We start from the raw sequence: 71,607 nt of genomic DNA, 5'->3' as shown, positions 1-71,607 counted from the left end.
CGGAGCAAAAACTCCCGGCGGTGGCGCCAGTGTTTGTCAGTCTCGCCCTCGCAGCGCAGCGCCTCCACCCAGGCGGCCACCCGCGGGTTCTGGCTCAGGTACTCCGACACCTCCTGCGCCATGTTGGGCCTGCAGGACGCGGAGGGCACGAGCAGACGCTGCACCGGGGAAGAGGCGGGGTGCGCAGGGGCGAGCGGCCCTGTCACTGCGGCCTGCACCAGCGGGCCTCCAGAGAACGCCCCTCAAGAGGCCCACACACCAAACAACAGCGTCCAAAGCAGCTGAACCGCCCACTTCCGCCTGCTGCCGGCTCCTTCCCTTTTATAACCTCGCCGCCGCCGCGCGCCCGCGCGTCCTTCCGGTGCGAGCCGGCTCTCCCAGGACGCTTTGCGGCGTCCGGGCCGCGGCAACGCCGGGGCTGCGCCAAGCCGCCCAGGGGCAGGCCGCGGGGGAAGGGAGGGAGACGGGAGGCGGGCGCTTGGCGCCTCCCGCCCCGCGAGGGCGGGCCGCTAGTGGGGTTCGCCCGGGGCGTCCCGAACCTCGGCGGACGCCCTTGCGTTCCGGCTTCGCTTTATGACGCCGCGCGCTCCGGCTGCCCCCACCCAGTCCCGGTGCGGCGCCGACCGTAAGGGCGAGAGAGCCCGCGTCCGAGCCGCCTGGTCGGCGGGGCTGACTGGCAGGTGGGTCGAGCCCTGGAGACCTGGTGTCGCGGTTCAGCGTCGCAGTCTACGGGTCTCCGCCCCGCGACGCTGGCTTCTGTGCAGAAGCAAAGTAAACAAAAGCTTGCTCCGGTCTTGTTTTGTTTTTGCCGGAAAACCGCTCCTGGCACTGTTTTGAATGTAGATAAGCGAAGCATTTTGAGGCCGAGTCTCAGACGGCGTTTAGGATTGGGGAGTGCCATTTAGATAGTAATATTAAAAATATCAAAGTTAAACGATTGATCCCGTTGGCTGGCGCTGTGTGGGGTGCAGTCTTCGAAGCCAGTCGTTGCTCCGCAGGCACTGGGTTTGGTTTCCGCCGTTTCTTTTAGCGCTCGTTCAGCTCAGACAATACCTCCTTCCTCGGTCTGTCGCTTTTGGTCAGTAACGTAACAGAAGGCGCCAATAGCGTTCTGTATCTGTAGCGCTTCCTTAAATTAAGTTTTAATTCCCAACGACACAAATAGCCAATGGGCCGAGTGGAAATGGGCCGGTTTACTGCCCCAAACCTCTCTCTCCCTCTTAGATTTTATTTCCCCCCGCCTTTTTTCCACTTTACAATGTTTGCGGTTAAAACATAGACTATTATTGTGAACTTGCTTATTTTTAACGTTTCCAATTCCAGGTATATGTGTACTCTAAGATTAAAATTAATAAATTTTGATTATATGTAATCATGATAAATTGTGACATTTTAATTTTCCTTTAATGTGAACTTCGTAAACAATAAGAATAATAAAGCCAAAAGGGTCACTTTAGCTAAAATCCGATAAGATCAACAAAAAAAACCACATAATTTATGTATATTTTGAGACAATCAAAACCCAGATAGAATATGAAAACAATATCGTCTACTTTCCTGCCATTCCGTGGATTGTAAAGAAACTATAACAGGCACAAAGAAATTTTGAAGCTTGAGCTTTCGCTTCTAGTTTTGCTATTTGGTCTTTGTTACAGTTGCTGAAAATTCGGAGGGAAAAAAGGTGTGCAGAAATCTGGCTATTTAAAAGATGTAGAATTTTTTACTTTCTTTCATGAATTCTTGGGTAAGGAACTCATGACAAGTAAAATAATTAGTGATTACATACCTAGATGAAACTGGTGAATTTTAAACCAAGGATTTTCATTTTTTTAGTATTGCTTTGGAGGGAGAGCAAATTAGAATTTAAATTTCAAGATAATTTTTAAATAAAAGCAATATAGTCTGAAAGCTATGCTTCTTACTTGCAAAACCTAGGTGTTTGACAAAAAAATAGGTGTAATTTTCCTTTTGAGTCTTAAAAAGTTGACATATAAAGATTGAGAAGAATATATACTTGATTAAAAAAAAAAACTGGGTTGGGGAAGAGATTCAGAGAGGTGATCACAGGAGAACCTAGGTAATAACTAGGAAACTAAGGGGAATGGAGGGTAAAATGGGGGGAGGTATTGGCTGATATAAATTGCTAGATCGGTTTTGAGGTCTACGAGCAGAACTTGGCTCTGTCTTAACCTCTGGAAGAAGAAAGCCCTATGGCACTCTAAACCAGCAGGGGTTAGCCATTAGAAGAGAAGTAAACACAGAGGGCCTCTCACAGTTCTGACACCAGACCACACAACTCCCTCCTCTGACTTAACTCGTGCACATGCACCTTGGTGCACACACCTCTGTCAGAGCCTGAAGGAAATGCAAAACGTTCCCAAGAAATGTTGAATGGTAAAGTGCATCATGGTCCAAGGTGAAGTTAGACTGGAGTGGACAAGCCCAAGGCAGCAAAGGATGAATTAGTTCTTTTGTTGTTATTGTATCAGGAATTGAGCCCAGAGACTGGCTTAACCACTGAACCACATTCCCTTTTTTATTTTGAGATCAGGTCTCAATATGCTCAAGGCCTCACTAAATTGCTGAGACTGGCCTTGAACTCCCAATCCTCCTATCTCAGCCTCCTGAGCCACTAAGATTATAGGCATTTGCCACCAGGCCAGACCAGCAGTTGCCAAAGAGATATCAGATCAACCTGGGACTGTATTGCATGCCTGTAATCCCAGCAACTCTGCTCAGGAGGCGAGGCAGGAAGATGTCAAGTTCAAAGTCAGCCTCAGCAACTTAGTGAGGCCCTATCTCAAAATAAAAAAAAAAAAAAAAAAAAAAAGGGGCCGGGGGATTACTCAGTGGTTAAGAGTGCCCCTGGGTTTAGATCAGTGAGGTCCAGACGGGGCCAAGCCAATATTGAGGAAACCCCACCCCACAAATGTTCCAAAGCTGCTCCCCCCTGCCCCCCAAAAAAGAGCTTTTCTTTCCTGTTAAGTGTCTGCTAATGTCCGGGGGTTCTACTGGGAATTTGTTGGATCTGTTGGGTCATATATCTACTCCTTAAATAAACACTCTAGACAGGGGTATGGCATATTCTATTGTACAGTTCTGAATCCTGTATCTACCCTAAGAGTACTAAACATCTGAGTAAGATCACTATCATGCAAGAAAAGTAACAAACTTGATTTTTTGAGGAATTTATAATCGAGGAAATAGAGATAAAAGCAAAAGCAATATGAAAATAAGAATCACCAAATACCAGAAAAAATTCCAAAAAAAGGACGGCATTAAAGTGTCAAGTGATGTAAGACAATTCTGTGGGGGAGGCACTGCTACCAGGAGAACTTCCTTTCCTCCACATTTTCACCAGAATGATAGATTTTTATAGCAATTCTTATATTACTTTTTATAGTCTTACACAGAGCCTTACAGAAAATAAATTCATTTTTTCAGTCTTCATGTTCCTCCTAATGCCACCAAGATGAGGTATTATTGTATTTTATTTTCCATCCCTTTGTGAAATTCTATACCACTGCCTTATCCCAGAATGTAAGCAATTTAAATCTAGGCAGGAGATACATAACAGAGAGCAGAGAAGAGCTAGTATTTGAAGAAATGCAGTTCAAATTTTCATACAATAATAAACTTAATCCTGACTCCAGAATCATGGAAATCAGCCCTAGAAGGGGACCTTAGATGCTGCGTTTATTTTTTAGATGAGGAGATGAAGCCTTAAAGGGGTTTAGTGATTGCCAAGGTCAAATAACTGGCTAATGGCCAGAGCAAGAATGAGAAACTGAAGAACGAATATTTACTGACTTCTGATCTAGGACTGTCTCCTTTAAGGTCTTGCTCTGTGGTGAAATTTAGTGATCAGTTGATGAACTCATAAGACTTGGTGACAGCATAAGAAATAGGAACTGAACTGGGTGAGGTGGCACATACCTATAATCCCAGTGGCTCTGCTTAGGAGGCTAAGGCAGGAGGATGACAAGTTCAAAGCCAGCCTCAGCAATTTAGCAAGGCCCTAAGCAACTTAGCAAGACCCTGTCTCAAAATAAAACATAAAAAGGGGTGGGGATGTATCTCAGTGGTTAAGCACCCCTGGGTTTAATCCCTGGTATCAAAAAAGAAAAAACTAGGAACTGATTTAACATGAAGTCCAGGTACTTAAGGGTTATAATAGCAGGACTGGGGTGCAGCTCAGTGGTAGAGCACTTGCCTGGCATGCCCAAAACTTTGGGTTGGATCCCCAGCACCACACACACAAAATATTACAACAGCAATAATCCACTTACATACTGGGACACTTGGAGATTAGGAGCAGGAAGGATAAGAAAGGCATGCTTCTTTGTACCCAGGGCTTCCAGTGACTGCCTTGAAAATGTGAGCGGCATGTTAGACAGGAATGTTCTGGAGAAATATGGGGAGTCAAATGAAAGAACAGTGTCACTTAACCTAGTGGTTATGAACATCGTTTTAGTAGTCAGACATTCCTGGGTTTGAATTCTAGCTCTACTATTTACCAGCATTGTGGCCTCAGGCAAATTATTTAACTTCTCTAAAGTCTTCATTTTCTTAGGTGTAAAATGGGGATACAGGTACCTAGAACTGTAAGGAATAAACATCACATCTACAAAAGTACAGAACTTGCATTCAATAAAAAACTTTAGAATCCCGCTTTAGGTTTTAGTTGACAATAATATTGGTGCAATTGTAATAATGTTATTATTTTTCTATAATTGAATTTATTTTTTATTTTAAGGTCCCATTCTACCAAGTGATGGCAACAATTTCAGTCAGCTCAGGGTTTTTCTCCCTTCTCTATGAATTTGAGTGTCCACTGCAGGGAGCTTACATAGTGTTGAGGTATAGGGCCAGGGGCAAGGGTCAGGGTGAAGCATCTTTCCCATCATATTTTAGTTCGTGTAGGCCACTGCTGCATCCTCCTCATCTCTAGAGGAGCCTCCTCAGGTCAGAGGTCTCTCCTGGCTGATCTCATGCTTCTCCCAGGCACACGCAAGCATTCCATTGCTCACGGCATCATGCTGGCAATTTAGGTTTCCTGTGGGACTCTCTCAGGTCCAGTAGCTTAGACATGCCACACAGTTGTTTCTAGTGTTATTTCTCCATGCTGTGCTAGGAGAGATACTCCGGATGTGTTACAACCCCCATGGATTCTTTCATTTGGAGGTACCAGGGATTGAACCCAGTGGTGCTTAACCACTGAACTCCATAGCCAGCCCTTTTTATGGGTTTTGTTTGTTTGTTTTTGAGATAGGGCTTTGACAAATTGGTTAAGGCTAAGCTGGCCTTGAACTTGCCATCCTCCTGCCTGGGCCTTCCCAGTTGCTGGGTTTACAGGCATGTGCCACCTGCCTGGCTAGCCCCCTTGGAATCTACTGCCAATGAGGCATGGAACCCCTTGCTCAATGATCCCCTAAACCTTTTAGGGATAGTTCCTCATCTCTCTTCCCTTTCTTCCCCTCCCAATGCAATTCAGCCTTGCAGGTAAAGTTAGGCAGGATATGGGGCCCTTTCCCGGGAAAACATACAAGCAGTCTCATTCCCTTGGTTTCTTCCCAAACCCTTCAAGGTCTCTATTCTGTAAGAGAACTTCCTTTTTGAATGTGAGCTCACCCCTTCCTTCCTTCCTTCCTTCCCTCCCTCCCTCCCTCCCTCTCTCCCTTCCTCTCTCTCTCCCTCCCTTCCTTCCTTCCTTCCTAGGTTATAGGGGATTGAACCCAGGGGCACTTAACCTCTGAGCCAGATCTCCAGCCCTTTTTTATATTTTGTTTAGGAACATGCTCTAACTGAGTTGCTTAGGTCCTCCCTAATTTGCTGAGGTTGGCCTTGGAACTTGCCATCCTCCTGCCTCAGTCTCCTGAGCTGCGGGGATTAGGGGTATGCGCCACCACACCCTGCTTATCTGTTTCTTTATTCCAAATCTGTTGTTAATTTGCCCTGTCTGGACCTTGAGCTGTAAAAGTCAAATGTTTGTCTCTTTTGTCTTCTGCAATCTGCTGCATCTTGCAAGAGCCAGTGCCCACAGAACATTTCACATCTCAAACACTAGTCAGACCGTTATAAAGGTTAGAGCTGCTTCTGGAATCACTTGAGGAAAATGGAGGAAAGGACCATCTCCAGCGGTGTCTATCAAAGCCCCCTCAGATGTTAATGCTGGAGACTGATTTTAATTTTTAATAAGAATTTTTTTAACCTCATAGAACAAGTAGAGTAGGGTTGTGGAAAATGTGCAAGCTAATAAAGCATATCTGGGTCAGAGGAGTCATTCCTTCATTCTGGCAAGTATCTATGAACTCCCTGCCAGGGCCACGTGGATGAGGCTACTGTGAAGAAGTATAATGGGGGTGGGGGAGAAAAGTGTTCAGCAAGTGGTCTGAACAGGAAGAACTGGGCCGAAAACCATTGATGGGCTACCAAAGACAGCATTTAAAATATCTCATCTTCTCTATTTGCCTTCTATGCATCTGTTGGTTGAATAAGGATTTTTTTTTTTTTAAACCTCAATTAATTTTAAAGAAGGAAACAAAGTAAGTGTTTTTCTTCTCACCAGGGAAGGCAATTTTGATGCTAAACACCTCATTGATAGTGGTAATACTATGCAGTTAATTTTAAAGACGGGAACAAAAGAAGTGTTTTCTTCTCACCAGGGAAGGCAGTTTTAAACACCTCATTGAGGGTAGTACTGCCGGCTCGTTCGGGACTTGATAATAGCTCCCCTTGACAAGACAATACTGAAAACACAGGGTGAAACCCACCAGCACTTGGACGTGTTGTCACCCCCACCTACGAGCAGAGGCACATTTTCTCTGTTTCCTGGATGGAGTGTTAGAGTGAGGTGCAATCCAATTATTTTTACAACGCCAAGTCCCATGGAAATGAATTCAGGAGCTTACTCCATTGATTTCGGTGGGACTTGGTGTGGTGAAATTGATTCCACAGGGCTTTGACAGAGAATGAGAGGGTGGGGGGATTTCTATTCACATGGATTTATTTATTCAAGCCAAAACATCGGAGGATGAGAATGTTCCTTTTATCACTGTCATCTAAAACTAGAATTAGTAAATAGGAAAAGAATACTTATACATCCTCTGTGGTCATGTATTTGTTCATTATGGGGTAGGGGCAATCTGACGGCACTTTTCAGCAAGCGAGAGGAATCAGACATGGATTTGAAGACTTCAGCTTGGACTCACAAGCGAAGCCTGCTGCGTTTGGAGGTCCCACTACTGCAGGTGGGCACTGCCCTGGCCTCAGTGGCTCTGGGTCTTAGGCTTCTGGACCCAGTATCATTTTTGGTTGTCTTGAAAGACAGAGTTCATAAATGCATTATTGGTTCAGAGAGAAAGTATCTAATATATCCATACAAAATATTAAAAAATTGAAAGTGACTAAGTTTTAATTATTCAATTTTAAACATATTAATTCTCATAGATTCATGGATTTTACAGGCAAGCTTCTTAGGGATAACTGAGGCTGTTTCCTCATTTTTAGAAAATTTAGGAAAGATCCAGAAAGAGAGGCTCAGAAACAGTGGTCATTTAGCAATATAAACACTTGACTTCCAGGCTGAAATTCTTCCTGCTAGCTTTGATTTCAAGAAGAGAAGAGGTTGGTGGTTAACTCTTGAATCCCAACTCAGACACAAAGAAACTGTCACTTGAAGCAGTTAGCTTCCGGTCACTGTAACAAAATACTTGAGATAATCCACTTATACAAAGAAAAGAATTGCTTTGGTTCATAGTTTTGGAGGTTTTGGGTCACATTTGGTTGGTCTCATTGCTTTGGGTACATCATAGTTTGTGGTGGAGCAAAAACACTCACCCCATGGTCAGGAAGCAAAAGAGAAAAAGAGAGAGTAAGAGACTGGGGTCCCATAATCCACCTCAAGAACATAACTCCCGAATGACATGAACCTACCACTAGGCCCCACCTCCTGAAGGTTTCACCACTTCCCAGCATGACCTCCTTGGGGACCAGTTTTCAATTCATGGGCACTTGGGGGACATTCAAGATCCATAGTGCCCACGGTACAAATTGATTTATAGTTAAACTCATTTTGAAAGTTCACAATTCCTGAGGAGGCAAGGAGATGAGTACAAACCTGTATATACCACCATGCAAAGGGACTTGACAACTCCATACCAGTACATCCCTTAGGAGTGACAGTGGTCATCTGATGTGTAACCCCCTCCTCTGAGCAGTCTGGCCCAGGGAACAGATCAGTTCTGAGGTTCCAGAAGGGTCAGTCACATGAGCCCAGTGGGGAGAGCCGAGGGTAGTCTGGGAACTGTATCAGTCTTTTTCCTTTGGGATTTTTGCATTCAGAGACTCAGCCTCATTCTTACCCAAGTATTCTTGAGACTGTCTATAAATGAAAAGTGGGTTTTGAATATATTAAGAGAAATTTTTATAGAGTAAATATGATAAAGCAATAAGATGACACTGGCCCAATGTTCTGGTAGTGAAATCCTCAAAAAATAACAACTCTCTAGAAATATAAAGTATATTATTTTATTTTGTTCCAGAATACTATAGATATTACATTAGCTTTTACAATATTAGGTCATTTTTTTTTCTCTGAGTATAGCACTATCTCTCCCCGAACGGCTGAGGATGAGCTTCAATAACTTCAAATGTTAATGTAATTTTTCTATGAACTCTGTCACATTACTGTCTACAGAATCTGCTCTTGGATGCTTTAGTTTTCCTCAGGGGTAGTGAGAGATTTTCATTCCTTCTTTGTGCTTTCCCAACTCTTGGGAATCAGAGGGAAGCTTCCGATTGCTGTGGGCTTCAGTTCTTTATTAGCTCTGAGTCAATCTGCTTAACACTTCTTTGAAGTCAAGAAACCCCACCAGGGGTCCCAATAGTACACTCCACGTGGCAGTAGGGGAAGGAAATTCCGTCCTTGAAACCCCCTCCCAAGCCCAGCTTTGGGACTTAACCCATGGCTCATGGTCTCTCTCACAATTTTGAATTTGGATGGAGGGGAGGGGCGCTGGGGGAGAGCTATGCATTTCCAGGGGATTGAACTTGAGTCTCTGGGCCAGGCTTCTAGCTGCTCTGAGGGGTCAGTAATGGCTCCAGTTCCTGCCTGCACCTGGCAGCTAAGAAGGTCACCCTTCTTCAGATGCTACAAAGCCCTGGGTCTTAAAAGCAGTCTTCTCTTGGCCTCATCCCACACCCAGCCCAGCACACAGTGCTGTCCACTGTAGCAGCAGAAAAGCTTCCTTCCAGGCCTCAGAGGAGGTCCTCCTCCTGTGGAAACCCAGCGACAGGGACAGCCCTCACTCCTGTCACACTTCAGGATGCACCAAGGACAAGGAGGCTTTGGGCAAAATCACCTCCTAGGAGTAGTCTATAGGAAATAGACCACTGGTATCCTTTAGATGTCCTGGAAGCCAACATCTTGGGACTGCTGTGACAGTGTACACCACCAAAGACCTTGATAGAGAGGGACTAATTCGTAGTGCCAAATGGCAAGGAGCAATAATAATTTTTAAAACCCAAAGCTCTCTTTCTTTTTCTGTAATTTGGAGAAATTGGGCTAGACAATCCCTGAGTTTCCTTCCTCTGTGATTTGTGGATTTTAGTTCTGACTGTTGGTGGAGGGTAGGGTCTGTTTGGGGTAGGTGGGAAGAGAAGGGATTGGATTTTAGTGATCAGTTAGTTCATCTGTCCTCTTATTCTGAAAGACCTAGATAAATATCAGAGGGCAACTGGGCTTGTGTATATGACAGAAGTGAGTAAAGTTTTTGGTATAAATAAACAAGAAGTCCTGAAGTGAATTCCTTCAAGTCTCCTAGATCTTATTTCAGTAATGTCAATTAAAAACCTCCCCTGCCCATAGGCTCCATGGGGTGGGTACCACCCACTGTCTGAGATGGGTGATACCTTGCGCTTAGTGTGGAGCCACAAGTATGGATGAGACACTCTGCTGCCTCGCCTTACTGCACAGCATAGGAAGAAGGACATGGGTTTTTAAAATAGATGCAAAATACTCCGAAATATCAAATGTGAAAGGCTCAATGAGGTGATCGGCCTCATACTAAAGCTGTGTGACCTCAAGCAAGTTACTTAAACTCTCTGAGCCTTTCTTGTTCATCATAGCTGTGACTACCTAATGGGGTCATGGTGAGAATACAAAGAAAATATCACACACTTTTCTTACTTAGCACAGTGTCTAGCCATTTGTGAAGGTTCAATTAAGAGTACTATTAATTATAACCATTTTTGTTAGATTAAATAACATGTGTTGATGAAAGTTTAAATTAGGAGTTAGCAGTGACACTGAAACTAAACATACTGAACATTTGCAAGGGAAGAATCGTTGATGCAGTATGTGGTTTCATGAGGTTGTGTGACCATGCACTTTAGTTCCGGGCAATCATAAATACTGTGGGCAGAAGCAGCTTCCAGAAATGCCCCCGAGGGAAAGAGTCAGACTCCAGCCCAGCTCCTTTCTTTCCTCTGGAATGCAGATCTTTGGCTGGTGTACTTGAAAAATCCTGGACCAGAAGGTGTCCTTGGAATGGCAGCCATGAATGTCAGAGCCAGTAAGGCGAGAAAGAACCTGAGTCCTCCACCTCCAGACAAGGCAGGCCAGCCTTGACCTGACCAGCTTCAGGCTTCCTGAGTTTAAGATAGGTAAATATCTGTCTTGGTTAAGCCATAATTACTTGGGGTTTGTTTTTTTTTTTTTTTTTTTTTTTTATTCGCCAAACTCAATCTTAACCTATTCAAATGCCTGTGATTTATGTGCAGGGATGTTTATTGAAGCATTGTTTGAGATATAATAAATGTCAAACTGCATATCTGTTGGTAAAGAAATAGTTGAATACATCAGGACCCATTTATTTAAGAAAATCAACAAATATTTTCGAGCATTTATTTTATGTCTGGCACTCTTCAGATCCTGATGTACAACAGGGGACCAAAGAGACAAAACTGGAGTTTATGTTTGAGCCAAGAACATCCGAATGATGGAATACTATGAAGATATCACAAGTAAAAACTGTTGTGTATTACTAGTATTCTTTTTTTAAATGTTTTTTATTTTTACAGACACATTTTGATTCATTATACTAGTATTTTTTTTTTTTTTCTTTCGGTGGTGCTGGGGATTGAACCCAAGGCCTTGTGCTTGCGAGGCAAGCACTCTACCAACTGAGCTATATCCCCAAATATATAGCAGTCCCAAGATGTTGGCTTCCAGGACATCTAAAGGATACCAGTGGTCTATTTCCTATAGACTACTCCTAGGAGGTGATTTTGCCCAAAGCCTCCTTGTCCTTGCTATTCTTTTTTTTTTTTTTTTTTTTTTTTTTTGGTGGTGGTGGTACTGGGGATTGAACCCAGGACCTTGTGCATGTGAGGCAAGCACTCTACCAACTGAGCTATAAGCCCAGCCTCCTTGGTATTCTTGATGCTCTGAATCTGAGGCCTTGCTGGTCTTGGAGATACTGCTGATTCCTAGATTAGCAAATTACTTTCCTGAGAGTTTACCTTTGGTATGCAGACTAACTCATCCCACCTCAGACGCCCCACCTACTCCAATTTTTTTGAGCCTTCACTGGTGGAGCCATTTTGTCCCCGACCCCAATCACCCCAGGACCAGGTATCAGTCACTGAGGGACAGTCCCTGCATCTCTTTATTCAAAGTAGCCAGCCTGAACCTGGGGAACCTGCTTCTCTTGCCTAGACCATTCCTTCCCTGGAAAACCACAACTAAGACTCTCACCCAGTCTTTCCTCTTGCTACTTGTGCCTCCTGACAAACCCTGAAACCCACATGGCCTGCCATGCTGCCCGCTCCTTTTGGGAGCTATAGTTTCAATGGCAGTTACCTCCTCGTCTGTGGGCGGCACCACGTCAAAATAATAATAGGACCTACATTTTCAAATATTTGTAGAATATGATTCCATTTTATTTTTTTAAAAAAACTTTAAATGCATGTATGTTTGTATAAGTTCCAAAAAATAAATGAAAATTCATGGAAAGAAATACAAAAAAAATTTAACAGTGATTATATTGAGGAGTCCATGCCAACGCTGGGAGGATGAGAGCCAAGACTATTCATTGTACTTGAGTTTTCCAGTATTAACTGGATCTTTATAAGGAGCATGCATTAATTTTGTAAGAAAATAAGATAGACAAACATGTGTTTTGTATTTCATTTCATTCTTCCACTCTCTGGGTACTTCCTTCCCTGTCACACCTGAGCTGTGTGCACCTGGAGCTTTTTGGAGCTCTGCCAGGCTGCTCAGCTGTCAACTTGGAGACAGACCCTGCCTCCTTTGGATGCAGCTTTCTCCAACTTGCTTTATATTCCAACTTCTATAAATTCGTTGAAATTTCTAGTCTGGTGGGTCTTCTGTCTATATCACTACATGGTAGGATTTGCACTTTTATTACTTGCAACAATTTTAACGGGATCGCCAGGAGGTAAGAAATATGGAATCAGGGAAGCGTGGAGATCTCTTCAGGAAGGGAGTCATCGGATAAGTTTGAGAATCCAGTATCTTAACACTTCGGTGAATGTGACTGGGTATAGAAGGTTGCTGTACTATGACAAAATACCTGACGTAATCAATTTAGTAAAAGAAAGGGCTTAATTTGGGTCACAGTTTCAGAGGCTTCCGTCCACGGTCATTTGGCCCTGTTGCCTCTTACCTGAGGCAACACAGTACCTCATGGTGGGGACCACACATAGAGAAATCTTAACTTGCCTCATAGCAGCTGGGAAGCAAAAAGAGAAAGGAAGGGACTGGGTCCCCATGTCCCCTTCAAGGGCAGGCCCCCAGTGACCTAACTTCTTTCAACTAGGCCTCACCTCCTATAGGTTCCACTTCTTCCCGATAGTGTCACAGGCTGAGGACCAACCCTTTAACCCATGGGCCTTTCAGAGACATTTCAGATCCAAACTGTAATAGTTAGCACAAGCAGAGAGGAGAGGAACAGGTCCAACCTTTGACAAAGACTCTCACATGGAGATGAACCTGACCTTGAAAAACAATGAATCTTCATATTTAGGGGCCACTAGGAAATGCAATTCAAGCACTGACTCCTTGGGACCAACCTGCTTGGAGGACAGCTGGGAGTTGGTGGGGAAAGGGAGGGGGCTTCTAGTGCAAACAGTGTTCCATCAGGTCATGTGCAGAACAGGGGTCCTCTAGGGAAGATGGTTTCAGGAAATACCATGTGGGTTCAGGCAGCCTAGAAGAGAGGTCTGCCCAAGGTCAGGGGCAGGCAACCAATGCAAGGGGTGCCAATTATTTATGCAGTGTTTATGGAGTGTCTTTCCTAGGCCTCACAGGCAAGCGATGGTCTGGAGGGAGCAGGGGGCAGTGGCCTGCATCAATGGCTACTCAGTGCAAAGTGCTCAGGGAGCACAGACAGGATTCTACCCACCAGCAGTCAGGGATGTCACTCGCCTGTCATGGGCTCTTTGGTTGGTTACTTAGCTTCTGAGTCTCATCATTCTTGTTTTAAAAATAAAATATTTCAGCATACAATAGCAATACATGCATACCCAGGTCCACAGCAGCACCATTCACAATGACCAAACCATGGAACCAGCCTAGATGTCCATCAAAGGATGAAAATGAGGCACATATGCACAATGGAATTTTATTTAGCCATAAAGAAGAATGAAATTATATCATTTGTAGGGAAGTGGATGGAATTTGAGAACATTATGTTAAGCAAAATAAGCCAAGCTCATAAAGTCAAGGGCTGGATGTTTTCTCTCATGTGCGGAAGCTAGAGAGGAAAGAGAAAGAGAAATTAGGGTGGGGGGATCTCATGAAAATCAAAGGAAGATCAGTATAGCAGAGGAAAGGGATCAGGGGAAGGGAGGAGAGGAGGGAAAGAGGAAATACTGGGAATGATACTGACTAAATTATATTGTTCATATTGAGTGCATGTGCAAATATGTAACAATGAATCCCACCATTATGTATAATTATGATGCGCCAACAAGAATCGAAAAAATTTTAAGATAAAATATTCTAGCCTAGCTCCCAGGGTTGTTGCGGTGTTGGATGAAATATAATTGTGTACCGAGTAAGCACTCAATCATGTCCCAGAGAACTCACTGCTTGCACCGCAGGCCCCTGACTTTCTAGGGGAGTGGATTGTCTTTCCTGTTGAGTGGGTAACTGGCTTCAGAGATTGGCTATGAGACCTTTGGAGATTTGAACAGCTCAGACTGCGCTGGGCTCAATTGGGCCTGAAGGCTGACTGCAGATTTGATTTCGAATATTGCAAAGTGTGCGTGGAGGAAGCATCTGAAACCATTGAAACTTAGCAACGGAACCTGCCCATATATGTGGAGCGAGAGGGAAACTCATTCCTCTGTCTCCCAGGCCCTTCCTATTTTGGCACATTCTAGCCGGGGCTGAAGGAAAACGCCAAAGGCAGTTTTTGCAACTGAAGAGTTGATAAACAATAATGTTGGGTTTATCTGGATCCTCTGATCTCAGGATTTCAAAGTATGTTAGGCAAACACCTAGCAGCAGATAAGAGTTTTCTCTATTTCCTGGATGGATAGTCAGAGGCTCAGTCGACAGGCAGTAACAGATCCAAGAACATAATCTAGGTCAAGTGCCCTAGAGGCAAGAAGGGATGTCACAGATGCACTAGTGCAGTGGTTTTCGAATGTGAGTGCTCAAAATTCACATGAGAAAGCCTCTCAAATTCCACATTCCTGGATCCTGCCACAGGAGAATCTGATTTCAGAAATCTGAGTGTGGGCCCTGGATTTCGAGTTTTAACCTTGGCTCTCAGATGGTATGTTTATCACACTTTGAGAACCACTGTTCTAGAGGAGTCAAAAGCTATGCCTTCTATTTGAGGTGTGGTCCCTGAGTGGCCAAAAGGACCACTTCTAGGGGCTTAAACCAAGGACAAAAATCTACAAAATCTAGACTTCAAAATTTTATCCCCTAGGGAGAAAGGCATGACAGAATGCAAACTCAAAGGTCTTAGTTAACTCTTTTTACTAATAAGGCAAAATTGACTTGTAAGGGTGAGATTGGTTCTGTAGGTATACAGGAAACTACCTGCAGCCCCTATTCCCAGGCATCCCCGGGCCCAGATCATGTTGACAGGCACAGAGGCTACACTTCCAACTTCTAGTGCCTCCAGGAGTTCCTTGGCTTGTGGCTAAATCCCTCCAATCTCTGCCTCCAGCTTCATGTGTCTTCTCCTCTTATCTGTGTCTTGAATCTCTCTCTCTGGCTTTCTAAGAACATTTGTCATTGGATTTAGGGCCCACCAGGATAACACAGGAACATCTTACCTCCAGATCCTTAATCACATCTGCAAAGAACCTCTTTTCAAATAAGACCACCTTCACAGGCTTCAGGTAGACATATTTCTTTGATCAGGGATCACTATTCAAGCCATTACATCTTCCTACCACCTGTCACTATGATCATTAGCTGTTTGTGGCATGATGTACTGCCAGTTTCCTCCACAATACTATAATGTAAAGGCAGGAAACTCGGATACAGTTTCTGTAATGCCCAGTGCCTGAAATATACCAGGTACTCAATCTTTATTTAATGAGTGAATAAATTTCATTTTAGTGATCTTCATATTTGATAATCCAACAGTACTACTGTTTTATTAACTATTGGTTTAGTAAAATACATTGCTAATTACTAGATTTATTTACTCTTAAATAAATTATTAGTAATTACTAGATTTATTTACTCTTAATATTGCATAACTACCATTGTATTCTAAAATACATATTTATGTACATGTATATTTTATACATACACATACAAATATGTGTGTACAACTTTTAGAATATAATAGCATATACGTAACATTTGTTATGGTTTGGTATGAGGTGTCCCCCAAAATTCCCATATTAATGCAGGGATGTTCAGAGCTGAAATAATTAGATTACAAGAGCTGTAACTGATCAGTCCATACTAGTTTGAATGGACTAACTGGGTGGTGACTACAGGTAGGTGGGGTATGGCTGGAGGAGGTGGGTCACTGGGGCTGTCATCTTCCCTGTGGCTCCTTCCCTTCCCTCTCACTCTCTGCTTCTTGGCCACTATGAACTTCTCTGCATGCCCTTTTGTCATGTTCTGCCTCACCCTGGGGCCAGAGCAATGGAATTGGCTGACCTTGGACTCCGAAACCCTGAGCCCCAAATAAATCCTTCTTCCTTTAATTTGTTCTTGTCAAGCATTTTGGTCACAGTGACACAAAGCTGACCAGCGTAGTATTGTGATATGTGTTCGCATACATCTCTCCACAGCACTGTTATTTTTCAAAAACTTCTTTTAGGAAATTGTAGAACCCTGTACCTGAGCCTCATTGTTGTCAATGCCTATTAAGACCCTAAACATCTTCCACTGCCTCTTGTCTTTGGAAATGTTGAGCAAAGTTCCTTCTACACAGGAATGAGTTTGGGAAGAAGTGCCATTTGGGAAGAATTAAGATGGAGTCTTATCTTCTCATCCAGAAAATGGTGTGTCCTTTGATTTAGGTGAGATCTTCATTTCCGGTTCATCCTTCTCTTCCCTTTGTCATTCTGGGATGAGTGTAGGGAGGGGACTGAGAAGCCTGGGCACAGGCTTGCCCTGAGTTGACGCAGTGCTGCCTCACCTTTCATTGTGGTTAGGGGTGATGTGCTTCTCTCAGGGAGCCTTCCCTGACGCTCACCTTTCTCCCCAAGATCCCTCCTTCTCCCTAAAGCACGCTCCCAAGGCCTATTCTCTTGGGAGGTGGATGATGGAGACATTTTTCTCACCCCTTCTCAACCAAGGACTTGAGTCAAAGGCACCACATGGGGTGCATTGCAAAAGGAAGGGTGCACATAAGACTTTGGCTTGGAATAGACATGACTTGGACTGTTGTGTCCCCTCCAAAATTCACACTGAATTTAATCCCCAATGCAATGACTTCTAAGAGGTGTCGCCAGTTCAGCTATATGAAGAGGTGTGGTGTTAGGCTATGGGTGAAAGAAATGCAGAGGACCACGTGCGTCCAGCCCACATGGATTGCATTAAGACCTCCTAAGAGGACTTGAGGGGGTGAGTTTGCCCTTCCATCCCTTTTGTCCCTTCCTCCATGTAAGAATGCCATGAAAAGGTGCTATGAGAAATGGTGCCTTTGTCAGACACCGAATCTGCCAGCGGTTTGGCCTTGCCAGTTGCCAGAACTGTGAGAAATACATTTCTCCTGTTTACAAATTGACCAGTGAAAGGTATTTTGTTATGCCAACCGGAAAAGACAATGACAGAACCCATTCGCACCATTTTTCACCCTTGTGCAATAGACGTTTGCTAGTATTTTACTTAAAAAATTTGTTCCACTCTTGTAAATGATATTGGTCTTGTGTGGGTGTGCACTCAGCAAGACATTTGTCAATGTTGGGGCCGGGATTGTATTGACTTGGAGGAATGAGCTGGAAAGTTCTCCTTTTTCTGTGCCCTGGAGCAATCATAAAGCAGGGACCGTTAACAACACCCACTTGAGCTGGCCACGGTGAGTATGTGCAGAAAGCAGCCCCTGAGGGGGAACGAGAGGCCCTGGTTGTGATGTTTTGGATTGGCACAGACCATCCTGTCTCCAGATGTTTGCTGTTTGAAACAGATTGTATCTCTACCTTCGCGCCTGGCTTAGTGGGTAAAATCCACTGACCTCAGAGCTTGCTCTTCAGAATTTTGCAGAATCTTCCAGTGTATATCCAGGCCATCTCCCCCGAGCTGTCAGTTTCAGCAATACACAAGGGAAGGTAGAGGAGTATGCAGGACCAAATCGGGATCAGGCCTCACATGCCTTTGAGTTGCTTCATTGGCCAAGACTGAGTGAGGGGTGCAAGTGAGACCTTGATTCACAGGTGGCAGCGAGGCCTTGATTCACCTGTGTGTGCAAAGGGCTAGGATGCACCATGGAAATGCAGAGTTTCATGGTTGGCTTTAAAAATAATGTTCACAGCTGGTCTTCAAAAAAAAAGAAGGTTATAAGAGGCAAGGAGATTAGACTCTGAATCTAGTTTTCTTTATCTTAGCGGAAGAGAAGGTTTCATTTGAAAGGTTTTATCACCAGCAGTTTGACAGGCTACCGCAGTCACTAGCTTCATTTAGAAGGGGACTGGAAAGTAATAAAAACCTCTTCCTATTTTATAGTTCCACCTGTGCCCGCTGGATCAGCTAGATATCCTGAGCTGTGGGGGTGATGAGAATAAATGGAGAAAAGAATAAGAACCCCAAATGACTCGTTATAGCCACTCTTTTCAGCTGCAGCCTGACAATTATATATATTCGTATGATAATATCTAATATGAAAAATGTCTATAAGAGAAAGAGAGGAAGTGTCATTTCATTTAATAAACTGTTCATTTCAGTGTATGGACGTTTTTACTAAATTATATAAAGTTTTTTCCTTCTAAATTTCACCTCGGGGTTTGTGAATGAAATGCCATTCTGGCATAGTTTTAAATGACCAGATAAAGATTTATAATCAGAATGTAATGTGGCTGGAATAATACTGACATAGAAATAATTGCTTTTCGACAGGTGGTCCTGCAGTTTCGTGATTAGACCTACAAATTCAATGTCAGCAGGCCGTCCATAGAGTCTTCCCTGGGTCTCAGTGAAGAATGAACTACTTTTCTGAGATTCTACCTTCTCAAAGCTCAGACTCTAACAGGGAGTAAACAGGATTTCTGGAAGATCTTTCCACTGTCTTTCTGATGCTATAGCATCCACTTAGCGTAGATCTATCTTTGCATGCAAGTGGGATGACAGAGTGAAGTGAATGTGCTTAATTATTTCATATTGAACAAAGAAACAGGGTAACAAAGACTTGGGAATTAAAAAAAAAATTCTTCTCTCAGTAGACCTACAACATGCAAATGAGCAAAGCATTCTGTAGACAAACAGGGTCCTGAAAAGGTTGTATTCTGCTTAAAGGATCTCTCTCGAGCATTCATGAAATATCATGCACCCATAGACAGCAACTGTCCGACAAAGACTTGTTCATATGAATATCATGTGAATGCACTATATTCAGAGGCAATGGAAATCTACATAGGTTTGTTGATTCAAGAAATAGTAATTGAAAACTCCTGTGTTGCAAGTCCTGTTCTGAGTGCTATGGCGACAGCAGAGAACAAAATAGACCAAAAAAACAAACAAAAAACCATCCAGATGACGAGACAACTAACATAGTGGTTTATGCTAAAGAAGGAAGTAAAGGAGTGAAGGAAGAGAGGACTCTGGGAGAGCGTGATAATTTTAGATGGGATGTTCAGGAAAGGCCTCAAGAGACAGTGACGATTGAATAAAGACCTGAAGGAAGCCATGTAGCTATCTCTCAGGGACAAAGACCACCAAGGTCGGAGTTTGTCTGGAACATTACAAGACGCACAGCAAGTGAACCAGGAGAAGGAAGAGGAGGAAAAGGTGTCAGGGATGTAACGAGGGTCCTGGAGAGTCTTGTGTGGATTTGGAGATCTGATTTCAGCAAGAGAGAAAATTCTATTGGAGGATTTGGAGCAGAGGAGTGGCGTGATCTAATTATATTTGAACAGAGTCTCTTGGACTATGGGGTGGAGAAGACACTGAAGCAGGCAGAAGTGGAAGACCAGTTGGGAGGCTGAGGCAAAAATCTAGGGTGCAAAGATGAGGTGCCCGGAGCACAGTAGATCAGATGAGGGTGTGGTGGTTGGATTCTGAACGTATTTTAAAGGCTAACCTGATATCATTTGCTGAAGACTGGATGTGGGAGTGAGAGAAAAAGAGAAGTTGAACTATAAAAAATATTCCTTAATATATTTTGTATATGCATATACAATACATAATCCACACACATAGTATATTTTTTTACCAGAGCAACTTGAAAAATAAAAGCTGTCATCTGCTAAGATGGGAAGACTGCCAGAGGAACAGGAGGTAGGTGTTTTGTTTTCTTTTGTTTTTTTGGGTGGGGAGAGTAGGGGAAGTTGATAGAAATGAGTATCAGGAATTTAGGACATGTATTAGTCTGTTTTCCATTATTCCAATAAAATGCCTAAAGCTGGGTACCTTGGATAGAAAAGAGGTTTATTTAGCTCACAGTCCTGGAGGTTGATGAGCTGACATCTACTTGGCTCTGTGAGGGCTTCATATCAGATGGCATCATGCCAGGAGCATATGGGAAGGGAAGAGATCATATGGCAGGAGAGAATGGGGAGGATCAGTGTTGTTCTTTTATAGCAACTCACATTTTGGAGGGTTACAGGGGATTGAACCCAGGGGCACTTAACCACTGAGCCACATTCCCAGCACTTTTTTATATTTTATTTAGAGACAGGGTCTCACTGAGTTACTTAGGGCCTTGCTAAGTTGCTGAGGCTAGCTTTGAACTTGCCATCCTCCTGCCTCAGCCTCTTAAGCTGCTGAAATTACAGGAGTGTACCACCATGCCCAGCACAACTCACTCTTATGGGACTTAACTAGGTCCCAGGGGGACTACTTAACCCTGTACAAGGGCATTCCCCCAGTGACCTAATGGCCTCCCACTAGGTCCCTCCTCTTAAAATTCCATCACCTCTTAGCATTGCTACCTCAGGGACCAAGCTTCCAACCCATGAACCCTTGGTGCACAAGCCACTTCCAAACCACAGCAGCGTATTCAAAATCTCAACGGAGCACCAGACAACAGAGTAGAGATGCTGTCTGGGCAGTTGCTTATCTACTTCTGGAGTTTGGGGGGAAGGTCTCATTTACATGTGTAAATTTTGGAGTCATCCGCATAGATGATATTTAAATCAATCAGATGGACTATCACGGAGGAATAACTATATTTAAATACCTTTATTAGGGAATGTATAAAGGGCAGAGAAAAACAGCAAAGGAGACTGGGCAGGCGGGGGAAGAACTGCCAGAAGAGTTAGGACCAAAGTAGGCAAATGTGGTATCCCGGAAGCTAAGGAAGAATGTCTTTCAAGGTCTATTGTTGACCTAAGTTGGGAGAATGAAGCCTGAAATGTAAATACCAGGAGATTAACAACATGGAGGTTATCTGTGGTCCTGAGCAGACCAGATGAACATACGGATAAAACCAAATTCAAAGGTGCAGAGGAAGGGCACAGGCCACATACTAGGCTGTTGTCCTCGATGTGTCCATCACAGCTCTCCTACCCACTGTCCTCTTCTGAAACACAGCCCTCCCTGGCAGACCCAGGCTGTTTCTTGTACATGGTGGCCTTATTCAGTACCACAGGACTGGAGAGTGACTGACCCAGGAGAGGGTCTGACTCAGAAAGCTCTGCCAGCACTTGAAATGTGCAGAGATAGGCTGACATCAGTAGCCCCTGAGGTTGAGAGACTACATGAGCAGATGTCACAAGAAAGCATCAATGGGCTGCAGTTTCAAGTAGGCAGAAATCATGAGTCTGGAGCAGATTTTATAGCATAGAAAAATGACATGCAGGTGATGGACAGGCTAGAGGCAGGCATCTCACTCCTCGGTTTATACCCAAAGGACTTAAAATCAGCATACTACAGTGATGCAGCCACATCAATGTTCATAGCAGCTCAATTCACAATAGCCAGATTGTGGAACCAACCTAGATGCCCTTCATCTGATGAATGGATAAAGAAACTGTGGTATATATACACAATGGAATATTACTCAGTCATAAAGAAGAACAAAATTATGACATTTGCAGGTAAATGAATGAAATCAGAAGATATCATGCTAAGTGGAATAGACCAAGCCCAAAAAGCCAAAGAAAAATGACATGCAGATATAAGAGTGTGGTGGCTGCCTGCTAGCAGAAAGGAAGCCTCATAAGAAGAAGCAGAAAGAATAGCTGCGTCACACAGATAGCAGGGCACTAGTCAAGATCCATAAAGTATGGCCCTATTTCCAGAACCACCCACCAACCCTAAGCCCCAGGATGACCCTGCCCTCTGTTCTCCTCAAGATTCTTTTTTTTTTCTTTTTTTTTGGCGGTGCTGGGGATTGAACCCAGGGCCTTATGCTTGCAAGGCAAGCACACTACTAACTGAGCTATCTCCCCAACCCTCCTCAAGATTCTTGTTCCCCTGTCACCGTCACTGTGAATGTCTCACGGCCCCACTGCCTAAGCTAACTTGGATACAATGAAGACCTGAGTTCAATGAGAAAAGTGTTGCCAATGCAGAGCAAGAAGTGGATGCAAGGCCATCAGAGGGTCTAGAATTAAAGCAAAGAACATAAACGCAACAGTCAATGCTGCAGGAAAAGTTGGGGTTGTGAAGAAGATGAAAGGACTTATTCATAATGTGATAACAAAATGCAGGTCTTTCCTCTTGTCTAATGGGAAATGGGTTCATTTCTCACTGACTTCTTCCTTTCTCGCTTTGACTGATCATGCCACGAAGTGACCTTGAGGAAGGCTGGCTTTGCATAGTGGCCACACTGAGCAATGTTTGCTGGTTTAGAGAGACTTACGCAATTATCATCCTCAAACTGAGAGCATGGAGTGAACTGGTCCTTTGGGTCCCTGAGATTCAGGGCCAGGTAGTGTGCATTTGTTAAAGAGTGCCCAGCGTCATCAGATCTTTGTCTGAGATTGTTGTTTTTGTTGAGGTCATTGATAAAATCTGGATGTACAAAATTCAGAATTTGTTATGATTCTGAATTCTGGGGTCAACTATCAGTAGGATCACACAAGGGATCAGGAAACCTCCAAAACTCAACCATCTTGGAAAGGCTTTCTAAAATATCTTTGCTGTAGGGCAACATGGAAGAAGTTTCAAGACCTGTCCCTAAACTGATGACATTAAGGAAATATTTTAAGACACTTTTTATATTAGGGTTCAGCTAATTTCTACCAGATTAATTGTATCCCCTGGATTTTCATTTTGTACTATGTAGGCTGAATTGTAATCCTCTTATAATGACATTTATTGAACACCTACTTTGTGCCAGGTTGCATGTTAATACTGGGAATGCTGCATTAATCAATAATAATGCTAATCCAGTCAGGAAGTGTGGCGTAGTAACTCAGCACTCACAGGACAATTATAGGAGCTGGCATGCTCTGCAGTAAAACCACCCAGCAATTATTCTGGCTTACAGCCTATTAACTTTTACCACTTCCTTAATACAAGAGAATTTTATTACCAATTTACCCAGCAAGTTAAATTAATATTTATAAGAGTCATGGAAGCTGAGAAGCATGATGAAATTTCTAGATGTGCCTTGTCAACGCTGAATTTTTCCCCCCATCCTCTCATTAGTCCTTGACTGATCTCTCAGGGGTAATCAAAAATACTTGGTCCTTTTTTTTTTTTTTTTTTTTTTTAACTAGAATCAAGGGGAACCGCAATCCTCACTAAGGATTTCCCCTTGAAAAGTGGGAATCAGAAAAATTCTTAAAAAGAGCTGGGAAGAAACTTAGCATTGCTTACATTTTCACTGTGGGGCCCACATTGGCAATGCGGGGGAAAGACCCTCCAAGTGGGCCTGGGCTGTCTCCCTCTCACAGGAAGCTCATTGACTTTGGCTCCAGGGCAGCCCCTGGTCTGCCTGCCTGCAGACTCACGTTACTCTCTTACTGCCTGCAGACTCACCTTACACCCCTGGGGCCTCCGCTCCAGGCCCGGGCAGACAGCTGCTTTCCTCAGCCAGGCATCTTTCCTTGGACTGGGGAATCTCTTCAAAGGCAAGCTAGGGGCCAGTTCCAGGTGGCACACCCTCTGCTGTTAAGTAGGGACACAGTCCCTTCAGGGCAGGCAGGGAGCTGAGGGGGGTGGAAACAGCCTGGACTTCCAAGTCACTCTGGCGTCTCAGGTACCAGGCTCCTGGGACCCAGGAGCAGGGTCTGGTTCTGTGCCTTCTTAGCTCTGTGAATTGAACACAAAGCCCGACACGTTGCCGAGCCTGTTTTCTCACAGTAAAAATGGAAAAGCCTGCCTCAGAGGGTTGTGCAAGGACTAGTGAGAGCAGATGCACATGGCGCGCCCTCGTTGAACTCCAGGTCTTTCTCTTTGCTCAGCTCCCCCTGCTGGTAGTGATCCATGATGAGGAGGCTGCTGGGTAGGGTAGTAGCAGGCCCAGGAAGCTGAGAAGGGAGGGCAGAGGGAGCAGGAACCAGAGCAGGAGGAGGGAGAGGAGTGGAGGAGAGGTGCAGGGAGAAGGGGATGAGGTCGAAGAGGAGAAGGAGGAGAAGAAAGAGAGGGAGCAGAGGAGGGACAGGGAGAGGAGGGGGAGATACATAGAGACTGAGAGGCACAAAGAAATGATTCCATAGCCTTTGTGCCAGGAAAGTGGCAGGAGGTTAGGATTAGACGACAGAAATGATAAGCTGTTCAGGTACCACGGAAGGATGCAAGTTCAAGGGCAGAAAGTTACACCCACCAACAGGGCTGGTGGATAAAACAAAAGACATGCCCCAATGGGCCAGGTCCCAAGCAACAATGTGGTACTACTGACCTTAGTTTCTGTGTCCCTATCCCCAATCTGGCGTGGGTGACAATGATGCCCGTTTGTCAAGTGTTTCCCTTGTATATATGTTAGCTGGGCAGGGGATTTATTGAGATCTTAGTCTGTTTTTCCCATTGTTGTACTTCCTCTCGTTTTTCCACCTTTGTCACTCCATGTTTTGGGTTCTCTTGACTTATGTTGGCGATCGTCGGTGAGCTTTCTGAGGGGTGCAGGACAGAGTCTTTGGAGGGGGGAAAGGTGGATGTCTACAACAAGAGCCTTGGAGAGGTTCCCCAAAGCTGGCAACAGAACAGAGGTGTGTGTGGAGGAGACCCCAAACACCACTGAGGTTGAATTTCTCACCACACAGGCAAGTTGATTTAAGAAAATTCAGACTGTGACTTTTAAGAAAAATATGCCATATCTCCAAGTAAAATTCAATGCCATCAAATATACATTACCTCATTAAAAACCCACAACGATCCTACAAAACAGGTGTCATGGCCACTCCATTTTGCCTTAAAGGTCAGGTAACTTGATTATCCAGAGCTATTAGGGAGCAGGGCAGAACATTAAGCTCAGCTCCACACCCCCCCAACCCCTTGGACTCACTCGTCCACAAAGGGACAGCTTCCCCCATCATCCTTTTTTTTTTTTTTTTTTTTTTTTTTGCATCTTAACTGTGAAGTTTTCATTCTAGAATTTGGCTAAACTTTTATTTTGAAGCAGTTTCTCCGGAATTCCTTTTTGAGAAATTGAATTCATCATATACTATCCACTGTACGGCTTCATTTGCTCAGAGCCAGGAGACAGCGTGGTTCCCCATTCGGGTGCAGGGGTCCTGAGGAGACCAGAGGCATGTCTGCCCCCAGCTCCCTGCCTGACACACCCTCCTGGCCTGGGTCCCCTTTGGTCCTGTGAGTTTCCTGGCACCTCCCCTCCGAGGGCACAGAGAAGCCGTTTCCCCTACAGGAATGCTCAAAAGACATTTAAGGTGTCATTCATTACACGTCCCCAAGTCCTCTTGCTCTTAGCCAGAGGGGAAGGGAAATTCTAGTTCAGTGTTATTAAAACTTAAGGGGGGAAAAAAGGACAGAAAGAAAGAAACAGCCATAACAGAGTTCTTTGTAACAGTCTGGTAACCTGAACAGAAAAACCTTTGATAATCTCCCTGGGAGAGCTTAAATATTTCTCCTCTCGCAGCCTCCAAGTAAGGATGGCAGAGGGTCAGCGCTGAAACAAGATGACCTACTCCACCAGCTCACTAAGCCCTAATCCTCGAGGAAGGAAGTGGGGTCTAGTTTCCACGGTTGCTTTAAAAAAAAAAAAAAAAAAAATCAGGGCTTTGTTTCTTGGGATTGCTTTTCCAGTAATTGTAACACACGGTGGTTTGCGTTGGCAGGAAAGAGCCTTCTGAAGACAAAGGCTTGTTTCACAGCCCCGGGCTCGCTCTCCTGAGCCCACGGCGCTCGCGTGTTGTTCCGCGATGAGGCCACTGGGTGGCGCCGAAGGAGCCGAGATCGCGGTCAGGCCGCCGCTCCCAGCTTGGGCGGGAGAGACAGGCACGTCAGTCATTCACAGAGGTAAGGTCCGAAGCAGTGGCCCAAGGGAAGGAGAGTAAGGCGCTGCATTCCCCAGATCGCCTTTAGCGTGGATAGTCCGCGATTTCTCTCTCTTATATAAAGAGGAAATAAAAAGCACATTTAGAAAGGCAAGTTTCTATTTGGAAAATGCTATTTTGATCGGGGTTTTAAAGACAGTCTAAGTTAAGAGTGGGCAAATGCAGCTTCATGCAAGTTACCTGGTTGCACATCAGACCCCCAGATAGAAAACACTGATGGGGTAATTTTGCATTTCCTTCCTTCGCCCCCAGTCTCCACAGTTGCTCTCAGGCATCCCCCGAATTCTGAGGCCCAGTCCCACCCTGCATCCCTCCCCAGAGACCAGGCCTTAGTGGTCATCCCCTCCCCTCTGCTGCTCTCTTGAATAAGCTTGCTTAGGAACCACCATCATAAGAACCAAATTAACCTAGAAAGGAGAAACCCCTACCTGGCTCCCCACCTACCCATCAGCTACTTTATTACTTGTCATTTTCTTTCCCTTCTCTGTAAACTTTGGGAATAGACCTGTCTGTGAGCATGGCCTTTCCTTCCTCCCTCCAGTTTACTCTCATCAGCCCCAATTTATTTTCTGTCCCTCCAACTTCCCTGAAACTCACCACCTGTTATTCAAATCCAGAAAATGCTTTTGCTTCTCTTCTTCCATGGCTTTTCTCTTATGATACCAATGATCCTGGATCTCCCTGAACACCTTCCATTCTTGGCTCCTGTGACACTCACATCCTTTGGTTTTCCTCCCAGTCACCAGCTCCTCCCTGGTCTCATCACAGGAACCATTTCCCACTGAGCGCTCTGCTAGGTGTGGAAAGGGCCCCAGAAGGCCCCACCACAGCAGGACCCGGGCTTGAGAGACAAGTGACCCGAGTTCTTCATCCCTATTTATTTTTATTAAGTTAGAGCAACCTAGGCCAACTAGCCTGAGTATTCCCAACCATTCGGAGTAGGTTCCAAAGAGCAAAGGATACAGGTAGAGGATAGGAGGAAAGAAGGTTGGAAAGAGTGTGTGAAAGGTGCTCAGTGCTGGGCTAGTTTGGATCCAATCTCACAGAACCCCACTTCATGAATGGAAGAGACTGACAAGTGGCCACTTCTCAGGGAGGGTTGAGAGTAGTCAGCATCTCTCCCTGGGCTCCTGCAGGACATGCTAGAACCCGGTGCCCCAATTATCTACTGCAGCATAACAAACCATCCTGAAGTAGCAGGTCATGAGATCAGCTATTTGAATAGGGATAAAGGGGTGGGAGGAGGCTCATCTCTGCTTCACTTGGCACCAACTGGCGCAGCTCCACAGGGTATTAGAAGATCCACTTCCAAGATGGATCACTCTTATAACTGGAAAATTGGAATTGGCCTTTGACTGGGAGTTCCTGCTGGGGCAGAGTGTCAGAAGCCTTGATTCCTGTCCCCACATGCTTCTCTGTGATCTGCTTGGGTTTTCTCGTAGTCTAGTAGCCAAGTTGCTAAGAAGGTGAATCTCAAGAGACAGGTAGTAGAAATTGCCAGTTTTTTGGGGGGAAGGATACTTGGGATTGAATTCAGGGGCATTCAACCACTAAGCCACATTCACAGCCCTTTTTGTATTTTATTTACAGAGAGGATCTTGCTGAGTTGCTTAGGGCCTTGCTAAGTTGCTGAGGCTGACTTTGAACTCATGATCCTCCTGCCTCAGCCTCCCGAGTTGATGGGATTATAAGTGTGTGCCACTGTGCTCAGCAGAAATTGTCAACTTTTCAATGCCTGGGTTGCATCCACCACATTCTGTTGGTTAAATGATTAGAGCTCAAGTTCAAGAGGAAGGGAAACTGACTCTTTGCTAGAGGCCACAGTTCAAAACACCACACCTTCTCTTCTCTCCTCCTCTTCCTCATCCTCCTTATTACTCTTTGACTTCATCCTCACAGGTTGGGACTGGGTGGGGACAGTCACAAGAGTGAAGTTCAGAAGGTTTATGACTGTGGCCTTCTACTCTCCTTTCTTTCTCCATCCCGGCCTTAGAACTTCTTCCATTTGGACCTGACCAAGCTTGCAGACAGAAAAAAGGCAGTCAGTAATTTGATTTATTGATCCTTTCACAGGGGTGGAAAGACCAGATGCCTAAGTTTCAAGGACTTTCAGGCAGTCTGACAGTCCTATTTGGGGGCAAGAGAATGATCTAAGTGGAGGGGGTGATGTCCAGAGGTGCTGGAGCTTCGGGTCAGTGTTGCTGAGAGCCCCAGGCCTGTGCAGGGTTCCTGCTCCTCTCTTATTCTTAAAGGTCGATCATTATTACTGAAATGATTTCAAGTTCCCTTTTCTAGTTATTTCAGCTAGAAAGTAATAGAAAATCATGGTCACGAGGCCCAGACAGCCCAGGCATTTTCCTCTGAGGTTGGTGACGAGGAAGTGAGACATCGTGCCAACTAAGGTGGACATCTGTGCAGCAGGTCTTCAGTCGAAGCCACTAATTTACCTTCCAAACACTGCCAAGCAACTATCGGGGGTAATGACTCTGTCTCTTTCCAGACTCAGACCAATTTTGAGCCCATGACCTTGAGTGACACTGTACCTCCCACAGCTATTCTATAAAGGGGAGAATGATAGCGAGTCAGTGGAGTGACTCTTTCCAATTATGAAGGTGACAAAGGACATAAATATACCAAGGACCGAGACCTGCAGGGGGAGAGTGGCTCAGTGCCAACAACTACAGTGGCCTTTTTACACCAATTAGGTACATTTTCCTGATATAATCTTCTGCAAACGTTGAATTAATTTCCTTGACGCGCACACACGCACGCACACATACTTCTGCCCCAGCAGAACAGGAGCTCAGCATGGCCTTCACCCGGGGAGAATTTATAAAGTACAGCAAGTAAGGTGAACATTTATTTTAAAAGACTTTTCTACCGCAAGGGACGAGAGAGTCTAAGATGTCACTAGATGTCAGCTCGGGATTCCGGAATGATTCCTTAGGGGGGTTCCATCTCCTTTAAAAACCCGCCACTTGACCTTGTGAAACAGTCTGCGGAGGCTGTGATTCAGCTTCCTCAGAAAAGATCTCAGCTGGGAGGATTTGGGAAATTTTGTGGGCTTTCCAGCCAGAGCTTAATGGGTGGATCAGATTTAGATAAAGGAAGAGGAGGGCGAGAGGAGTTCCGGTGAGAAGAGATGGATGAGCGAGATGCACGAGATGCACGGGAAGGAGGAGTCTGCCTGCAGCAAGGGAGGGGCACAACTTTGGGGTCTGACCCCCACTGGGTTTAGCTTTCTGCCCCTTACCTTTGGCAAGACCCCCCCCCCCCTTTAAAGTCTCAGTGTCAATACCTGAAAGGCAGGGATTGAATGACATGACCGTGTCGCACAATGCGCCAGTTCATCGGATGGATACCCCTCTGTCAGGTTGCTCAGGTGCAGGAGTGTGAGGTAGGGGGCAGGGGTTAGGAGCTAGAGACGATATGGAAAACTACAGAACAGAGCTCTAGACATCTGACCCTTTGTCTTTAACACACCCATTATGGGAGGAACCAAAGGAGAGAAAAAAATTAAAGGAAAATATGAATAATACCCACATCAGCAATGGTGTGGTTAAAGGTACTCAAATGTGTTTCTTATGCTCTTATAAACTGGAAAGAAAATCTTTTAGGAAAGCAATTTGTTGAGTTGTATTCAAAGATCTGTGGCCTGAGCCAGTTATTCTGCAGGAGTCGATTTATCTTTTAAACGTTGTTTGAATTGAAGTTGGGGCCAAGCAGGAGGGCTGTCAGGCAGGGCTCAGCCACAGGGAATGAGTGGTGGAGCAGAGACAGAGTAGGGTGTTAGAGCCCACATGGGGTGACATCTGTGCAGAGGGTAGTGGAGGCAGTGGCCAGTGTCGGAGGCCAGTGGGAGACTGGGTACACAGAGAGGTATTGGTAAATAAGTAACCACATAAGGGACATTGGGAGCCAGGTCTCACTATTGGAGAGAGCAGTTTTAACCACAGAAATGGAGAAAGCTGGACTGAAGCCTGAGCTGTGGAATTGGAAATGGGGCTACTGACGTGAATTCATGGTTGCAAACTCTACAGGTGACAAATGCCCGCCCTTGGTTGTCTTAATTTACATTTTTATCAGATCAGTGAGGCTGACCATTTTTTCATTTGCTTATCTTTATGTTTAGTCCCTTCTCAGAAATGCCTGTTTATATCTTTTGACTTCAAGAGTTTCTGGAATTTGAGTAAACTTAGCTAATCCTTCCTAGTAAGTTTCGTGACTTTTCCTCATTCTTTGGTTCTGTGTTATCTTATAGCCATATTTTTGAAATGTTTTATTTGTTCATGTGCATCAAGTTTTTTCCTTGATGTTTTCTGGGGTTTATATCATGCTTAGAAACAGTTTTCTCAGTTACTAAAAAATGCACTCATGTTTATATGGCGCATGTTTCTGATTGTGTGCGTGCAGTGCACGTTGCCTCTGGGGCTCCTACAGGAGGCATGCCTGGTTATCTTAGGCAGAGCAGGGTGGGGTCCCCTGTCAGCACGGGTGATTAGGGGCCAGTTCTGCAGTCAGACCTCGTTGCCCTGCCAATTCTCTTGTGGCTTATTTCTTCACCTGTAAACGGAGATGACAGTAGAGCCCACCTCAAAAGCATGAGATAAGAAGTGATGGAGATGATCTTGACCAGCCGTTAGAATGTGCCTGGCCCAGAGCACAGCATGTACCCAATAAGCATTATTATCTTCCCCACCACTGCCTAGCTCATCAGGACCTTCAAGATTGGAGGCATAAATGGGGATCCCCAGCTTTCCTCCTCCTCCCAGCGGATGGAGGAGAGAGAGGGTCTGGATGGAGCCCCAGCAGGGTGGCCAAGCAACTCCCACTGTGCTTCTGCCTGGTCCAGTTCCACGGCTCTGGGCCTGCAGTGGTTCACAGCCGCTGGGGGTGGGGGGGTCGGGCATGGGTCCGGGTGGAGGTAATCACTTGGCGCTCTCCTTTGCCGCTAGAACCACATGATTGTTGACTTTGCAGGCTTGCAGGCCTGGTGAAAGCTCTCAGGGTTCTTCCAGCCTCTCAGCACTGCTGTCTCAGTAGGCTCTGTGAGCTTTTTAAATAAAGGAAATGACCACGTGCTATTACACACACACACACACTCACACACACACACACACACACACAGAGTATTTAAATAATTAAAAAATCGAGGATTAATAGAATGAAATTTCCCAGCCTTGGCTGAATGGAATCTAGTCACTGCAAAGAGAGCAAGCTGATGGACAGCTTCAGGGGACTGAGGGGTAGGGCCAAGCCAGGCTGCCAGTCTGCCCAGCACAGGGTTGTGTGGGTGGCTGCTGAACCAAGGTCCAGTGAGGAGTGCAAGTCCCCAGTGTGATGCTCTGGCCTGCACCCTTGCTCAGAATCCAGGGTGAGAGCCAGGTGGAGCACCCCAGCAGGGAGCCTCAGCCAACCTGACCTGGCCGGCTGCCTTCTCCTCCTGGTTTAACGTACCCTGGCTCTGCTGCGAGGGCCAGTGGGTGTACTTTAAGAACTTACGTTCTTGTCCTTGTTCTTCCCCACCACAGGTTCTGCCTGAGCCAGCCGTTTGGGTCATGTTTTCAGCTATAGAAAAGCCAGCCCTCATCTTCTGCACAGCCAGTCTTGGTCAGCCTTGCTCGGCTGCCTCTTTCCCTCTTCCCCGCCTGGATTGGATGGTACAGTGCACAGTCCCAGACGCAGCATGAACTTAGAGGCTCTACCCCAGGGTTTTTTTTCCCTATTACCCTCATTTCTCATCTCTCTCTGAGCCCTGTTTCCTTCTACCAAGACTCCTGGAAGATTCTGGGGCTCTGCCTCCTCCAGAGCCTCCACACCCGCCCACCTGGTCTTTTTTTTTCCTTTCCATCAACCTGCATCTTCCCCCATTGCAAGTGTCCACCTTCACTAAACACCCAGATCTAAAGTGCTTGGCTCTGATCGGCCTCATCATTTCCATGTCCCCCCAGCAGACACACCTGTATGTTAGGGCTGGAAATAATCTGTATGTCTTCACTGAGGTGAGTGGGTAGGTCTTTTGCATCACCTTTATGAGGTTGTATGTCTTGCTTCATGATACCTGAAGCGCCCTTCCCCACCAAAGGAAACAGGAGTTTTTGGTCAATTCTTCTTTCAAAACCCTGTTACAAGCAGTGTGCTCTTTCAAAGGCAAATCATCCATAAATATTGTCTTTCGAGAGTATGTTCATGACTGAGCACAGTGGTGCACACCTGTAATTCCAGCTATTGGGGAGGTTGAGTCAGGAGGATTACAAGTTTGCGGCCTGGTGAGTGACTTAGAGAGACCCTGTCTCAACATAAAGGAAAAAGAGCTGGGGCTGTAGTTCAGTGGTGGAGCATTTGCCTAGCATGTCCGATGCTCTAGGTTCTATTACCAGTTCCACAAACAGAACAAGACCATGCTGTTCCAGTAACCAAATTTTCTTTAAAGCCTGCCCTCAGGCTTGGTTTGTCTATACTGTTTCTCTGCATTTCCTCTGAAGGCTGTTACTACTGTGTTATATTATGTTGGTAATTATAGTCTGTTCTAGTTTTTAGACTCTAAACTTCCATATCTTATTTATTATCTTAATAAAATTTATCATATTGATCTTGGTATCTCCAGGACCAAATAACAGACCTTGGGATCCCTTTTATCTTTACTTCCAGAACCTTCTTATCACTTCTTCTTGTACCTACTACTGCCCCATGTCACTTGTCTTACCCCTGGATTGTGGGAAAATGAGATTTCTTACGTTCTCCCACAACACACAGGGATTCTCCAGCTATTTTTGTTTGTTTGACTCAAGGACACAGCTCCTCATCATAGGGACAATAAGGACATTTTCCAGCTCTTGAACATGACTAGAAGAACAAAAGGAGGAAGAATAGAAGGGGAAGAAGGTCAGAAGCCCATTCCACTGTCAGCCCTGGAACAGGTACTGCTGTGATGGATCCCAAAGTGGCTCTGGCACTTCCAGGCAGTGGCTGTCATTGCCTCTGTTTAGTCAAACCAGGACTGGGGGAGGGGGGGTTCCTGTAACCAAAGGAAGGCCTAGCTGGGCGAGAGAATGGGGTGGCATAGTTTCCTTAGACTGATTTTCGTATTAGCCTAAGAATAATATTATAAATAAATGAAATAAGAAAACAGCATAATGCATTTAGAACTTCTATGGTTTGCATATTGTTTGGGACACTTGGTCCCCAGTGTGGCAATGTGAGAGCGAATTGGACCTTTAAGAGTTGAGCCTGGAAGGGGTCTTTAGGTAAATTGGGGGTGTGCCCTTTGAAGCGATTGTGGGGCCTAAGTCTCTCCCTGACTTCCTGCTTCTACACACACACACACACACACACACACTCTTGCACTCTTGTTTTGCCATCCACATGCTGGGCAGACTTTCAGCCTCTATAACCATGAGCTGAAGGAGCCTCCTCTTTAGTAAGCTAACCTGCTTCCGTTATTTCATTGTAGTTATGCAAACTGAGCTCAGGTAGGAATCAAACCTAAACTATTACCTCAAGAAGAATTCCCTGTATCATAGATCTGACAAAACTGATTCATGAGGAAAGAACTGACTGATCTGAAAGAAGAGAGTCAGGACACAGAATCTGCTATTTAATCTGAAGTAATGTACAAGACAAACTTAACCCCTGCTTCAAGTTACTCTTGGTGATCAAACAAACTTAAATACTTGTCTCCATGCTGCCTCTGACTTGCCCTTTGACAACCCCACCCTCTCACAGCTTAGTGGTATGGCTTCACGGAAAATTCTCATTCAAGAGACTGCCCACACAGTTGACCTGATTCATAAACTGCTAGAACATTCTACACTCCCTCTCTATGTTATTGTTTTTCATGATGGTTCTCATTTGGATAAGGTCTCTAGTTTTAGTTATCAGTGTTATTGCCCTGAATACACTTTATCTTCAAAGTCAATGCTTCATGGGAATTATCTATTTGCTATGAAACCTAAACAGCAAACAAAAACAGAAAATCATATGACTGAGTTCAATTGCAGGGCTTGCTACTTGGTAACCCACAAAGTATTTCCAGATGGAAAATGCGTTTTGCTTGTTTCCCTATATGGTGTTTTGTTTTGATTTTTGCAGAGTTTTCAAAATATAAAAAATTTGGAGATTTCTTGAAAAAATCAGAATTTCTGCCTTATCTTGAAAAACTGGAAAATCATGCATCCCCACATCCCTCAGCCTGAATAGCAACAGTTGGCAGGCACTGGCTAAGGACATGCTGACCCCTTAAGATAGGGCAGCTTATCTCCAGTGTACAGTCTTCCCTGGTTCTATTGTCTATGACAGCCTGTTAATTCATTTACACAACTAGCCTGTAATTTGTCACTGGGAGATTTTATTCAGCCCATAATTCTCTAGCTATTTTTTTGTTAGGCAAAAATGTCCTTCTGTAAATGCTTCTTCAATTATGGATCATAAAAGAGAACATAGGTTAGGGAAAATTAAAGGTGAAACCAGGCTCTGCTACAATTAAAATTAAATCTATAACAGGAAGTCCTTTTCAAATCTGCATGTCTATGAATTTAAATACTCATTCTCTATCCATATTAACTTTTCTGTGTTTCACAACTGTATTAGTATTCTTGAAAAAGGATTTTCATTGAACTGTAACCTTCCTGCTTGCAAATCTGAATGGTTATAGTTAGCAGAAAGAATTTCCACTTTTGAAAACAAGAATTTGGACATAGTTAATGCTTCTGGAGATTCTGTATTTATTAGAAATTCTCCAAGAGCTATGATTTTACTATCATATTGAAATGTATTTTGGTTTTGTGAACAAAGAATAGCAGCAGAATTATACTAGAGTCAAAATTTTCATGTAATTCTTGCTCCTTCCTGAGATGTTTTGTAAAGAAGCAGGTGTAATAGAGAAGGTTCAAGTCTTAGTTATTCATGGCCTTGCTCCTGAGCCACGGATCCAAGAGACCCTGAAATTTCACATCAGCCATTGGATAATGAACCTGAAATCTCTCTTTTACCTTGGAGAACGGTCATTTTATCTTAGGCCACTTCCAAGACAGGACTGAGCTATGTTGAAATACTACCTGGGGATTGTAGAATTTACTGGGGGGTTGGTGGGGAGATGGGTACCTGAGAAGGCCAGGGCAGAAGAATAAACATGTATATGGTAGGGGTAGTTTTTAACAAATTCTGGGAGAAATGCTAACAAATTTCTTCCTTCCTTCCTTTTTTTTTTCCATTCATTCTTTGGAAGTTCAAGAGGGTCTTTTGTCAAGTCTTTTTTCCATTGCTTTCCATAGATTGGAGAGACAGGCAAGGTCAAAGTTTATCACAGCTTAGTAAATCATCAAGAGGTAATGCATGAAGGAGTAGAAAGGTCTGCAGAGCAATACACATAGACATTTCAAAATGAAGACCCGAAGTGTTGACTGGGTGTGGTGGTGCACGCCTGTAATCCCAGCAATTTAGGGGACTGAGGAAGGAGGATCGCAAGTTTGAGGCCACTTGGTGAGACTCAGTCACAAAATAAAATAAAAAACAGGGCTGGAGATGTAGTTCAGAGGTGGAGTGCCCCTGTTAATTCCCCATTTTTTTTTTAATGTACCAGGGATTGAATTCAAGTGCCCTTAACTACTGAGTCACATCCCACTCTGGTTTCTGTTTTGGTGTTTTAATTTTGAGGCAGGGTCTAAGTTGCTTAGAAACTCACTAAATTGATGAGCCTCGCTTTGAACTTGCAATCCTCCTGCCTCAGCTTCTTGTCAATCCCCAGTGCTACCAAAAAAAAAAAAAAAAAAAAAAAAAAGCAGACTCAGTGTGTCAGTGAACATGTGAGAAACAATATTCTCCTGGTCCTGAGTTATGGTCCAGAGTAATGTTATGTACATGGAGTTGTCTTAAAGGAAAATTCACTGCCACTGGGGTGAGGGCAGATGGCATAAAACTTAGACTTGAGTCAGTCCTGAATAGGGCACTGCCTGAAGGGAGTGGGTTTTTCCTCCTGCCCAGTACAATGGTGACTGTAAAGGAGCTCAATAATAATTATTATTAATTGAGTGCTCATTCTGCCTCTGGTGTTGTTCTAAGTGGTCACATGTGCTAGCTCATTTGATCCTCATCCCAACTTTATGGGATAGGTCCTACTTTAATCTGTGATTTCTAGATGAGGAAAACAGACCCAAAGAAATGAAGTAGCCTGCTCAAGATGTTGGATGTTGGGACTAATGACACGTTAACTAACTCAGGCTGACTCCTTACTCCCTGGCGAGTGAGCAAGATCAAGGCCTCAAGGTGGTTTCAATACCACCGTCAGGGATTGGTTAACAACAGTTCCGCCAACGTGATCAGCTCGTGCTTGCCATACAGTCCTATGCGACTCTTGCCTGCATGAACCTCCCATGCCTTGCTGACCTTTAAGCTGATTGGTTCCCACCTAGCCCCCACCCTACATAAAAGCTGTGTGACTTCCTCAATAAACAAGTTCCTGCTGTGACTGGTCTCCCTGACACGTCTGATTGTCCTCCGGCGGAAGGGCTGGGTGCGGGCAGTCAGTCGGCCCTACCTATCCCGGTCTGACCTTGTTGGGGAGTGTCCCCTTCCCTTGTCGCTGGTCGAGAAGAGCAAGGGGGCTTAAGACCCCCACAGTTGGATCTGAAGTAGAGGAGCTAGGATCCCAGAATGGGCACTGACTTCAGGGCCTGGAACCCCAAACAGGTGGCAGGAGTGCAAGGCCTGGCAGAACTGTTGGCAGAGGAGCTAGCTATTTGATGCTACTCATCAGAATGAGGCCTGCTGGATGGTTGATTCCGATCCTGCTTGCAGAATTTAGACCACACCTGAGGAGGAACAGCACAAACCTAAGCTGACTAGATACTCAATTTTTCTCTGGGGTGACTTGTCTACTTATATCTTTTGTCCATTTTTCTAGTGGGGATTTACTATCTGTCTTAAAAATTTATTTAAAAAAAAATTTTAAGTTGTCAATGAACCTTTATTTATTTATTTATTTATTTATTTATTTATTTATTTATTTATTTATTTATGTGTGGTGCTGAGAATTGAACGCAGTGCCTCACACATGCTAGGCAAGTGCTGTGCCACAGAGCCACAGTCCCAACCCCTTAAAAATATATTTATTGTCCATTTCCTTAAAACAAGGGCAGTCATTTTGGTCTCTATTGCCTTCTGCTGCACACCTAGCACAAAGTGTCTAGCACATTGTAAGTACTCAATATTCATCGAATGAATAATGGAAGGAACATTAACGTCTTGTCGGTCATTTCTTATTTATGCTAATTTTTATGTGCCCAAGTCTTACATTTTTATGTGGCCAAATTCCCTTTTCTTCAGTTATTTTTTTCATAAAAAAAGTTTTGAAATTCTTTCCAGTCACAGATCATAAAAATATTTAGCTTCCAACACCCCTTGTTTTCTTATTGTGACTTTTTTTTTTTTTTTTTTTGACATAGACTGCTTCAATTCACCTGGAGTTTGTTTTCTTCTATGGTGGAAGTAATGCCTATAAATAATTCCTTTCCAAATGGATCTTCAATATTTTTTTCAGCACTATTTGATGATTAATTCACCTGTTGTCATTTGAATGTCCCCTTAAGTTGATGTGTTGCAAACTGAGTCTGTGGAGAGGTGAAACCTTTATGGAGGTGATCGGGCCATCAAGCCTCTGTCTCCATGAATGGAATACTGTCATTCTCACAGGAATTGTTCCTTAACACAAGAGTGGCTTTGTTATGAAAGGGAGTTTGTCTCTCTTGTGCCCTTGCCATGTGATGCATTTAGCCATTTTATGACCCAGCAAGAATACCCTAGCCAGAGGTGGCCCCTCAATCTTAGACTCCCTACCTCCAGATAAGTTCTTAAAGCTTCTAAATTACCCAGGACTTAGTATTCTGTGAGAGCAGCACAAATAGACCCAGAACCATCCTTTCTTCCACTGGTTTGTCTATCCACTCCTGCACCAATACCACAATACTCAAATTACTGTGTGTGTGCAGGTGAGTATGTTTCACACATAATTATATTTAGATATCTTCTAATACATATCCATCTTCATTTTCAAAATTTGACTGGTTGGTATTATGTGTGCTAACTATAGAATTCAACCTAAATGTTGATTTAGGAAGAAGTCATATTTTATTATACTCCCCTGGAAATATGATTAGTAAGAGCTAGCTCTTTTTGATCTTTATTTTGGGGAGAGGGTTTCCCAAATAGACTGAAAATAGGGACAAACATGTGGGTCTCTTTCCAGTAGTTCTAAAGCCCAGGTCTGACATACACCAGCCCTCTGCTTTTAACCACCACACAAAACTGCACCATGGATTATGGTCTGGGCCTAGAAGTTACACGTCTATGTGATTCTGGAGAAGAAAATGACAGTGTCATTAATTTCTCTGAAATGAATGATCCAAAGTTGATTTGAATGCTCATCGTGTCCCAACCTACTTGACTCTGGGATTAGCCCAAGAACTCAGCACCTTTCCAAAACCAAAACGCATTCATGCGATACAGGAAGAGGCACATTTAAAGTGTTGGCAGCGGTGCCCCCTGCACCCACACCCAGACCATCAACTTCCGAATCCCACGGGAACCCAATCTCACCTCAAAGACAACTAAAAGTGAAAGCTAACTTAGCTGAATCCTGTGTTCTTTACTTCAGGCTCTGCAGTCCCAATTATGTATGATCTCTTATTGATGTGACATTTTTTAGGAATTTGACTTTTAAAGCCTGCCATGTATGTATGTATGTATTTATATATTTTTTTAATTAAAAAAACATAAATTTATATAGGACAATGTTGTTTGATTCATTCTGTTATTTTTTTCCCTTCGCCCCCCACCCTTCCCACCTCTTTTCCCTCTATACAGTCCTTCCTTCCTCCATTCTTACCACCCTCCTTATCCCTAATCCTAAACCTAACCCTAACCCTAACGCTAACCCCTCCTACCCCCATTACATGTCCTCATCCACTTATCAGTGAGATCATTCGTCCTTTAGTTTTTTGAGATTGGCTTATCTCACTTAGCATGATATTCTCCAATTTCATCCATTTGCCTGCAAATGCCATAATTTTATCATTCTTCATGGCTGAGTAATATTCCATTGTATATATATGCCACAGTTTCTTTATCCATTCATCAACTGAAGGGCATCTAGGTTGGTTCCACAATCTGGCTATTGTGAATTGAGCAGCTATGAACATTGATGTGGCTATATCTCTGTAGTATGCTGATTTTAAGTCCTTTGGGTATAGGCCAAGGAGTGGGATAGCTGGGTCAAATGGTGGGTCCATTCCAAGCTTTCTGAGGAATCTCCATACTGCTTTCCAGAGTGACTGCACTAATTTGCAACCCCACTAGCAATGTATGAGTGTACCCTTTTCCCCACATCCTCTCCAACACCTATTGTTGTTTGTGTTCTTGATAATCGCCATTCTAATTGGGGTGAGATGAAATCTTAGGGTAGTTTTGATTTGCATTTCTCTTATTACTAGAGATGTTGAACATTTTTTCATATATCTGTTGATTGCTTGTACATCTTCTTCTGTGAAGTGTCTGTTCATTTCCTTAGCCCATTTGTTGATTGGATTATTTGTATTCATGGTGTAGAGTTTTTTGAGTTCTTTATAGATTCTGGAAATTAGCACTCTATCTGAAGTATGATTGGCAAAGATATTCTCCCACTCTCTTAGGCTCTCTCTTCACATTACTGATAGTTTCTTTTGCTGAGAGAAAGCTTTTTAGTTTGAATCTATCCCAGTTGTTGATTCTTGCTTTTATTTTATTTCTTGCTATGGGAGTCCTGTTAAGGAAGTCTGATCCTAAGCCAACAAGTTGAAGGTTTGGACCTACTTTTTCTTCTTTAAGATGCAGGGTCTCTGGTCTGATTCCAAGGTCCTTGATCCATTTTGAGTTGAGTTTTGTGCAGGGTGAGAGATAGGGGTTTAATTTCATTATGTTACATATGGTTTTCCAGTTTTCCCAGCACCATTTGTTGAAGAGGCTATCTTTTCTCCATTGCATATTTTTGGCACCTTGTCTATTTTCTCATACCTTTGTATGAGAAAATTGTATTTATTTGGGTTTGTGTCCATGTCCTTTATTCTTTACCATCAATCTACCTGTCTATTTTGGTACCAATACCATGCCATATTTGTTACTATTGCTTTGTAATAGAGTTGAAGATCTGGTATTGCGATACCCCCTGCTTCGCTCTTTCTACTGAGGATTGCTTTAGCTATTCTGGGTTTCTCATTCTTCCAGATGAATTTCATAATTGTTTGCTCTATTTCTGTAAGGTACATCATTGGGATTTTAACTGGAATTGCATTGAATCTGTATAGCACTTTAGGTAGTATGGCCATTTTGACAATATTAATTCTGCCTATCCAAGAACATGGGAGATCTTTCCATCTTCTAAGGTTTTCTTTAATTTCTTTCTTTAGTGTTCTGTAGTTCTCATTGTAGAGGTCTTTCACCTCTTTTGTGAGATTGATTCCCAAGTATTTTATTTTTTTCGATGCTATTGTGAATGGGGTAGTTTTCCTAATTTCTCTTTCTGAAGATTCATCACTTAGGTATAAAAATGTATTGGATTTATGAGCATTGATCTTGTAATCTGCTATTTTACTGAATTCACATACGAGTTCTAAGAGTTTTCTGGTGGAATTTCCAGGTTCCTCTAAATATATAATCATGTCATCAGCGAACAGGGATAGTTTGAGTTCTTTTCCAATTCATATCCCTTTAATTTCTTTGGTCTGTCTAATTGCTCTGGCCAGAGTCTCAAGAACGATGTTGAATCGAAGTGGTGAAAGAGGGCATCCCTGCCTTGTTCCAGTTTTTAGGGGGAATGCTTTTCATTTTTCACCATTTAGAATGATGTTGGCCATGGGCTTAGCATAGATGGCCTTTACAATGTTAAGGAAAGTTCCCACTACCCCAATTTTTTCTAGTGTTTTGAGCATGAAGGGATGCTGTATTTTATCGAATGCTTTTTCTGCATCTATTGAAATAATCATGTGATTCTTAACTTTTAGTCTGTTGATATGGTGAATGACATTTATTGATTTCCGGATGTTGAACCAACCTTGCATCCCTGGGATAAAACCTACTTGATTGTGGTGCACTATCTTTTTAATATATTTTTGTATGCGATTTGCTAAAATTTTATTGAGAATTTTTGCGTCAATGTTCATTAAGGATATTGGTCTGAAATTTTCTTTCCTCGATGTGTCTCTGTCTGGTTTAGGTATCAGGGTGATATTGGCTTCATAGAATGAGTTTGAGAGGGTTCCCTCCTCTTCTATTTTATGGAATACTTTGAGAAGTATTGGAATGAGCTCTTCTTTAAAGGTTTTGTAGAACTCGGCTGAGAACCCATCTGGTCCCAGACTTTTCTTTGTTGGTAGGCTTTTGATGACCTCTTCTATTTCGTTGCTTGAAATTGATTTAATTAAGTTGTGTATGTTCTCCTCGTTCAGTTTAGGTAATTCATATGTTTCTAGAAACTTGTTGATGTCTTCGAGGTTTTCTGTTTTGTTGGAGTACAGATTTTTAAAATAGCTTCTAATTATGTTTTGTATTTCACTCGTGTCTGCTGTTCTATTTCCTTGTTCATTCCGAATTTTAGTAATTTGAGTTTTCTCCCTCTTTCTCTTTGTTAGTCTGGCTAAGGGTTTATCAATTTTGTTTATTTTTTCAAAGAACCAATTATTTATTTTGTTAATTTTTCCGATTGTTTCTTTTGTTTCAATTTCGTTGATTTTGGCTCTGAGTTTAACTATTTCCTGTCTTCTACTACTTTTGGTGTTGGTCTGTTCTTCTTTTTCTAGGGCTTTGAGCTGTAGTGTTAAGTCGTTTATTTGTTGATTTCTACTTCTTTTGTTGAATGCGCCCCATGAAATAAATCTTCCTCTAAGTACTGCTTTCATAGTGTCCCAGAGATTTTGATATGATGTGTCTTTGTTCTCGTTTACTTCTAAGAATTTTTTTATTTCCCTCTTGATGTCTTCTGTTATCCATTCATCATATAATAGTGTATTATTTAATCTCCAGGTATTGGAGAAGTTTCTGTTTTTTATTCTGTCATTTATTTCTAATTTCAATCCATTATGATCTGATGGAGTACAAGGTAGTATCTCTGTCTTCTTGTATTTGCTAACAGTAGCTTTGTGGCATAAGACATGGTCTATTTTAGAGAAGGATCCATGTGCTGCTGAGAAGAAAGTGTATTTGTTCTTTGTTGGATGGTATATTCTATATAAGTCGGTTAAGTCTAAATTGTTGATTGTGTTATTGTGATCTATGGTTTCTTTATTCAATTTTTGTTTGGACGATCTATGCAGCGGTGAGAGAGGTGTGTTAAAAATCGCCTAGTATTATTGTATTGTGGTCCATTTGATTTCTGGAATTGAGAAGGATTGTTTGATGTACATGGATGAGACAATGTTCAGGGCATAGATATTTATGATTGTTATGTCTTGCTGATTTATGCTTCCCTTAAGCAGTATGTAATGTCCTTCTTTATCCCTTCTGACTAGTTTTGGCTTGAAGTCCACATTATCTGAAATGAGGATGGATACTCTAGCTTTTTTGCTGTGTCCATGTGCACGGTATGTTTTTTCCCATCCTTTCAGCTTTAGTCTATGGGTATCTCTTTCTATGAGATGAGTCTCTTGCAGGCAGCATATTGTTGGATTTTTCTTTTTAATCCAGTCTGCCAGTCTATGCCTTTTGATTGATGAGTTCAGGCCATTAATATTCATGGTTATTATTGTGATATGATTTGTATTCCCAGTCATTTGACTCATTTTTGTTTTTGACATGATTTGGTTTCTCCTTTATTTGTCTATTCCTTTAGGCTAGTTCCTCCCATTGTTGATTTGCATCGTTGTTTTTCATCTCTTCCTCATGGAATATTTTGCTGAGAATGTTCTGCAATTCTGGCTTTCTTTTTATAAATTCCTTTAGCTTTTGTTTATCATGGAAGGATCTTATTTCATCGTCAAATCTGAAAGTAAGTTTTGCTGGGTATAAGATTCTTGGTTGGCATCCATTTTCTTTCAGGGCTTGGTAAATGTTGTTCCAGGCCCTTCTAGCTTTTAGGTTCGGGATTGAAAAATCTGCTGATATTCTTATTGGTTTCCCCCTGAATGTAATTTGATTCTTTTCTGTCGCGGCCTTTAAAAATCTGTCTTTATTTTGTATGTTAGGTATTTTCATAATAATGTGCCTTGGTGTGGGTCTGTTGTAATTTTGTATATTTGGAATCCTATAAGCCTCTTGTACTTGGTTTTCCATTTCATTCTTCAGATTTGGGAAATTTTCTGATATTATTTCATTGAGTAGATTGTTCATTCCTTTGGTTTGTTTCTCTAAGCCTTCCTCAATCCCAATAATTCTTAAGTTTGGCCTCTTCATGATATTCCATAATTCTTAGAGATTCTGTTCATGATTTCTTACCATCTTCTCTATTTGGTCAACTTTGTTTTCAAGATTAAATATTTTGACTTAAGAATAGCTCCCCCGCCATTCTCTCTCTCTTCCCTCCTCGCTTTCACGCTCACTCCTTCTCACTCTTGCTGCCTCTCTCTCTCTCACCCTGCAGGGAGACACTCTGCCCATCTGCTTAATAAAATCTGTTGCGTGAGCTCCCGTGTCCGGAGTGGTTTCTGGTACTTTCATTGGTGCTGTGACTCGGATGGGCTCGTCTACTGCCACTTAGGAATGAGACTCTTCGCCCCCTAACCAGCAGGAAGAAGCTACAGAAGAAAGACCATTGTCCCACCTCCAGTATCTACAAAAACAAAAAAGGAGGAATGTTGGCATCAGATCTGCTATTTTGCTGCCGCCATTATTCTCCCTCCCCCACACCCATTTACAACCCAGATTGTTAGCCCACGAACCAGCCATTGGGCCACTGTTATTAGCCCACGAAATTCCACTCCTTAAGAATAGTTCCCCCACCATTTTCTGTCTCTCTCCTCGCTTTCATGCTCTCTCCTCCTGGCTTTCACTCTCTCTCTCTCTCTATTTCTCTCATTTTCTCTCTCTCACTCTGCAGGGAGACACTCTGCCTGTCTGCTTAATAAAATCTCTTGTGTGAGTTCCTGCAAAAAAAAAAAAAAAAAGATTAAATATTTTGTCTTCAATGTCTGAGGTTCTGTCTTCCAGGTGTTCTATCCTATTGGTTATGCTTTCTATGGAGTTTTTAACTTGGTTTATTGTTTCCTTCATTTCAAGGATTTCTGTTTTTTTTTTTTTTTCAGTATCTCTAACTCTTTATTGAAATGATCTCTTGCTTCCCGTATTTGCTCGTTTAACTGTTGATTGGTGTGATCATTTAATGCCTGCCTTTGCTCTTTCATCTCCTCCTTCAATGCCTGCATTTGCTCTTTCATCTCCTCATTTGCTTCCCTGATTGTTTTAATTATGTACATTCTGAACTCCCTTTCTGACATTTCTTCTGCTGTGCTGTTGTTGGGTTTTATTGATATAGTATCTAGGTGTGTTTGGGACATTTTCTTCCCTTGTTTTCTCATATTGGTCAGATTTCAGTGGGACTCTGTGATATTGCAGATTTCCTCTATTGGCTTATAGGGTCCCTGTAGATTTCCAGTGTATCACCTCCCAGCCTTCAGTAGCCTGAAATCTTGGAGTAACTTGATAATGCAGTGCTTTCGAAGAAGGCTGCCCCTAGCCTGCTACTGGTTCCAGGGAGAGAGACCTGGAGAGGTCTATGGCTGCCCTGCCCTGGTCTCAGAGGCTGCTTGTGGGTTGGAGCTCTCCGCTGGCTTGAGAACTTGTGGCTGGCTCTGTGTAGAAAGGCTCTTACTGGGCGGTCTGCTCTGAGAAGTTAGCCTAGAAAGGCGCTTCCCGCCGGAGGGAGCCGGGCGCTTGGGGAAGTCCCTGGCTGCCCTGTCTTGGTCTCTGAAGCAACCTGCGGGCGGGCTGGAGCTTGCAGTGTGCTGGCTCAGGGACTTGGAGCTGGTTCTGTGCAGAAAGGCTCTCACTGGGGGGCCTGCTCTGAGAAGCTGGAGAATCTGGCCCTGTGGGAGGAGCCCACCACCAGAGTGCTCAGGGCTGCCTGGGGGAGACTCTAGCTGCCCTGCCCTACTTTAATAAGCCGCCCAAATCCAGGCCTGCCGCCCAGGCCGAGCTTCACCGGGTGGGGGAGACTCACCCCACGGTTCTATTTTAGTCCGATTCTCTCAATGCCTCCCCTTCTTGAATCCTGGGTTCTGGAGCAACTGGAGATGCAGTCACCCTCTAGTCCGCCATCTTGGGTTGCCCCGAGGAAAAAGCCTCTGTATTTATATTTTAGCTCCCAATCTCCTATAGGTATCTCCAGACACCAACTTATTCCCATATGACCCACATCTTGTCAGGTATTTTTTCATTTTACAGTCAGAGAACACCAAGATACAGAAAGACTGGATGTCCTGGGTCAACCACTTTTGTGACCACGTGGGACTAGAATGCAGGAAATTCTTAACTTAGAATCGAGTTGTGAACCACTGACGGTTGCTCTTCACAGCTGTCATCTTGGTGGAGCCTGGAGAAGTACTGATGTGATAAAGCTCCACATGCTAATGTGCATATGATTGTGAGCACATTCATTCCAATGCCTGTGTGAAAGAGAAAAGTAAAGAAATAAAAATTTAATCATTTTCAAAAAGAAAAAAGAAAAGAAAAAAATCTACACTGTAACAGTCATGCACTATTCAAACCTCCCAGTCTTCAGTAGCCTGATGCATGAGAGATACCTGACAATGAGCTTCCAGTCTCCAGCAGGGTCTCGGGATGGGATTTGCCCCACCTAAAGATGGGAGCTACCGCTTCCAGGATAATCCAAGATGGTCTCCAAATGTGTTGGCAAATGGGGAGCTGCAGCTTGGAGTGTGGGTGTGGTTGGCTGTGGGTACTGGAGGCGAAGTGTGGTCAATCTGGTTGAGGGGTCCAGGAGGTGGGGGGTCAGTCTGGCTGGGGGTCCTACAGTTCCTGGCCCTTGTCTCAAAATGGTGGCAGCCACGTGGGACCAAACCTGCAGTTACTGTGACAATGGACTTCCAGGCAATAGCAGGCAGCTGACGATCCACTGGCAGTCTATGGTCTGTCTGCTGGCTACCAGCAGACAATTGGCAGGTGGACCTCAGGTGGTGGGGGATGGGTAGGTGAAAGGCAGGCGATTACCCTTATTTTTTACAATTTGCTATGCTATGCTTTCCATCATTGTATTGCTTTCAGAACTAGAGGTATAAATTGTTAAATTTAAATTACACAGGAGGTATAAAGACTTTTAGAGAATTCAAATCCAATTTAGGCATTCTAATTCAGTGCCTGCATTTTTTTTCAAGTTTGACTTCAAGAAAGTGCATTATCACAACATTGACTTTGTGTGTAAGACTAAGTATGTACATAAAAATGTTGAAATGCTCTAAAATTTTTTTAAATGCAAATGTCCTCTTTGTACATCTGCATTTGTAAAAATTTCTCAAGATCTCAACTTTTTGGGTGACTCATACATGGTGGTGACTCAGGGTGTTTATTTGTTTTGTTTTGTTTTGGTATCAGATATTGAACCCAGGGGTGCTTAACCACTGAGCCACATCTGCAGCCCTTTTAAATTTTTTCTTCTTTTAAATTTTGAGACGTGTTCTCCCTAAGTTGCTTAGGGCCTAGCTAAGTTACTGAGTCTCACCTCTAACTTTCTATTCTCTGGCCAAAGCTTTCTGAGCCACTGAGATTACAGGCATGTGTCAATGCACCTGATTGTGATTTTTGATCAGTCTCATCCAACTATAATACCTATCATGGTTTTACAGATAATCACAGTTATAAAGCTGGATGCACATACTCACCAACCATAATGGTTTATGTTTATACTTTACCTTTTGACTTATTTCTTTAGCAATACAATTTACCTACTCATAACTATTATGCTCAGGTGACGTCACTAACATGGTTGAGTGTTTAAGCTTGCAAAAATATGTATGCTATGATTATTGCCTATTTAATTGTGTAAAGTGGCTTATGAAGTGTTCTGTCCTATTTTTATGTCTCTCAAATAAGTTTCCTGTTTTAAAAATATAAGACTGAAGATGTAGCTCCATGGAAGAGCACTTGTCTAACATGCACAAGGCCCTGAGTTCAATCCCTAGCACTGCAAAAAATAAAAATAGAAATGAACAAATTTTAAAGAATCTTTCCATCATTTTTTCCAGAACGTATTTTTGAGATTTTGATCTTTCAGGATTTTAGATTCAGGAGATTTTGTTCTTTTGGGATTTCAACTTTGAGTTTGTAGGGGTTGGTATTGTTTGGGGGGCAATTACAGCTTGAACTGGCCTAGACTCTGGATGGAATGCAGAATAGTCATGAAGTGTAACTAAATGATGTGGGAAACTTAAAAGATCAGAATTTTTAAACAAAGTCTGTTCTTTCATCTTTGACTTCTCATCTTTGAACGTGAGGATGTTGCATGTTTCTGGTGTAGGAAGCATGTCGTTTGCATGGGAATTTCATATTCTGCTCTCAAGAAGAAAAGCATGAAGGTCAAAGTAATCTTTTTTGCAACTGTTGTTTTTCGGGTGTCTTTGGCTTAAATAGTCAAAATGCCAGAACAGAGTATTTTAACCTCTGCAAGAGAGAGTGAGGAAGGAAGAAAAGAAGGAAGAAAGGAAGAGAGGGAAAAGATGGATTAAATTGTAGTTTGACCTGGCAAACTTAGTGAGGAAGTGAATTAAATGAGATGATATTTATATAGATAAATATAAGGGAATACATCTGGGAAGAAATAATAATCCACAAATATATAAAAGAGAAAACTGCTATTTAGAAACAGCCTTGCAGGGGGAAAAACAAAAACCCAGAGATAATAGTGAGTGATTGTTTACTGTTGATATGAGCCCATAGTATTGCTGCTGAAGAAACAAGCCTGATGCCATCTTGGACTTTGTATATAAAAGGATCCCTTAGAAAATAGAAGTGGCAGTGGCAGTAAAGTTGCTTCATAAGGCCTTTGTCTGGCAGTAATTCTCACTATGGAATGCTACTCCTGACTTGCAAAAGGAATGCTATAAAAGGATGTAAAAACAGTGTCGAATGTTGAAAACAGAAGAGCTGGAATTCTGCCCGTCACCACTAGGTAGGAGTTTCAATGACTCGATAAGATCACATTTTTATTTAAAGAAGCAAATTCAATTGGGCTCACATTTCTTTAGATATGAATCTAAAGCTGGTTTCAGGTTCCATGTTGTTTATTCTGATTTACAGCAGTCCCTTCTTATCCCAGGGGGATATGTTCCAAGAACCCCAATGCATACCTGAAACAATAGGGTACCACCCTATATATATACTATTTCTTATATATATGTACTCAGGCTAAAGTTTAATGTAAAAATTAGTCACAGTATGAGATTGACAATAATAACTCATAATCAAATGGAGCAATTACAATTTATTGAGCCTTTTTTCAGTACCAGAAATTGAACCCTGGGTCTTGCACATGCTAGGCTAATGCTCTACCACTGAGCTACCTCCCCAGACCTACCTTTCCTGTGACGACAAGGTGACACAATACCTGCATGATGGAGAGAAATGATGACTAGACATTGTGATGGAGCGTTATGCTAGTATGTAGGTCCTACTGACACAAGTACCAGGATATGATGATAGTCAATCTGATAACTGACATAATTACAAAGTGACTAAGGGGCGGCTAGTATAAACAGTGTAGATACAAAGCACAAAAGGAGGATTTGTATCCCAAATAGGATGCTGCAGGAAAATGTGTGATTTCAGTTATCAAAACAGAGGTCTTTATCCAGAAAAGAAAGTAAATCAACTCAATCTTAAATATGGGGAGACCCTTTCCAACTTAGTTTTTCTTGCAGTCTAATTAGACTGGCAGTATATTTCAACACTATTTATGAAGAAGAACAAACCTGGAAGGGTGAGGTTATGGGAGTCTGAGTAGTTATTTTAACTCTGACACAGGAAGTCAGTTCTACCACTAATTGATTGGCCTCTTGTGCCTCAGTTTCTCTTCTGGAAAGAAAGCAGCTGTGTGTGCGTGTGGCCCCTCCGGCAAAGGACCGCTCATCAAATGATGAAACACAGAACTTCCGTGACAGCACTCATCTCATGGAAGCATATCAGGGTTCATTGTACCTGAACGTCTCACGTACTGACAGGGCCAGGAGTTAGGCTTTAGTCTTTCTCAGACTTTTCTGTCCATTAGAAATTTCTGAGAACTTCCTGATTCTTGGGGCCCAGCTCCAGAGTTTCTGATAGCGTAGGTCTGGAGTCAGACCCAAGAACCTAAATTTTGAGCACGTATCCCCAGAGATTCGGACAGTAGTGGGTCATAACTCTGTTTTGAGAAATTCTGAACCAAGCTGCATGGCTCACCTGGCTGGTCAATAGCTGGCCATGGCCTGATTAGTACTGTATTCTAACCACTTGAGGAGTCCCAGTGGTGGTCCTGCAGTGTGTAAAGAACTTGGAGTGGATTTGTATTGTTTTTCTGCTCAGTTCCCATTCATCTTGCATTTCCTGTGTGGAACAGCCCCTTCCCCTGCTCAGTGCAAATGCTTTAAGTAGCTTTCATCCTCCAGGACAGGGGCAGGCAGGTGACCCCTGCCAGTCAGAGACCAGATCCCCTTGGCCACAGTGACTATTTGGGATGAACAATTTTGGTTGGTGTGACCCAATTACTCTAAGCAGATTATGTCCCGAGTCTTATACAGGATTTGAATCTGAGCATCTGGAGACAGGGGAGCCATATTTGCCACCATGAGTGGAGTTTCTATTTAAAAATAAGTGAAAGGGTGGAAAGAGAAAAGGCCCGTCCTGGTGATATTGTTTGGGCCCTAGATGGGTCATACCTGAAGCCAGCCGGATTCATTTCTTCATTTTTCAGTTTAAATAAGGAAATAATTTCCACTTTTTGTCTCAAACCAGATTGAATGGGATTTTCTTTCCCTTTTTTGGATATTTTAAATCCATGCTTCAATATCTGACCCAATTCATTAGAGAATATATGTTCATGATATGAAATAACAACATAACACATAAAATGTCTAATATTAAATGTAAATTAAAGATCTACTCTTGATTTTTTTTTTTTTTTTGGTTTATAACTTTTTTTATTTTTTAAATTTGTTCTAATTTGTTCTACCTGACAGTAGAATGCATTTTTGACACATGAAACATACATGGGGTGTAACTTCTCATTCTTCTGGTTGTATATGATGTAGGATCACACTGGCTGGGTAATCATATGTGCACATAGGGTAATGATGTCTGATTCATTCTACTCTTCTTTCTATTCCCACATCCCTTCCTTCCCTTCACTCCCCTCTGCCTAATCCAAAGTAGCCTAGATTCTTCACTCCCCTCTGCTTAATCCAAAGTAGCCTAGATTCTTCTCTAGGCTCCCTCCACACTCACTGTGAATTAGCATCTGCTTATCAGAGAAAACATTCAGCCTTTGGGTTTTGGGGACTGGCTTATTTTGCTTAGCATGATATTCTCCAGCTCCATCCATTTACCTGCAAAAGCCATACTTTCATTGAATGGGGTTTTCTGTCGCCTGTATGACATGAGCTTTAACTGATGCCATCATTATGACAAAGCATCCTGCAGAAATGATTCTGATGATCATTCTCTAATCATTATTTAACTAGGAAAATTTTATGTCAAAAACATATTTGAGAAGAACAGTATGGAATTAAGTACCAAGTTATATGGTAAGAAGCTATTGTGGGGTATTCTTACAGAAATATCAAGTAATACCATTTATGGTCTGTTGACCGCCTAAGAAGTATTAGTATTGAGCTTTCAGTCAATTATTTCTACTCTTTATAAGCAGAGAGCCGATATTATCTACATCTAAAGTTGAGAAATGAGGCTCAGAGAGGTTGCGTAACTTGTCTAGGGTCACACCGCAGAAAGCAGCAGAACTTGGATTTAAACACCTTCTGCCAACATCACTACTCTGCTTGGGCAGCTTCAGGATCACATGGGCCTTTCCCAGCTATCCTTATCTGTTTGTGGAAGATCACAGCAAGCCTAGAAGGCCATGCTCCTAGCTTTCTTCTGCCTGCTAACTGACAGGGAGGCTCCCAATCCACTCTTCACTGAGTTTCACTTTTTCCTTTTGAATCTGTACCATAATCTTCCTGGTGAGTGAATGAAGACTTGGCTTACCTGCCGTGAAGGTTTCTTCAGCCTTCCTCAGATCCAGGTATCACTTTCTAAGGTCACTCTTTGGGTCCTGAAGGGCATGGCTCCAAACAAGTTTAATCTTTGCTGTGGTTCCCTATGCACTCTGCCCTGTCTTGCAGACTCAGGCTGACTGGTCCACCCTGTGCATCTGCTGGGTGCCACTGTCTCCTTCCAGTGCTGTCCCTGGGTTGGTCGCAGCTGGTTCCACTTCTTTCTATGCCTTCGACTGCCCTTCCCTGGCTTCTGGCTGCAGGTCTGCAGCACCCGGGCTATAATGCAGGCCATCTTGGATGCCCGGGGCTCGGACAGCCGTAGGGGGCTGTGATAAACATTCTGCAGCAGACCCCTCCTTTTTAAGTGTATGCTCCTCTCTTTCCTTTGTAATTAGTCACCATTTTGAAGAAAAATTACCCTGGACACTTGTGATATGATTGTTGAGTTGAAAAATACTATTCTGAACTTAGAATCTTGCATAACTTCTTCCCAGAAAAGTTAACGTTACCATGACAAAGCTTTGTTTTTGTTTCGTTTTGTTTTTTAAACTTGTTAGCAGAACAGACCACTGAGACTTCAACTCAAATGCCTATGGCATTTGGAGAATTTGGGTTATCCTGACCCTTGCCCCCTCCACGTGTCACCTCCCTTCCAAAAAGTGTTCCCAAAGAATCCGGGAGGGAAACTGCAGGAGGACTCCTCAAGCCACTGAGTGTTTTCGGAGCTTTTGTTCTATCTGTTTTCAACAGGAGCTCTCCTGGCATGTTGAGTGGGAAGGTCCTTGGTTTTGAAGGGCTGCTGGGCACATTGTGGGACATCAGCATCCCCATACTCTACACAGTAAATGCTAGTTCACGATAGCCCAAAGCAGGTGACAAATGCTCCTATACCTTTCCAAACGCTCTCTGGAGGGATGGTGCTGCTTCTGGTTGGAAACCTCTGATAGGACTGAGAGAACAAAAAAGAGTGTAATCCTATCAGCTCGAGAGGCTGAGGCAGGAGGATCACGAGTTCAAAGCCAGCCTTAGCAACTTAGTGAGGCCCTAAGGAACTCAGCAAGACCTTGTCTCAAAATAAAATATTAAAAAAAGGGCTGGGGATATGGCTTAGTAGTTAAGCTCTCCTGGGTTTTTTGTATTGGGGAATACAAAAAAAAAAGAAAGAAAGGAGGGAAGAAAGGAAGGAAGGAAGGAAGGAAGGAAGGAAGGAAGGAAGGAAGGGAGGGAGGGAGGGAGGGAGGGAAAGAGAGAAGAAGGGAGAGAAGAGAGAGGAAGAGAGAAAGACAGAGGAAGAGAGAAAGAGAGGAAGGAACAGAAAGAGAGAGAAAGAGTGCTTGGGGACTAAAGTGGGGAAGGAACTGTCCAAGTTCCTCTGTGAAGCAGGGCTTAGGGCTTTGGAGACAGCTTCCATCTATTACAGAGTCCGTCCTACAATTGTTGAGTTGTGATATACTCGCTTCTGGCCAAATGCTGAGGCTAAATAAAGCACTCCATGAATATTTGCTGATTAATTGTCACGTCTTGCTTAGTATTATATGCTCATTGAAACTGGAAATTTACATCCTCTACATTGTGAAGAGCCCTAGGCAGGCTTAGTACAATGCCATGCTCCTGCTTAGCACCCACAAAATATTAATTGCTATTGGTGAAAGGGGTGACTACATTAATTTAGATGTAAACAACCCAAAAAAGATTAAATATGTTTGGTTTTTTGGATCTGTTGCACTTGGAGAGAGACTGATTAATACAATCCTGCAACTAATGACTTGTTCTTCCATCTTTGGCACCTAAAACTCAGGTGCTTTCAGGTCACCAAACAGTGTGTGGGTGGGTGAGAGGCTTTCTTGGGGTTAAGCCAGACACCCAGGCTATTTGCAGAACAGCTGTACTGCAGAAAACTTCGGAAACTTGGTAAGTGTGCCAAAGCCAGAGACAGAAACCAGGCCAGGCCAGGGCAAAAAGTGGGGCATCCAAAGAGGCTAGGAGGTCACAAGGCAAGTGTAGTAGACCCTGGAAGTTGGGGGTTACTTTGAGCTAGTGGAGGGGTTGGGGCAGGGTTGGAGCCAGTGTGATGTGTGTCTTCCCAGCCTCCCACTCCTTGAAGTTCTAGTTCCACCTAAAAATGTGAGCAATATCTTGCTGAGTGCAGGCAAGATAAGATCTGTGACAGGCAGCATGGATCCAAACTTCCATCATCCTTAGTAAATCAGAAACAGGGGTCTGACTCCTTGCCCACAGGGAGTCATGATAGTTTTATTTCCCAGAATCATGACCAAAGGCTGAGAGAATGTTCAAGACAGGACTAAAGCTTATAGAGAATTAAATCCACTGCTAGTTTTAAAACAAAAAATAAACTCTGATCCTCGTGAGCAGTCACAGGTTTGCCTGGCTAAGCTTCATTTCTGCTGAATACCTGGGTGCCCTGGACTCATTTGCTGACCCGCAGAGCACATTCACATTTTGTTCCACTTCTGTGCAAGAGACAATAACGTGCAAATGGCTTCCCCTTACCTGGTCTGACTGACCGTTCTCAGAGAATCTGGCAAGGGGAAATCTTATTTGTTCCAAAGAAAAAGTCGAGAAAGCCAAGGATTACATTTTAAGTGCAAAGTTTACCTTAAAAATAATCTCCTCCCCTCAATTCATGTCCCCCTAAAGTACAAACGGCAATTCCTTTTTAATTAGCCAGGGGTGTTAAATAACAAAAACAGGCTGTATTTTCTTCTTCCTTCCCAGGTGACCAGGATTTGGATCAGTAAATTTCAGCTGTTCCTCTTTTACTGGAACCAGAGTGACAAGGACCCAAGGCAGGATCGCCACATTGATTTTAATGACTTTGCTAGGGGTCACTTTGGGGGAAGTTTCAAAGGCAGCCCACACAGCAGTGAAAGTCGACACTGATCTTCTGGGTGATGCCCCAAGCACATTAATATGCGGATGTGTATAACAGGCGCGTTCTTGGGGAAGGATATGTCAAGGCGAGCTTGTCACTACACCATGGAATGAGGGTGCCTACCGCAGAGGACTGTCCCTCTTCCCTGACCCTTTAAATCAGTGGCTCCTCTAGGTCTCCTCCTGGGAGTGTCATGCAGGTGTGCGTGAAATAACCAGGAGCGTTGCGCACATATTTGCAGAAAGAGGCAAATGTGCAATGACTTTAATTCAGCTTGTGTTCCCACCTGGCTCACAGGTACCACCACTCACAGGCTACTGTTCACCTGAATTTGTCTATTTCCTTTGAATTAAGTATACTTGGTCCTGAGTCTTGTCTCTGCAACGTATTAGTGATGAGATCTTGGGAAAGGTTTATAAAACTCTCAAATTCTCTGTTTTCCCACTTATAAAATGAGGGTATGGTTATTGTTTGAATCTGGACTGGCCCCCAAAGAGCTTAGGTGTTAGGAAATGTTTACAGGTGAAAAGATTGGGTTGAGGGCTGTAACCTCCTCATGGGCTTACCCATTTGATGGATTGATAATCTGAATGGACTACTTGTTGCTAACTGTAGGCAGGTGGGCATGGCCAGAGGTCAGTGGGGGGCGTGGCCTTGGATGCTATCTGTCCCTAGCCCGTTCCTGTCTCTGTCTCTCTGTTTCCTAGCTGAGCAGCTTTCCTCCACCACTCTCTCCCACCGAGATGTTCTGCCCACCTCAGGTCCAGAGAAATGGAGTTGGCACCATGGACTGAACCTCTAAAACCTTGAACCAAAATAAACTTTCTCCTCTAAGTTGTTTTTGTCAGGTATTTTGGTCTCAGCTATGAAAATTGACTAACACTGGTATTAATGCCTATCTCATAAGGGTTGGGTGAGAATAAAGAATAATGTGCATAAAGCATCTGGCACAGGGTCCTGGCACATAGTAGGAGCTCAAGATTGACAGTGAGGATTGTTCTTTCTCCCCTAGCCACACCTTCTTACAAATGTGGTGCAGCTCTCGCTGAGCTGGCTAGGGAGACATAGAAAGGAGAGGCTGCCAGAACCTGTGCTGACCATGGCAATCCTTCTTAGAAGGTTAGAGCAAAGAGCAGAAGTCCAGTTGGGGACACTCTGGGGGAGAACAGGTTTTCTACTGCTTCACAAATTATTGGAGTCTGCGTGTGCCAACAGAATGAAGCACGGCACCCCGACCAGAAACTGTGTCAAGGAGCCAATGAAGAAAGTATGAAAAAAGTGGCCACAAATAAGCCATGGAATGTGGCATACCAAAATATCATAGCTTACGGTTCAACTGCTTCCTCATTTTCCCTCCCCCCGGGTGAACTACAGGGGCGGGGTTTACTCACAGCTGAATTTCTAGTCTTGGCAAAGGACCAAGCACTTATCTGAGGTTGCTTAACAATGGCTGGTGACTGAGAGACTGATCAACCAAATGAATCACAGGCTCGGCCTCCAGAGGACCCACACTCGCATTTTCCTCGCCTCCGAGTAAGGCTGGCATCAGGAGCTCAGGACCTGTTTTCCTTTGGTACTGCTTGGAATCCTTCTTTATCTCACTCAAGGTATAGATGCTCCTCTGTGAGCGTAAGCAGAATAAAGCGTGGAAGATCCAAGAGGTTTGAGGCAACAACATGCTCCCTGTTTGCCTTTCATGGCAAAGTCCAAGAGTGGTTTCTCTAAAGACTGAAATGGACCCAATGAACTCCTAGAATCTCAAAAACCACCAACAAAAAGCCAACTCCTCTGCTGTCCTTGGCATGTGGAACATCCATTAGTAGCATGTGCTCTCCCTTTTACAAGCTTTTCCTTTAGCCTTTGTCTTATTATGCTGATGGAAGTACTGAGTAATTTTGAACCACGACTTCAAAACCATGTTCTGGGTGCTCCTTCTCCACTAAAAACAGGTCTCCATTCTTTTTTTTTTTTTCCCTTCCTAGATTCATCAAAAATATAGATGGAACTAGAGCATTATCTGTAAAAGACTTCACTGGCATATGTGATTGCAACCAGTTATCTTTTAAAGATTACCCAACTTACTTTAAATCATTCTTTATGATCATACATTTATACCTTAAGGAGCTATTGGCCAGGCACTTTCCAGTTTTTTGAATAACAGAATCTAATAAATAAGCTTCAAAAATAGCTCATTTGTGGAGTTTCCTCTTAAACTAATCTTCTGTCATCCACAGTGGACAAGCAGGACAAGTCATGTGTTTGTCGTGGGCTGAGGAGTTTCCCCGGGAAGCTTGGCTTGAGTAGCTACTGGAGATGAGGTCTGATTGACGAACTGGGCAGCTCCTCAGAGAGAGACCCATCCGTGGGGAAGAAGCAGCTGGGTGTGAGAAGGCTCTCACTGCCATGGCAGGAGGTGGGTGGTCACTTCAGTCTGGCACCAGACACACCTGTCTAGAAAGAAAGAGGGAAGGCCATCAGCAAAAGCTGAAAAACTGTTTTAAAACACTTGCTAAAACCTTGGGGCTGAAGCGATAGTGCTGTGAGACCATGAGAAGTCAGCGACAGCACTTACAGGAAACAACTATATCCAGGGAACAAGCAAGAAGAGGCGCGGTGCCTGGTGGCACCCTGGCACCCCCAGTAGGAACTCCTCCAGATGACTGGGCGCTGCAGACGATTCCCAAGTGTGTCCAGATATTCTTGTGTGGCATTTCAGAGGGGTGGCATTCCTGTTTTAGCAGGAAGACAGAGGCTGAAAATTGAGTAATTACTCTTAATGCTACTTCCCTGAAGCATTGCTGAGACCTAGGAAAACTTGGGTTCCATCCCATATTTGGCAGTCATCTTAGGCCCTAGAAATAATATTGGTCAGCCAGATGGCAGCTGCCTGGACAATTTTTTTCTTTCTTCCTTTTTTTTCCTCCAAGTCTCTATATATTTTTTAAAAATTTTTATTCATTCCTTTTAGATATACATGATAGTAGAGTGTATTTTGACATATTATACATACATGGAGTAGAACTTATTCTAATTAGGACCCCATTCTTGCAGTTGTACCTGACATGGAGTTTCGCTCTGGTGTATTCATATACCAACATGGGAAAGTTATGTCTGGCTCATTCTACTGTCCTTTCTCTTCCCACCCCTTCTCCCTTCCCTTCATTCCCCTTTATCTAATCCACCGAACTTCTATTCTTCCCTCCCCCTCCCGTTATTGTGTGTTAGCATCTGCGGATCAGAGAGAACATTGGGCCTTTGGTTTTTGGAGATTGGCTTATTTCAGTTAGCGTGAGAGTCTCCAGATGCCTGGACGATTTCTTCTCTAGACTACAATACACTAGCTAAATACTACACATTTCTTTTTTTTTTTTTTTTTTTCTTGTTATTTTATTTTTTATTTTTATCTTTTTTTTTATTGTAAACAAATGGGATACATGTTGTTTCTCTGTTTGTACATGGCGTAAAGGCATACCATTTGTGTAATCATAAATTTACATAGGATAATGTTGTCTGATTCATTCTGTTATTTTTTCCACATTTCTTATTTAAAAAGAAAGTAGAACTTTTTTTTTTTAACTGATAAAATACACTTAAAGATACTAAAGTACTTTTCAATCAGGTAACTGCCCTGGGCGCCTCACACAGTCAGCCAAGCCGTTCACCCTAATCCACCTGGGTGAACTCAGAGCTTACTCGGGGCTATGACCATTCCTCAATCCCTGAAATAAACCTGTGAAATCCTGGATGGGAGTGGGTGGGATGGGAATGAGGAATTCCAGCCCCAGATGAAGGAAGGAGGCTGGGAAAAACTACTCGGCATCTTTTATTCACCAGGCACATTTAAAGGCAGGCCTCACTTATCAAGTGCAAATTATAAGCCTGTTACATATGGACACTTTATAACCTGCTTCATTGATCCTTCAAATATTCTCATCTAGGAAAAACAGATAAACAATAAAGTGAGACTCAGCCAAGTTAAACAGATTGCAAAAGTCACAAATGAAGCTGAGGATATTCAGCTTCATAGTCCATTAAAATGGGGGCACAAAGGTCCCAAGGTCCCAGCCCACAGGGCCAAGGTGAAGTTGAGGGGAAGCAGAAGGAGGGAAGCTGCTGGGACAGATGGGGTGGAGGTAGGTGGGGTGCGTGGGCCCAGCTGGCCAAAGTCACAGAGGTGCGAAAAGGAGTGATTTCAAAGTGGGGATGGGTGGAGGTACCACTGCTGTGAGGAAGGAGAGGCAGGTGGGGACAATTGTCACAGAGCCACAGCAGTTGGGGATTGGGGGCTGGTGGGGGAGAAGAAAATGGAATCATGGAGAACATCTTCACTGTGCAGATGCGGAAATGGGAGCAGAAGTGGAGGCAGAGACTTGGTCGAGGTGACTTGGTGGGGACCTGCACAGGATTTTCCTCTGTGGGTTTTGCAGAGAGACGAAAGACATGTCGGGCTTTCGATCACATTGGGTCCCCAGACAAGCCCTTGCCTCTACTAATGAGCTTGGTCAAAGGTTCCACTTTTATTACCTTAAAAAAAAAAAAAAAAAAAAAAAAGAGAGAGAGAGAGAACCTACTGAATGTTTAAAAGCCCGAGTCTCCAGGCCAATACCAATTATCTTAATTGTTCTGAAAGGATTAATTGCCTGAGTGGTTCAGTTTTTATTTTATAGAGAGAAGATTCGTTTTCCTTTTCCCTTTTCAAACTATTCAGCACTGGAGATCAGCGTCTTAAGGACTACCCATTCCAGGAATTCCCTGTAGGGTCCCGAGTACCTGGAGCTAGTGTTAAAAAGATCATTAAGCACCGAGCTTCTCTTCCCTCCCTGGAGCTCTGCTAATTTGTGTTTAAAGACCTCAACTCGAGCAGAGTTAATATTTACAGCGAGGTAATATATTATTTACATGGGCTCCAGACACCAAAACATCTATAAATTCACACATAGTTAACCTCCTTCTGCTCCTTCCTTATTTACTTATTAAGTTAATTCAGGACCTGGCCTATTATCCGATATAAAGATCTTTCAATAATTTCACCCATAATCCCCTTAGGAGGAAAGCAGAAAGTGAAGGACTCGCCCAATTCTTATTTAACATGAGACTCCCACACAGACTTCAGAGGAAATGGTTCTGGGTAAGGTGATAAAATGGGTAAAAGATAAAAATGTGAAGGAAAAAAATGAATTATTGGCTTTTTGTCCTTTGGAGTTTTGTGCAAATTACAGAGGAGGATATGGATTCCAAGGGGTGAAATCTTTTTCCAGAATATAACAAGTTATTCTGGAAGATTTTCAGGGATAAGAGAATGTGCATATGAACAAAGCTAATCTACAAGGCAAATTTTACAATATGTGAGTTCATTTGCATGAGTTGGCAAATTACATATTGCACAAGAATTCTTAAGCCATGGTTTTCAACCAACTAATGAAATTCTGTACCCTCTGTGGCTTTTTCTGTACCTCTAGGCTGCCTGAGTGTCCAGGTGTCTAGAGCGGCTCAAGATTTCACCTCAGGTTCAGCTCAGGCTAAACAATCCATTTGACTTTCAGGGCCAGGAACCCAGAAAAACTCACTTTAGCATGTATCATTGAGAGCCTGAGAGTGGGTGGCAAATGGGAAGGGGCTGTTGGGATCAAAGCAGCAAGCCAGTCTACACACTGGAGAAATCAACATAAGAATCTGTACATGAGTGTTCATACCACCATTATTAATAAATGCTAAAAAGTGTCAGCAACTCAAATGTCCATCAGTTGATAAATGGGTAAATAAAATGTATATTCATAAAATGAAATTGTATTCAGCGATAAAAAGATATGAAGTACTGGAAACACAGAAATGAATAGAAATTACGAATGTCAGGAATGAAAGAGGAGTTATAACTACAAATCCTACCTTCGAAGCATCAGAGGAGTATTAGGAACGATTTTATGCCAATGAATCCCACATTTTAGATGAAATTGGAAAAACTCCTTGAATAACTTAGAAAAACTAGTACAAGATGAAATAGGATATCTGATTAATTTTTCACTTATTAAGAAAATTGAGGGGCTGGGGAGATAGCTCAGTCGGTAGAGTGCTTGCCTCGTAAGCACAAGGCCCTGGGTTCGATCCCCAGCACCCCCCCCCCCCAAAAAAAATTAAATTTGCCAGGTGTGTTGGCACACACCTGTAATCCCAGCAACTTGGAAGGCTGAGGCAGGAGGATCATGAGTTCAAAGCCAGCCTCAGCAACTTAGCAAGACCCTAAGCAACTCAGCAAGACCCTGTCTCTAAAATATAAAAAGAGGGCTAGGGATGTGACCAGATTCAATGCCTGATACCAAAAAAAAAAAAAAAAGTTGAATTTACCAAAATCCTCACAATAAAACTCCATGCTATATTATTTCATTGCTGGCTTCTATCAAATATTTAAGAAAAAGTTAACTTTCTAAAAAATATGTCAGAGAATAGTTCCAAATTATTTTATGAGGCCAGCAGAGCCTTAATACCCAAATTTGACAAACATTACAAAAAATTATAGGCCAATGTCCCTCATAAATACAGGCACAAAAACTTCAAGAAACTATTAGCTAATCACATCCAGCAATACATCAAAAGAATAAATATGACAATAAATTTTTTAAAAAAGAATAAATTTCATGACCAAGTAGATTTTCTCCCAGGAGTACAAAATTGATTTAACAGTCAATAATCAGTCACATTTGCAAAATAAAAGAGAAATATCACATGATTATTTCAATAGAAAAAGTATTTGGAAAAAAATTCAAAATTCATTTATGATTTAAAAAGAAAAAACACAAGAAAGGCAAAAAGCAAAAGTAAAACAAAGGCTCAAAATGATCAGTCAAATAAGAGAAAAGAGAACTCTCAACCTGACCAGGATGTCTACAAAAAGACCTGAAGCTAATGTAATACTTAATGGTGAAATATTGAACAGTTTTCCCCCAAAGATCAGGAACAAAGTAAGGATGCCCATTTCTTTCATTTCTATTCAATGTCTTGCACTTGTAATAAGGTAAGAAAAAAGAAAAGAAATGAAGACCAGAAAGAGAGATCTTATACTGGCTGTCTTTACAGATGTAAATGGTAGAAGAGTTTAAAATAATACATGTGAACTGAAGTTTAGCCTTTGCAGAAGCTTCTAGACTAGAGACTAGTGCTGCAGCATTGAAGGTTTCAGTAATAATTTTGCATGGAGGCCCTGTTATCACAGGGTAGCTGCATTTATATGGGTATTACATTTTTTCTTTTTCTTTGTTTTAGACTTTTTTTTTTTTTTTTTTCCAAAAAGAATTTCAGCTTGATATTTATTCTATTAATTTTATGTGTGAGCTTGATGGGGCTACAGTGCTCAGATATTTGGTCAAACATTTTAGATGTCTCAGTGAGGGCATGTTTGGATGAGCTTTTTCAGTGAATTCTGAGGAGAGCCGATTTCCCTCTGTAATGTTGGCAGGCCTTATCCTCCAGCAAGAGGAAATTCTCCAGTTCTCCAACTGACAGCCTCAGACTTCATTTGTGAACCTGGGTCTTCCTGGTTCTTTGGTGGACTGCCTTTGGACTTCTCTGTAATGTCAGCCTATCCCTGGGTCTCCAGCCTACTAGATTACCTAGTCCACCCTGCAGATTTTGGAGTTGTGAAGTGCCACAATTACATGAGTCAATGCCGTGAAAGAAATCTCTTTTCTTCTTCCCCTTCCTTCCTTCCTTCCTTCCTTCCTTCCTTCCTTCCTTCCTTCCTTCCTTCCTTCCTTCCTTCCTTCCCTTTCTCTCTCTCTCTCTCTCCCTCTCTCTCTCTCTCCACACACACACACACACACACACACACACACACACACTTTTTCAGTTGGTTTCTCTGAAGAATCCTGACTAATATGGCTTCTTTTTATAGTGTCTAGTTCTCATCTGAGGTTTATCATCTCTTCGTTTTTTTTTGTAAACATTCTCTGTGAGCATGGTTATTATAAAATCCTTGCTAATTTTAGTATCTTGGTTATTTCTAGGTGAGTCTTTTTTCTGAAAGTCGATCAGATCTTCACAATTTTTGGTATGTTGAGCTTGGTATTTTAGTATGTTGATATTAGATCGTCTCTTGGACATTGTGTTATGTTGTAGAGATTCTGGGTTCTGTTAACATACCTCTGAAGAGTGTTGATTGTGTTGCTGTTGTATTAAGTGGTAATTAACATTTTTTGGATTCAGACTGAAAACTCTGTCTCTGGAGGAGTAACCGGAATCTCAGTTCTGTTTTTTTTTTATCCTTAGCTGGGCTGCTTTAAGTGTGCTCCCAGCATGTGTGGTTCAGAAGTCAGCGAGAAATTAGGCATTTAGAGATTTATAACCCCCCACCACCAAAAAAAAAAAAAAAAAAAAAATAGGGCTCCCTTTCACTAGCACTCCCCTTTCTAGCTTTCACTTCTCATTTTCCAACGGCTGCAATTGTCCCAAAGTCTATTGTCTCCTGTGGCTAGAAAAACTGCAGGTTTCTGTTAGAATTTTAGTAGACTAACAATTATTCTGTTTTGCCTAGAATTGAGGGATTTCTTGGAACATAAGACATTCCTGGAAAGTGGAGCTGGTTGGTCATACCTAAGCGTCAGTCATGCTGAAGGCTGCGGAATCTCCCCCGCCTGCAGGTAGAAGACAAGAAAAGGAAACTCACCCAGTGCCGTTTTTTTTCCTTCCAGAAGTTGCCTTCCTTGGGTCACTGCCTTTGAGCTTCTCGTTTGCTTTGTTTTGTTCTTCTCTCTTTTGTCCCCTAAAGTTCTCAATTGTCATCTGTGGCTGACCTGGTTCACTAGGAGCTTCCTTCATCATCATCAGAAACAAATCAACCTTCAGTCACTCTTACTCAATGTCCTGCAAACCCTTCTCCATGTTCTGTTCGGTCTCCATCAGGCTGGTTTCAACACCATACCCTATGGGAGCTATCACAGTTTCAATGTGGCTTGCCCCACAAAGGTTCAAGGTGGTCCTCAGTTTGGTGGTATGGAGGCGATATGGAATCTTTAAGAGGAGACCTAGTCAGTGGTCCTTAGGTCACTGGAGGCACTGACCTTGGAAAGGGTAGTTTGTTCTTGTGAGACCCCTGAGCTCTCATGAGAGCAAGTTGTTGTCAGAACCAGCCTGATTTCTGTACCGCTCTGAGCTGGTTTCTTCTTCCCACATGTGCTCCTATCTTTTTGACAGTGTCCACTGTGGGGTCCTTCTAAGAGTGGAGTGCTGGTGCTTTGCTCGTGAATTGCTAGGACTGTGAATGAAATAAGTTTTTCTTTATAAAGTCACCAAGCCTCAGGTATTTCATTATAGTAATGAAAAATGGGCTAAAACAAGCACCCCTTTCTCTTTTATCCTGAGCCACCTTTCAAGTTCCTTGTCTTATGAATGTGTCTCTCCCAGATGCTTCCTGAAATCTCTACCCCACAAGGCAGAGCCAGTGTAGATCAGTGACTGACACCTGTTGACATCAGGAAGCAACATCAGGAAACACACATGGTTGGGCTCTGTTCCGTTCATGATCTCATCTGACCCTTGTCCCAACTTTGCAGGGAGGCATTATTCTCCTCATAGGACAGAGAACAAAGTTAATAGTCAAAAAGTTATTATCCAGGATCACAAAACTGGTAAATGGAGGAAACTAAATGAACCTTGTCTAATGCAGCCTTCCTCCTTTGGTACATTCCTGTGACCCACAAGAATCCATAGGTACTTGTGAATTCTTGACATCCTGAGGTTTTAATCCCCCCCCCAACTTGGAGTAGTGAGGAAATTGAATGCAGCAGGGGCTCTATCACTGTGCTACATCCCAGCCGTTTTAAATTTTTTATTTTGAGACAGGGTCTCACTAAATTGTCCAGGCTGGCCTTGAACTTATAATCTTCCTCCCTTGTTCTCCCAAGTAGCTGGGATCATAGGCATGCACCACCACACCCGGTGACATCTGTGTTTTATAGCAGTTGATACTAATTTGCTTTCCTGATTGTCACCTCAATTTCTGGCACCAATTTCTTCTCATTTTGCATGTGGGGACTTTTATGTCAAAAGGGGAAAAACTGGTGGTTTGGTGCTTGGGTCCTTCTGGGTGATAGATCAGTAGCCATCTCCATAGAGATGGACTCCTAGGGAACGCAGAAGCAGGCGCTTCAGCAACAATTCCCAACACCCACTATGCGGCTATGTATTAGGAAGAAGCCTCTCCGCCCACCCCTTTGCAATCAGTTAAATGATATTATCTACATGAAGGGAAGGAGAGGCATTGGTGGGGAGAAGTTTACCAGCCAGAATTAGAAAAAGAAGATATTTTCCTTTGAAAGTCTCTCTTGTGAAATGCCATGCTGCTTAATTCCACTGTGGAATATGCTCAGAGGGATCTTGAGAATATGCCCCAAGGAAAAGAGTTAATGTGGAAGGGGTACATAAAAAAAGAAAAGAGCCACCACTGAAACAGTTCCATGGGAGGGGCAAGTACTAAGTCTGACTTACAGATGGCAATTCAGATCACATTCACTTAGTCTAGTCCCTTCCTGTCCCCAACCTTTTATTAAAAACATTTTCAAACATACAGAAAAGGTGAAAGAATTCTATCGTTAACACACACATATACCTACCCTGGTCCTATCATTAGCATTTGACTATTTGCTTTATATATGTTCACCTATAAACAGCTGCAACCATCTATTATCAATTCACCCTTTTGTGCAATTTAAAGTAAATTACAAACATCAGGGCTCTGTTAAGTTTTTGAGATAGTCTTCTTTCTCTTTGGGCCACAGAGTCTGTAAATCTTTTCACTGATTTCATTTCTGCTTACCTTTCTCTAAGAGCTTGCTTTTCTCATAGAACAGTCTCTCTGGGCTCCTCCTTTTTTTGAGTCCTCCTCATCAGATCTTTTGCACCTGTGGACCTGTGGCAACACCCAGCACTCCCTCGAGCATGCCCAGGGCAGGGAAGTGTGGCTGTGCAGGAGGGGATCACCCTCCCAGGAAGTCACCTGCCAGCATATGGCTACAATAAGAACTAAAATATGTATCCCATCGCGCACACCAGTACTACCAGCCCCTGCAGTGTGGTGGCGTGCACCGGTAATCCCGGGCTCAGGAGGCTGAAGCAGGAGGATCAGGAGTTCAAAGCCAGTCTCAGCAAAAGCAAGATACTAAGCAACTCAGTGAGACCCTGTCTCTAAAGTACAAAATAGGGCCGGGGGTGTGGCTCAGTGGTGGAGTGCCCTGGAGTTCAATCCCTGGTATCCCGCCCCCCAAAAAGAGCAAGGAGCTGCCCGCAGTGTGTAACTCTCAGGACTCCCCCAAAGAAATTTCTGACATTGAAGGTGGTATCCTTTCCATCATTAGTGGTGAGAGAGAAACCAACAGAAATATTTTATTAACAAAGATATTCTTCTGTGTACTAAAAATATTCATCAAAATGAAAACTGGAACAAAATATTGTAATCTGTTCTGAAATATCTTACTTTAGACTGTTTCAGTTGATTTTTATCTCCAGTGGCTATTCTGTTTCATTGCTCTTATCATATTGCTAACTGAAGAGCTGCTAAAAACTTACATATCCCCACTTCACCCCTTTCCTCATTTTCTTTGGCTCTATTATACTTTCTAATTCTTCTCCATGGGCTCTTCCGCTCCATCTCTTCGGAGACTTCGATTCCATCATTTGTTCCCCAAGAGTTCTTTTATTGTATTCATCTTATTTCTGAAATGTTCACTGCTCATGTCTATCACACTTCTTAAAATCCCCCAAAGCATTCATAACCCATAGTCCCTTCCCTCTCCTCTTTTTCTCACCTTCTTTGGGAGCCCAGAATATGTTTCCTGCAGGCATTGCTTGGAACTCAAGGTGGAACTGATAGTTCCTGATGCCTGATTAGTTTTCTTTCTAGTGGGCCAACCCCTTTACCTGGATGATTTTATATTTTAGTGCTCAAAAGCTAAGCATGGCCAGCACTTTTAAAGCAGAATTCTTTTTCAGAAATAGCTTTTTCTTTTTCTTCTTGAGAGATTTGCCAGAAGGTACCAGTTTCTTTAAAGGAAAATGTAAACAACAATCGAGTGAGACAGAAAACCCCCACTTTTATCTGGGGTTTCACCCATCTCTATTTAGTTCTCATTCCTATCCTGCAGGTTAAGATGGTGTGTTCAATCCTTCTTTGATTATGGGAAAAATGCCAATTAACAAAAAGTATCAATCATTCCTTAATCTTCAATAGTAGTTAAAAAGCATGTAACTTTATTCTATTCCAGACAAGTTTGATGGTTTCGTGGGTTAATGAATCTTCTTATTGAACTATTGAGCAAAAGCTTTAAATAAAAACATCAAAGCATCCTTTATCTTATTCTTCCTTAACCACAAGACAGACCAACCTTGCAACCCTCTCTCTGCAGAATACTAACAACACCTGTTTCTTCACCAAGCACGATGATCAAACTCTCTCAGCTGGGGTGGCCTCTCAGCCTAGCCCTGCCTCTCACACCAGCAAGGCTTCCCTGGGGGCTGATGGGTCCTTTTTCTAGTCCTGAACTAGATACCGTTAGTTTTTCTACAATTCACTGACTACAGTTCTTTCATAGTATTTTAATGCTCCACTGAGAGAATCCAAAATCGAGCAAATGTTTTGGTTAATAAACAAGGGTAAATATTTTCTAAATCTTCAGCAATCTCCCATAATATCTAAAAGGCATGAAACTCCTGACATGTTTTGATGGTTCTATGGGTTAATGGATTGTGTTATTGAACTACTTAATAAACCTTGCACACATAGTAGCAACTTCTTTTCAGAGATGTTAGATACACTGGGAGTTTCGCAGCTGTCTGTAACGTAGGGCTATGTAGACCGCTAACTTGGAAAAAATTCAGTTCTCAATTCTGTTTCTCCTTAGTTGTACTCTAGGCCAGTCAATGGAAACTAAGGCAGTTCAGGGACTGAAGTGGCTTTGATTATCTTGAGACTTAACTTTTGAAGTAGCACTATAATTAACAACAGCTGATATCTGTGTTTGTTCCCAAAAGGTTGTGTGCGAATTTTATTTTGGTCACTGGATAATTTTCTCATTTACTTACACTACAAATTCCAGGATACTTTATCTTGGCACCTAATTGTCTTTCAACAGTAGTTATTTCCAACATTTCTCTGTTTGTCTGCTTGTGGGCTTCTGGTAAGTACTTATAGGTACTCTCTACATGAATGCTTGCAAAGGCCTTGGAAGCTGCCCCTGTAATAAGACAATGCTCTTGTAGGCCTTAATTTATTTCTTTAAAATTATATTTCTTATGTTGGAGTTTCTTTAAGCAGCGTGTACCTATGCTGGGCAGCATTGGTAAACCTGAATCCACAATGGCTGCCCTGCCTGAGTTAGTCCTTGTTTGTGTTATCGCTTGCTTCCAAAATGCTCTAATGCAGTTGCAATCAAATGCTGGCTGGGGCCAGAGTCACCACAGCTGTGATTGAGCTGGTATCCCAGAAGGCTTCTTCATTCACATATCTCATGCCTAGGCTGGCATGACTTGAGCAGCTGGGACTGGCTGGGCACCTCCCTGTTCATGAAGCCTCTCTGGCTAGCTTGAGTCTCCTCACAGTAAAGAGGTCATGGGGTAGAAAATCTTCTTTCTGACAATGGTGTCCCCAGGAGAGAATAGTCAACAGAGTACAGCAGACATTGCAAGGTTTCTTCTGGCCTAGCTTTGGAAGTCCCCCAGTGACACTTAGGTCCCATTCTGTTAGTGGTTATAAGAAAGTCACCAGCCAACCCAGATCCAAAAGATGAAGTCATACAAAGGTATGGATATCAAAAGCTTGGAGCTCCATCTTTGGAGTTTAGTTGCCATATCCTTATATGCCTATTATCATGTGTTTACTTATATTATGAAGTGGGTTGATTAGAGTTAAAGCTACTTCTTCCATTTGTCTTCCTGGTAACATGTAATAATAAGAGCATTTGTCATTCATGGAACTATTGCACTATCTCCTATTGGAGATAGAGTTGTGCAGAAACAAACATTCCTGGTCTCATGCAACCTGTATTCCAGTGGGGTAGGAAGGTGATATAATAAAATGAAATTGCACAGAATATCTTATGGTAATAAGTGGTGTGGAGAAAAACCATGCAAGAAAGAGGATTAGAAAATGCATGTGTGGAAGCAATTTTAAATAGGTTAATTAGAGATAAGGTTGCATTTGATCAGAGACCAGGAGGTGAAGGTGGGACATGTGACTTTTGGGGAAAGAGCTTCATAGTAGAGAGACCATGTGGCTGGGACTCAGTAGTCAAGGGGCTGTAACAGTTGAGGAGATAGAGTCAAATGCTGGAGGGAGGTTTGGGGGGCTGTGAAGACTATGTAGAACCTTATCTGAGACTTTTACTCTTCATGTAAAGGAGGAGCTGTTGAAAGGCTTGGAGCAGAGGAGTAAATCTTTCTGCTGAAAATGAGAAAGGGAACAAGCAGGGAAACCAAGTCAGAAAGCTATTGCAATGATCCAGGCAAGCGATAGATGTGACTCAGAACTGGGTGCTGGCAACCAATGTAGTGGACAGTGCTATGTCATATAAAGAGTTATGTTCTTGCAGGAAAAACCAACAAGACTTGATAACAGATTGGATTTGGAGATAGGGTCTAGAAAAAACTTCTTTTGAGATATATTGTTGTAAGTCTGAGAGGGAGTGGAGAATTGAGATAGAGGTGGGAGAGAAATGTGGTTTTCTAATTTTATTTTTTCTTTTATTTTGGTACAAGGGCACTAAACCACTGAGCCACACCCCCAGCCCTTCTTGTATTTTGTTCAGAGACGGCATCTCACTGAGGGCTTCACTAAATTGCTGAGACTGGCTCTGAACTCACGATCCTCCTGCCTCAGCTTCCCGAGACGCTGGGATTCCAAGCGTACTGCCACCGCACCAGGCTCTAATTTTTTTTTTTTTTTAAGGCAAGAATGCATGCTAGTGGGAATAAATCCAATAAAAAGAGAGAAGCTGGAGATATAAGAAAGAAAAGGGCCAGTTGTTGGCCTAATGTCCTTGAACAGAGAGAAGCGTGGGTTTGCAGTAGACGACAGGGGTTGGCCTTAGATAGGATGTGCTACAGTCCCCAGAGGAAGGGGCAGACTCAAGGGTAGGCGGGTGGATGTGGAGCACACTTAGGAAACTTCTCACTGTGTCCATCAGATCCTCAGAAGAGGTCCCGGGCGTCTGGTATGGGGACTCTTTGCCAAACAGCCACCCAAATGTGATGGGAGTGAACCGAGGGGACAGGAGGCAGGATCCCTGGGCAACACCTAGGCCGCCTGGAGGTTCCTGGCCGGGCTTTACAGGAGCCCTGGGCTGCTTTCTCCACTCCACCGCTTGGATGCAGGAGTGTTGGCAGAAGGAGGGCTCAGGATAGGCCGTGGCCAACAAGTTCAAAGATAAGAGGAGGAGAGCAAGGGTGCTGGGAATACCCAAGGAGAGCCAAGCCAGGGTCTCAGCTGGACAGTGGGGTAGGGGTCATGAAGGGGTAGGAGCCAAGGTCAGGCTGTCAACGCGATTTCCCAGCAGGCCAGTAGGTCTGTCAGATCACACTAGCTCCTCTGAATTGTCCAAAAGTGTCTTCCGGACCGAACAGACACCAAATCGCTCAACAGTTAAATATGTTCAGTAACAGATCCCCCAAACCAACCAACAGAGACATCAGACACGCAGGGTCTCCTTTGTTGGGCGCCCTCACTGTCTGCCCCTGGAACCCGCCTTGGTGACAGTGCGCCCGCGGGCCCGGGGCCCGGCCTGTGGGCGCCACCTGTCGGCCGGGCGATGCCCTGCGGCCGCTCCCCTTGCCCGCAGCGCTGCGTGGCGCTGGGCTGAGGGTGACACCGACCTTAGAGCGGCTAATAGCCATCATCCGCCTCCTGAGACCACGGGGTGGGGCCTGCGCCACACAGCCCTCTTGGCCAGTCGCTCAGCACTTTCCCTGCCAACACCTGGCCACTCTGGCCCATCTCACCCTTCAGCCTTGCTCCTGGAAGGCTGTCCCCAACCCCTAATCTGTGTCGAGGGTGGTGACATCTTGACTTCCTGCTTCCTGCTACAGTTCTTATGGTTTATTTCTCAGCATCATCCACATGACCTTAAATAGTAAGACGAGGTTTCTGTCCCTATTGTTCCCGATACTATCCACAATGCTTTAAACAACTGCTGGCACACATCTGGGCTCCCCCGAATTTGTTGGGTACCAATATTACCTCTCTATCCTGTAAATATGTAAATAAGCATCATATCCCCCTTCCCCTGCCAGATGAGGATTTGGTAAGGCCAGCTTGTTCAAAGGCGCACAGCTAGTAAATTCCAGGCTCACTAGCTGACCCTTGGAGTTTTCCTTCATGCCATTGCATTACCGTCGGGTGTTGCCAGGGAGGGTAAAAAATGCGCCCTCAAAAATCAATTAGCAAACATTTAAGGAGGACTTTGCTCTCATTTTTCTGTACTGCAGGGCAAATTTCAGCTCCAAACTGCACTTGTACTACTGGCGTCCCGCATCTGATGTGTATTCTGACCTCTGTGAAAGAGAGCAAAGAATATGGATATTGACTTTGGATTGGATTTGAGAGAAAGTGACAGTCAGAATTGGTTTTAAACAATTTTAGGAGCTGGCTGGCTATGGTCAGCTTGCTGATTGTGTGATTTTATTGCTACTGTACACGTGCCTGGAGGGTTAACAATGGGAACATTTTTAAAGTCTAAAAATAAAAGTCAATAAACAAATAATGAGGTGCCTTGCCCATGATTGCCTCTTTTCTGAATTCCAACAATTTGTTTCCAACACCGACAACAAATATTGGAGCCATGGTTTGATTTGTCCCTTCTCTTCACCCTCCAAGCTGGCCTGACTGGCAGTGTGCGTGCTGCCTGTCAGTCAGCAGAGCCATTATTAACCACTTGCCAGGATTTGGTTTATCTTTGCATTGATTTCCTCCGAGCTTGGGCAGGCGTTCTGTGTGGCTCCTGTGCAAAGACCCAAATATTTCCTGTTAAGGGAGAGCACTAACGACCCAACCACCCATGAAACATTCGTTTACAAAAACACATGGAAAATACAATAATACAGGAACTATATTGAAACTAATTAAAAACCTGAGACACTGCCCTTCAAATGGGACTGAGGGTTCCAGTAATCAGTCCTGCTTAGGACAGCCTCTGTATTTTCTCACTGGGCCTTATCACTAAGGTTTTCTTGCATTGGAAGAACAAAGCTCTACTATAATTAAATCAAAGGATGATATTATTCTCCCACTGAAGTGTAAAAATTCAAGAAGTGGAATGGGAAAAACCCCGCACACTATCAGAGGATAATTTCCTTTGGTGGCAGGTCTTAGGGTCAGGGTCGAACTTCCTGTTCTGCATAGTTTATTGGTGGAGACTGGAAATTTGGCCACTTCTCAGTTTATCATTGAGCTATGGGCTAGAA

At 43.2% G+C, this 71,607-nt stretch overlaps 2 protein-coding genes across 4 annotated transcripts in view; one reads left to right on the top strand and one right to left on the bottom strand.

The window, feature by feature from the left end:
• The window catches only part of CDKN2AIP (CDKN2A interacting protein), a 5,401-nt gene extending 4,996 nt beyond the window's left edge, over positions 1 to 405 (bottom strand). Inside the window, exon 1 of one of the 2 annotated variants that reach the window (XM_079141054.1) lies at positions 1 to 405. This exon is cut by the window's left edge and continues 150 nt beyond it. In XM_079141054.1, coding sequence (XP_078997180.1) covers positions 1 to 122 — 122 coding nt within the window. In that variant the 5' untranslated portion in view covers positions 123 to 405. The other variant, XM_079141053.1, reaches the window with a different exon arrangement.
• An 18,829-nt stretch (positions 406 to 19,234) lies between these two features.
• Positions 19,235 to 55,525, top strand: LOC306662335 (uncharacterized protein). 2 transcript variants are annotated; one of them, XM_079141871.1, is made up of 5 exons: positions 19,235 to 19,939; positions 31,596 to 31,724; positions 32,856 to 32,984; positions 53,077 to 53,189; positions 54,015 to 55,525. In XM_079141871.1, the coding sequence occupies exons 1-5, from the start codon at positions 19,913 to 19,915 to the stop codon at positions 54,016 to 54,018; spliced, it is 402 nt and encodes a 133-aa protein (XP_078997997.1). In that variant the 5' UTR covers positions 19,235 to 19,912; the 3' UTR covers positions 54,019 to 55,525. The 2 variants fall into 2 exon arrangements, 1 of the variants encoding a protein (XP_078997997.1); XR_013764085.1 differs by lacking the exons at positions 19,235 to 19,939; positions 53,077 to 53,189 and adding an exon at positions 29,986 to 30,104.
• Positions 55,526 to 71,607: the final 16,082 nt, after the last annotated feature.

This window comes from Sciurus vulgaris (assembly GCF_902686455.1).
Source record: "Sciurus vulgaris genome assembly, chromosome: 5".
NCBI classification, from domain to species: Eukaryota; Metazoa; Chordata; class Mammalia; order Rodentia; family Sciuridae; genus Sciurus; species Sciurus vulgaris.
The sequence above is the reverse complement of the archived record's forward strand: the minus strand, read 5'-3'. Positions and strand labels throughout refer to the sequence as shown.

Coding starts and splice junctions, on each gene's coding strand:
- LOC306662335 (XM_079141871.1), top strand. CDS start 19,913: ATGGGAAGACTGCCAGAGGAACAGGAG. Junction 19,940..31,595: donor GACTGCCAGAGGAACAGGAG/GTAGGTGTTTTG, acceptor TCCCCACCACAG/GTTCTGCCTGAGCCAGCCGT. Junction 31,725..32,855: donor TTCCCCGCCTGGATTGGATG/GTACAGTGCACA, acceptor GTTTGACTCAAG/GACACAGCTCCTCATCATAG.